The sequence below is a fragment of the Oncorhynchus nerka genome, linkage group LG8 (assembly GCF_034236695.1).
Source record: "Oncorhynchus nerka isolate Pitt River linkage group LG8, Oner_Uvic_2.0, whole genome shotgun sequence".
Taxonomy (NCBI): domain Eukaryota; kingdom Metazoa; phylum Chordata; class Actinopteri; order Salmoniformes; family Salmonidae; genus Oncorhynchus; species Oncorhynchus nerka.
This window is the reverse complement of record NC_088403.1, coordinates 45,974,056-46,034,673: the sequence shown is the minus strand read 5'-3', so window position 1 is coordinate 46,034,673 and position 60,618 is coordinate 45,974,056. Positions and strand designations below refer to the sequence as shown.

The 60,618-nt window shown below is 44.6% G+C and overlaps 1 protein-coding gene and 1 long non-coding RNA gene across 2 annotated transcripts; one reads left to right on the top strand and one right to left on the bottom strand.

The window, feature by feature from the left end:
• The first annotated feature begins 3,777 nt into the window (after positions 1-3,777).
• vax2 (ventral anterior homeobox 2) lies at positions 3,778-25,622 on the top strand. The gene is made up of 3 exons (XM_029666628.2): positions 3,778-4,866; positions 8,554-8,741; positions 24,168-25,622. Exons 1-3 carry the CDS (start codon positions 4,617-4,619, stop codon positions 24,657-24,659), a joined length of 930 nt encoding a protein of 309 aa, XP_029522488.1. The 5' UTR covers positions 3,778-4,616; the 3' UTR covers positions 24,660-25,622.
• LOC115133419 (uncharacterized) lies at positions 22,544-27,242 on the bottom strand. The gene is made up of 2 exons (XR_003864205.2): positions 27,152-27,242; positions 22,544-23,246 (listed from the first exon to the last, which is right to left on the bottom strand). It is a non-coding gene; the product is annotated as an uncharacterized LOC115133419 (long non-coding RNA).
• Between the last annotated feature and the right edge of the window lie 33,376 nt (positions 27,243-60,618).

Genomic DNA, 60,618 nt, shown 5'->3' with positions numbered 1-60,618 from the left:
CGAAATTGCTATATTTTATATATACATCTATCTGACTCAAAAAGCTCGAGGCTAACCCCTGTCATAGCCTATAACGCAACACAACCTATAACGCAGCACAACTTGTTTGCAAAATCTTATTTTAAAGATTTGGTGGTGTAAAGCCTGTTGAATATGAACACTGCTCCGTGTTCAGAGCGAACCGACGGATTGCAGTAATCTGGATTGATTGACAGAATCCATGCCCACTGGGAGTTGAATCAGACGCACAAACACTATATAAACTAACATTTGTCTGCTAGATTAAGTTTATATAGGCTAACGAACGATTCATTATAGAGTCTGTATCGTCGCCTATAACTTTTTTTTGTATGTGCAACCTATAACCTTTTGGTGGCCTAACCATTGTGAACTTTGTAAAACAGTAATTCGTTATGGGAAATAGTTATACTGATGGTGTGTGAAGATTTGAAGATGAACACTTTCTTTGAGCTTTAAGTAGGATTCGGCAGATGTGTGAAATAGGCCTTATAGGGGGAATGGAACAGATTTTCATAATGCTGTTTAGATGACTGGAAAGAGACTGAAGCATTCAACTCAATCCAACTTTATCCCCACAGGGGAAAGTAAGAAAGGAGAGTCAGTTTACGAGATCATATCAACCCAACACCCTCCACTTAAAATACAGTGCACAACAGATATCATTCTGTGATTGAAACAATTATGGTCCCATGGGAAACCATAGACTTTCGCAGTTGTATCAACAAGACTGGTAAAATATTGGATGTTCAATTTAAGACGTTATTTGCAGTGAAAATGGAAAGGGAAAAACTATGATTGGAAATGGGTAAGTGGTGATACTATTTTACATTTTGAAAACTTGTGGTGCATTTTGAATAGTTGTATAGTTCATCACGTGTGATGGCTAGGGAAGAGGGATTGCGCTTGTGGAAGGGTGTATATGATTATAACCAAAACACATTTTGTGCATGTGTGCGTGTGGTTTATACTCCCTCACACAGAGCTGTTGTGGCAATCAGTCGTCTCTTGTCTTGCAGCTGAGTGGAGGATCTGATTGTCAGGTCCACTCAACGCATTGACAGATTACAACATCTGAAACGAATAATGAGCAATTTGAATAATTAGCATCTTCCTACCTGGCAAAACTGTTATTATGTAATCCCAATCATTTACAATGTGGATGTTTTTTGCTTTATAATTGTGTAGGCCTACAACAGACAGACAATCACATGCAGTTGTTCCCAGTTACAATTAGCAACAGCCACAATTAGGCCTACTGCGTAGTCATAACAACGGTTTAGGCATTCAATTAACTCCAATTAACTAAAAGCCTTTTCAATAGGGACATTTCAATGGCTATTCAATGTGAATTTGAGCGAGGTAGTTCACTTTTTTGTATTATATTAGGCCTAATGGGCAGATGGAACAAGGCTAAATCATTTAGCGAAGTTAATGTGTTTGTGAAGAACTGTGTTATAGCCTATAGGCCTGCGGTTTGGAAATCAATAACAATATGAACTTTAAATGAAGCCATCCAGTAAAGTATTTCTACTTTTCAATATTGAAGTCTCTTTTTTTATACACTCTTGCAACTTTCAGTTGGAACTCTTAGTTGACAAAATTATATATTCCCATCAAATGTCTTGGCCAGGAGTTGTGCAAAATGTGTTGTGTAACCAAATAGATGCATTTTTGTTACAGAAATTTGGCTGTGTAGGTAGACTATAGATCTAAGCAAGTGAACCTAATGGCCACGTCCTTTCTAGTGAACAGCTAAATGTAACCTAGGCTACACTCTTCGAAAAAAAATGTGCTATCTGGAACCGAAAAGGGTTCATCGACTGTCCCAATAGAAGAACCCTTTTTGGTTCCAGGTAGAACCCTTTTGGGTTCCATGTAGAACCCTTCCACAGATGGTTCTACATGGAACCCAAAATACTTCTACTTTGGAACCCCATTGTTCTAAGAGTGTATAGGCCACTTCTGTTTTATCATTGACGTTTTAGCTATGCTATTATCCTATTAGTAGGATATGTGCATTATACACCAACTTGGTCTGTAATTGGTCTATCGAAACATTCCCTAAACTCTCAGCATGCTCTATTTTTTTGTTTTCTTGGAATGCCTATACTATGGAAGCCCGTTTCTGACACACACAAAAAAAAGAATCTCATTATGAGATACTTAAGTCATTATTATGAGATGGTAAGTTATTACGAGATATGAAAGTCATAATTATGAGATAGTGTCTCATTATTCAGACTTTCTATCTCATAATTATGACTTTCATATCTCATAATAATGTCTTACCATCTCATAATAACAGCTTACTATCTCATAAGTATGACTCATTAGTCTGACTTACTATCTCATAGCTCGTTGGGGTTTTTTGTTGGCGGGAACAAGCTTCCATACATTCCAGATTTGTAGAAGGGAATTTCATGATTTTCCTCTCAAAATAAGGGCAAAATTGCCTACCGTGGTTTACTGAACTCATTGCATCCATTGACTATTCCAGACTTCGAGTAGTTTCGTGATACGTTTTTTTGTAATGAAGTTTAAACTAGTTTGGAAAAATGTCTATAGTGTTCCATTGTTTATAATATTATTAGAATAAAAAGCACACTGTTAAATTTAATAAATAAATACAAATCTAGTTTGTTTCAACTAATTATTATTCAGTAGCGGGTTTCACATACTTTTTTTTTTTACTCACCTTTTCAGTCCAAGTGTTAGATGAACAAAAAAAATGTTGGCCCAAATTCATCTTCAACTTGAGCGAACGTAGGCAAAAATTCAGTCAAAAAGTGATGCGTTTGCTCAACTTGTCTCCTATGTTCATTGAGCTGTAAATTATTATTTGAGCATCTTACCTAAGTAAATGTATGGAACTAGTTACACACACAGTGCTTTTAACAAACAATGTTTCCAACTTACATATTTGACATGTATGATTATGTGGTACAGTAACTATTATCTAACATGTCCTCTCCTGGGATTTGAACTCTTAATTCATGCCATTCCGATCTTCCTGCGCTGCCACCATGTGCGTGTCAATTCTCAGTTAATCTGACTATTCTCTCATTGATTTGATTTACTTATTTCACCAATCTGGGGGGTTTTCTGTATTGTTGTCCAGTGCTTGTGGGGCATATTACTTTGAAGTGCAAAATGTAACAATATAGATTAAATCAGTAATTAACACAGACATGGTGGAGTGAACCAAGAGGTTGAGTTCAAATCCAGGTAAGAACATGTTTAATATTCATTACTGTATAAATGAACATGCACAATGTAATCATGTAGCCTTTGTTAACTTGTGTCAAATATGTAAATTGAAAACATTGTATGTCAAAGCACTGTGTTTGTGTAATTAGTTTCACAGCCTTTTTTAAGGTAATGCCCAAATAATAATTTCTAGTCGAATGAACATATGATACAATTTGAGAAAACACATTTTAAGTTTATTTAATTTTTGCCTACATTTTCTAAAATTGGGCCAAATATATTTTTAGGTTCAGTTAACAATTGGACCGAAGTGTTGAGTAAACAAAAAAGGCTGTGGAACCAGTTACTCATTAATAATAATATATATATATATATTTTTTTTTACAGTGAAGGGTTCTTCGGCCTTATACACTTCTTGGAACGTACACGGACTGAAATGTCTGTTTACCAATCAAAGACGAGCAAACCGGATATTACGTTGCTGGTGACAACCTCTTTAAAGTGCACCCTGCCACAACATTATTGTCCATATGACTGTCACACCGTCAAGACAAAGCAAAACTATCGCCACCAAGATTATCTGAACAATCATACAAGATTTCTAGGCTACACACAGTTAATGGCTCGGTCAAGCCTCGCTTGGTTCGTTATGCCCTGACCCTTTCCCCTGTTTGAACGCCCCTCCTCAACATTCTCTACACATACATTATTGCGCTCTCCAAAGGAAGAAGACCCCGAGCAGACCACCAACAACCCAACATCCGTGACCACGCCAAGACAGCTCCACCGAAACCAACAACTCAAACGGTGGTAAATTAACTGATTTCAAGCCCATGCTCAGGGGTGCAAGGTTTATAGGACAAAAAGTGTAATTTCCTGAATGCAGAGAGTGAACTGACTGTGCTGTACAGAGGCTGAGACTGTTCCTCTGCTGGTTACGCGCTCGTCTTTCATTTTATTTATATGTGGGTGAGCAAGTGTAGCACCTCCCAGCTTCTTTGGTCATAGATCTGGTCTCCCCTTGTAGACTATACACTTACTGTACGTACAACATGCATGTTAGATTTAGCGCGGTCCTATAGCTGAGGAGGGACCCTAGGCTTGTCCAAAGGGCCCCCTCATTCTCACCACCATTCACGATCTCTCTCCTGTACTTCGGATCGCAAGATAGTGCTGAAACATGCCGAGACACTTGCAGTGCAGCTCGGTTCCATCCCAGGTCGGCGTGGCGGGTTCTGTTTTTTAACTGGATCTACTCTGGGGCATGGTCTGCCTCACCACAGCTAAAGAGAACTATTGCAAATGACTTAAAGGTGCAAAAGAGTAGCAATAACTGCCCAATAGCGAGGTGAAGAATACAGAAGATCTATACACCAATATTCAAATCGATGTTCGATCAAGCCACGAATATGGGCGATGAGATCGCCGAGGATCGCAACAACCACCGCCTTGGATCCAACTCTCAGTGCCGTGACGGGATAGACAAATGCCATACCGAACTTGGGGGCAGGTCGCCGGTGCAGAGCACAACCGATACCCCGGGTACATCGGCTTCCACCCCGACCTCCTCCAGTGAAGACGGACATGATAAACTTTTAGGAGTGGACCCAGACTACTGCCGGAGGATTTTAGTTCGAGGTTAGTAACGAAATATGATTTATTATTGTTGTGGCGAAAATGGTTATCTATATTGCAAAAAGAGGGCACATATTGTCTTGCATACGTTACTGAACAAAACCAGGTGTTTATAATTATTAATATTTGAGAATTTCCATTAAATTAATTTAATATATGTAATGCATTTGCAAATATACCACTATTGCAATCACAACTACTAATAGCCTAATTCTACAACAACTACTACTACTAGGTTACTAGGCCATGTTACTACACTGCTACTTCTACTATAATACTTTTACGCTTACAAATAAACAAATAGTTGCAGTGATTTATTGTAAATACAATCAAATAAGGTATTTCATATGCAGATGAAGATATAATGCTATATATGTCCAATATACAAAAGGAATATATAGCTAGCCTATATTCTGGCTCCTGATACCTTTTTGAAACAAATTTGCTACACTTAGAAGAAAAAAAATTCTAACGAAATTTGAATGAAAATGATGAACATCTGAGATTAAAATGTACAGTAGAGTTTAGAGATAATGATAACATGTAGCTGCTTTGTACTATATGAATCAACAAATTATAAGTAATTATTGGCAAACAAACTACTTAAAAAAACACACACACAAACCATCATGTGTACTTCTGTGTGGGTTTATTCATTTTTATCTTTGTTTGAGGTAAGGTATTATTACTCAAAATGAAGCAATATGTTGTCCATGCTCTCTTTGATTAAAATAAATTGAGCCCCACCTTTCTAGCCCTATTGCCATCTTTGGATGGAATTCTCCAAAATGTGTAGACTAACTTAATAGTTATTTTAACTATTGTATAAATATATATATATTGTGGTTCTTAGGATCTACAACTTCTTAAAAAGAGAAGGAATGAGAATGAAACAAAACACAAGTTACTATGTTCAATTTCCAAATATATAATTGTGTAATTAGTGGCCTACTCTATGCATGAGTCACACAACTGATATCTCCATAGTTTATTTCTCCATGTCCAAAAATCTTGGAAGTGTATGCGCCATGATGACAATAATGGTTCAATAGTTTGTAGTAAATTATGACAATAATCATTGTGGGGGGGGGGGGGGAACAACATTCCTTTCTCATAACAAAACAACACCATGCCATATTTGTTATATTACTAATTACCTTCCTAATGCGTATTAAAATATAGTAAAATAGTTCCAGGAGTATGCATTTTCAGAAAAGAAAAAGAAGAAACAGTTTGTAAAAGAAAAAACAGTTTGTAAAACGTGAAATTGTCAAAGGTGTGTGCAAAATGACATAAAATACTTATTGCATGTCAAATAGGCTATAGTAGTTATAGGCTATGTGACTGACTGACTTAGAATATAAATTAATTTAATGCAACTCAATAGTTTTGTTCAGAGCGTAATGACGTCTCTTTGCACTGCTCTTTAGTCAGGGCTGTAAAATGCATTACAATGTCAATGTAAACAAACCCTAAAGTAATGCATTTTTTGTTTGTTGTTTAATCCTTAGTGAGATAATATCGCAATTATGAATATGGCTTTCTAAGTAAATAGTCATAGTGAGCAGCAAAAAAAACGTTTATTTTTGAAACGTTTGAACTTGTTGGCCTATTCATAATATTCAAGTTGACCACTTATTTCTAAAATAGCATATCCATGCCCCTTACCCGGATAGATTTCACACCAATGTGAGATGAATATTTGTCATGGATACCGTAACACCATATATCAGTTATAATCACCAAACTATTAGCCCACAAAAACACTGATAAATTAATATTATCTTCTTACAAAAAACAGTTACCCCCCTATTTGTGCACATTTGATTTTCACCAAATGTATAAATTAACCTTTCATTTGAACAACGATAATCATACACATCACCTACAGGAAAGGTCTACATAATTGAATTCATTGCGCGTGCCCCGGGGCTGAATCTGAACAGAAAGCCCGGTAATTGTAGAAGTGAACGGCCTCGGCGGTAGACCGAGATTGATTAGATGTGGTGAGGGCGAGTTGAGCGTTTTTGGCAGAGTTGCTCAGGACACCAAGCTCGCAATACCCGGCGTCACTATTTGTTTTTAAAGCTGATGATTGAATGCGCTAGGTACCGCTTGAGAAGCCGAGGTCAGAGAAAGGTCAGGCGGTCTGTCTATGTGCAAAGTCTCGATGTGCGTGCAAACCGTTTGTAAGGCCCTGCTGCAAAGTTGTACATTTTGAGGATTTTAATATTGGGTATTATGAATGAGTAGATGTTTAGTTAGAAATGATAAATATGCACAATGTTGGAACGGGTCTCTATAGCTCGTGCTAACACCATGGATGCTTGCATGGAAGGTAGACAAGCTCTACGCAGAGACCGTGCCGTATAGGCCCTATAGATGCTATTTCCTCATGAAATGTGCAATATATTGGCTGTAGGGCCTATGTGAATGAACCACATAAGCCCTACGTATAGCCTACAACCCTTCAAATATGATACGGTGGTTACGCATGATGCAGTACGCCTATATAATGTTCTATTATTTCAAGAAATTCAGATTTGTTATATCTTCTATAACTTTGATTCAATTTAAGTTTTGCTGAGGAATTGAAATAGATTTAGAGGCCACATGATTCGACAGATCTAGGCTACTGCTCCTTTGACATATTTATTTTATGGTGGGACCCAGCTTGGTTAGTCTATATGTTTTGCACTTAATAGGTTTTTGGTATTGCATAAATAGCATCTTAGGCATATTCCATACTTGTATATAAAAACACACATTTCACGATGCTTTACTGAACAAAACGATTTCACGTTGTCCCATAAATGTCTATATTTAACGTTGTCTACTGATGCGTCAACTAGCCGGTTACACTATATTCTCCAGGGTGGATTCTAGGACTCATGGCAAATGCAGAGGTTTAATTTGAAATATAACTCTGAGAACATGCTCTCCAAAAATGTAGGCCTACTTGCGCTGAGACAGACAATTACGTACCGGTAGGCCTATAATGTAATAATGGGATAGGGAAGTATATTTCAGTTCTCATTGTTCTGGCTATAACTTTTTGAGAATATTCCCCAAACACGGCAAAAAAAAAGCAAGCTACTATGGTGAATGTGTGAAACTCAGAGGGAGCCTATTCTCCAATTTAAAAAATGGTATACCTTACTTATGTCCAGTTCATTACATACTGCAGCACACTATATTCTCCAGGGTGGATTCTAGGGTGGATTCTGGGACCATTACATACTGCAGCACACTATAGGACCATAGCCTACTCTCAGTTGAAAATATGGAAGAACTATTCTAAGGCATTTTACACGTGATATCTATCTATCTATCTAACGAACGGATATGCCTGTTATCTCTGTAAGGTGCATTGAGTTTTATTTTGGGATAGTGTGATTCTTACAATATATTATCCATCTATTACTTCTTCCCCTTTTATTTTTTTTTTACTACAAACTTGACTAGCCTATATTTCCAAGGAAGACAACTATATGTCAATGTCCTCATACTGAAAACAATGATCACGTCAATAGATTATTATTATTATATATATTGCGTAGGAGCACAATGTTTAACAATATCTTCCTGGTCGGTACAAAAAAGAATGACATTGGTAGCCTACTACAGTATGTGCAACTATAATACGACTTTGGGACATTTCACACACGGTGTCTGGCTGTATATCCACAGATGCCAAGGGCACCATCCGGGAGATCGTGTTGCCAAAGGGTCTGGACCTCGACAGGCCAAAACGAACGCGGACATCATTCACCGCCGAGCAGCTCTACCGACTCGAGCTGGAGTTCCAGCGCTGCCAGTACGTAGTCGGCCGCGAGCGCACTGAGCTGGCGAGGCAGCTGAACCTGTCCGAAACACAGGTAAGAAACATACATCATTTGACAGTCTACGCCTATTTCTTCAGAAGTGGTGCGTTATCGATAATATATCGATATCCTATTGTGCCAATAAAGACAACTTGTATAGGTAACCTTGAGTCCCCATTGTAGGCCTATATATTAGATTGAAAGGTATGCTTTTTTTTTAAGGAAGGCTATCATGATAACTCATCGCTGTGCACAGTCACATTCTATAATGTCTCAGATGTTTTTACACCCAACTTTTGTCATGGAGATGCATCTACTAAGGAGAAAGCACGACGTGTACATCTAACATCATAACCAATGTCTTTTTTTGGAAACTCCAATGGTCATCATGATATAGGCTAGGATTTGCACAAGGGCTCCATTCTTGGGTTCTATCCATGAGTCCATATTGTCAGTGCTGACTTTTCTTAGCGGGAATTCCCAGTAGCTCCATCGCCAGACGTCTCATGTAAATAAACCAAACAACATAACCACCTCGATGCTTTCCAGTAAGTATTCAATACTAATAATTGCCTAATAATAATAACAGGTATTTTGTGTTATTTCAACTTTTTGTTGTTGTAGATACCCGTGGGTTGTAGCCTATAAAACAAACATTAGTCTAGACAACAGTAACAAGGGACAGATGGATGTAGGCTAGGCTGCTATAGCCAGTGCCCTCCACATGAATGATTGAGCAAGGATGGAGAATAACACACAACATGGTGTGAAAGAATAGGGCCTCATTTGTTATGTCAACTGATGCATTACTTTGCCTCTGATCCAATTATACGAGTTATGTCTATATAACTAAACTAGTTACATGTCAAGTTAACATCATTTCCACAATACATTTAGTAGGCTAGACCTAAACGCAATGTGTCGTCCATAAATCCATTCCTGAAAATGAAAGATTGAAAGGGTTCGTGTGAATGAAACCACTTGTTAAATACGCTGTAGGCCCTATTGTCGAAAGGACCGTGTCCAATACCAAGTAGCCTTCAGTTAAACTGCATCTCCCTGACCACTGTTAAGAATCACCTTTATTCGCCACGTACATTTATATGTACCAGGACCTGGTGAAATGGTGCTAACCACAAAACTGAATTTATACAGGCAGAATATCTAAACGAAGAATTTACACATAATCCACATATTCTATAGATACAGCAAAAACTGAACAATTACACATAGGCTAGCTGTAGCCAACATAGCTGATAAAAATGGACAATTGTCCAGCGAATTGATAACCGCTACAGATCAATGGCAATGATGGAGAGGAGACGAGACGAGGAAAGCAAGCTAATACTCTTGGGACGCAAGCAGCCACATTCATGCAATGTTCTTCAGGGCATAGTGGTGGCTGTCAGTGGGAGGGGCCTATTTCTACCACTTTTTAGGGGAAAGAGAATGTATGGGGGTATATAGGTTACTGGGTGGCAGCAATACATCGGTTATAGGTCCTACAGCTTACCCAGACATTCTTTCAGATTGTTTAAAACTATAATAATCACATATTTCTATAGGCAATATTGTCAGTCATAATTTAGCACAGTAACCGAAAGGTTGCAAGATCGAATACCCGAGCTGAGAAGGTATAAATCTGTCGTTCTGCCCCCGAACAAGGCAGTTAACCCACTGTTCCTAGGCCGTCATTGAAAATAAGAATTTGTTCTTTACTGACTTGCCGAGTTAAATAAATAAAGGTAAAAACAAAACAAATATTTCATCTGGAGGCTATTAAAAACAATACCCAGAAGGTGTTGGAGCATTTTAGAGCAATTTCTTGAAGCTGTGTCCATTGAAATTGTGAACTTCGTCTGCTAATATATTTTGCTTTGATTGTTTTGGTCATTTACAACATTGAATAGTCCCAGGAGAAAATTAGCATATAGGCCCTAATCAACAAAAACAAAGAACCACATTAGGCGATTAATCATTCTGTCATTTCTAAAAGCTTTCACTTTTTATGTTTCGGTGAGGTTCAATTTCAGAGTTTATATTTTCACTTTGTTCGAGTAGGCCTCGAGGCTCTTAGCTGTATCTTTATGAGTTGCTGGTATTCAAGGCTTTAAAACGAGTCAAACCAGTGATTTGATTTTCAGGTCCACTTACAGTGCGTTTTAAAGCATTGCCATTTGAGAAGTTATTGCTTATCGGTTTTGAGAGAGTGGTCGTGAAATGTACGATTGAGCGTAGTAATAATAGCTTTTATGAATAATTTATAGTACTAACTCGGCTTAACTAAAGGCAATATTATACTTTGATGGTCAGAAACACGATTTTATCTTCAATTTCAGGAGGAGGTGAGAACTGAAATGCACATTTGGGGAAAAAAATATACTCTGATTTCTGAGTGCGTTTTGGCAACCTCATTCGTATTCATCCTCTCCAAATATTTCCAGTCAGAGTCAAGTTCATTTTACAGCACCATGCAATACATTGTATCCACAACATTCTGATTCTGTAGTGTCCAAGCAGCCTCATAGGCCTGTTGGAGGAGAGGATGTTCACCTATTACTATTGTCAACATATCTACTTTGGCATCCAAACAAACAATATATTTCGAAGTAAAGTCACACCAAGTTATCCAACTAAACAAAACGTTTAATGTTATATCTAGTATCTAGCTCAATATTCCAGTAAACTTCAACCCAAGGCTATCACAAATCCTATTTTTGCTGTTAGCTATGTAGATGTGGGCCTCTGCATGGTTTGGTAACGGCAAAGAGTGTTTACATCAAACGGCTCTTCACTTAGCGCCTACTGAGACATTTAAATGGACTCTTTCTCGTCGATTTCTTTCGATTAAAAAAGATCGGATGAAGTAGATATTACAAATTATTGAATTCATCAAATGCTATACTAGGTCCTACTTGATTTGTCAAGAGATAATAGCCTAATATCAAACTGTAATCGAGTAAATGTAATAGGCTCTTAGCCTGAACCTTAGTGCATCCAACAACGTAATAACATGTAGCCTAATTTAGCCAAGCATGTTTTGTGCTGTAACATATAGCTCAAATTGCTCAATTTAGACATTGGTAGGCCTATTTTATATTCCGTGTTACCAGCACGAAATCTCGGTCACGAAAGGCTTCATTGGGCTTAAAACATGTCGTTTTTATAATGTTTATTAAGTTATCAAAGGCACACCTCATTGGGGGTTGACCTGTGATATTGCACTCACTGGGCATGGACGTCAGTTCAACATGTAGTTTGATTTACATTTGGTTGAGTTGCCAACTAACGTGAATTCAACGTGAAATCAATAACTAAATGTCACTTAATTGGATTTACGTTAAAAGTTTAGTGAAAAATATACGAAATTCCCTTATACGAAATGCCTTTGTTGATGACTTTTTCCAAATTGAATCGAACATCATCACATTCAATCATTTTTGTTGTTGCTGTGGTTGTTGTTGAAATGACTTGAAAACACGTTTTATCCAGTGGGGAATGTGATGTCATTCACGTAAATAGTTTATTGTTCCAAAGTTGACGGATTCCTAAGAGCTAGTGTTTCTGGATATATGCGTTGACAAAGATGTAACTCGAATATGTTTGGTCACTATCAAAATTCCACAGGCAACGAGCTACAGGCTGCATTTACATTTAGCCAAAATGTAATGAAAGATATATGATAATGTCCTTATTTTGCTGTTCGTTCACGTGATAAGCTAAACATCAAACGGTTTGTTTAGATATAGGTATGACATGAATAAGCCATCCTTATAATATAGCATCATGTAAGAAAACTTATTCAATGAGGTGTCAATGTGCTTTGGGCAACCTAAACAGTTTCGCAGTAAAAACAAAGTTAATATCCAGACCAGTTGTGCGTAAAAGCTTTTGAGTTCACCAAGAGACACGAGCTTCATGAAAGCAAACTATTTGAGAGGGGATGAATAACATTAACAGTAAAATCCTCCCTCACTCAGGAAACACCTCGCCTCTCCCCAGAGCCCAGCAGGTGGCTCCCCCTTCCCGCGTAACGCGGCGGGGAGCCCGGCACTCTTCTCACGCTATGGAGGTTGTCTTGGGATGTCTGCGCGGCTACTAGGTATCGCCTACGCCAGGTGCACCTTCCTAGCAGGCTAAACGCTGCCGGTTCACAGGCACTGTAGGGGAGGAGACCGGTTACTTTAGCAGTTAGAGGAGTTACTTGAGCTTTGGTGAAAGTTTCTCATAATTTGCAAATCAGTATTCTAATTTTTTTTGAAACACGATGAATGAGACCAGCGAAGCATGAAGCATCCACTGACTTCACCAGTTATGTTTCAAAGACCTCCGCATTATGACAATTCATATTATATCAGGGGATACATTTATAAAGTGGTTTTTCTATAGCTGCTATGACTGTGACTCCTCTTTTTCGGTTTAGCAGCACTGACTTACTTAGCTGGCAAAATACTCAAATTACATTTCTGGGTGGTTCTGATTCTGAATCCCAAAATTATGCTTGCTTGGTTTTCGTCAATTGTTTTCTCAGACCCTTCTTTTACATTTAAGCTTACAAGTATATTTTGGGTTGACCCTCGGTTAATACCTCCATACAATTTGGAGCCCTTTCATCCCGTCCACTTGCTTTCTCCTCCAATATTTAAACGTGATTCAATTACGTCTATCAATCCACCGAGTAGGCTTTTTCAGCTTGCTTGAAAAACACCAGTCTAAGTGTGTGCCCGAAACAGCGCCTTACTCCCTATATAAAGGGGCCCTACCCCATAGGGCTCTGTTTTAAAAAGAATGCACTATATTCGAAATAGGGTGCCATTTCAGACACACAGTAGACAGGGTCTAATGATTATCTTTCACATCGAGAAATGTTAATGGCGTTCATTATGTATGCTATACATTCTACAATGTGAGGAATGAAGATATCTTATTGGTGGGTGGTGGTCCTAGGAGGAATGGAGATGTCTTATTGGTGGGTGTGGGGGCCCTAGGAGGAATGGAGAGGTCTTATTGGTGGGTGGTGGCCCTAGGAGGAATGGATATGTCTTATTGGTGGGTGGTGGCCCTAGGAGGAATGGAGATGTCTTATTGGTGGGTGGTGGCCCTAGGAGGAATGGAGAGGTCTTATTGGTGGGTGGTGGCCCTAGGAGGAATGGAGATGTCTTATTGGTGGGTGGTGGCCCTAGGAGGAATGGAGAGGTCTTATTGGTGGGTGGTGGCCCTAGGAGGAATGGAGATGTCTTATTGGTAAGTGGTGGATCTGGTAGGACAACACTTTTAGCACCATTTACTGAAATGACTTTTCCCTCTGACTGAAATGATGGTCTAGACTGAAACAATTATGTTTGACAAAATACTTAAGCGAATGAGGGTTTATCTTTTTACTCTTGTTTAAATGAGGACAAGATATCGTAATCTGTCACCTGACAGGCTCTCAACCCCTTTGGACATAAAGAAGTTGCGTCAACATAGTTTCCATGTTATTTCAACTTGACTATTACGTTATTTTATTGTTCAAAACTGGTTGGATTTTGGGAAATGAGACAGTTATGCATATAGCTGCCCAGAAACCTCTCTTTACCTACCCAACACTCTTCCCATCCCAACTGAGTTTACCATCACCAGGGACCATTTTACTTACATTGCAATGTATCAATATATTGTTCTCTGCTGCCCATCCGTGGAAAAGCCATGGAGTTAATGGTGGAAGGGGGTGTTTAAAACTGGTTTAATCCCGGGCTGGGACAAGTGGTAGAAGGCTAAGTGACAAAATGTTTTTAGCGAGCAGCTATGGCCAAACATTTGGGTGTATTTTGATCTTTCAAGGCAGCAAAGCTTGCTAACATGCACAATCAGATGGGCCGTTTGAGCTGCTGGAAAACATCCACAACCAAAGTGTGTTTTAGAGACTTGTGTGTGAAGTACAGTAAGTGCTTGTGTGTGTATTGTTGATCATGTCTAGAGTGGTACGCAACCTCCAACCCTGTGTTCTGCAGAACTGAATGCAAGATAAAGACAGAGATATGAAATGCCGGAAACAAACTGTCGAAACAAGGGCTCATTTATTCTATGCTGTACTGACCCTAGATCTTCGCGCTTGAGAGAGAGAGATACCGAGAGAGAGATACAGAGGCAGAGGGACTGACCGACAGAGATAGAGAGAGCAGAGTCCCAGAGAGTGGATCTGATCCTAATCTTACTAAAGCCCTGTGAGGAGATAGGATCGAGGACATATTAAAAAAGATGCATAACACCTCTGTTTTGAAACATCAGCTTGTCTGAATCCTATATACACACAGACATCCCTACTAATACCTTCTCTGCTGACAAACATCCCTCTGTCACTTCTCCTTCTGGGGAGCTCAGCTCTTTAGACCCGACCCACAGTAACCGTCTTAGTGCACCACGGGTACACGAGTGGCCATATGTGTGCAGGGGCCAGGAGTTTTCCCTAGCCACGTTGAATAACCGGACCAGGGATAATTCCAGGGCCTATGTAAAGTTTCCATATATACTGTAGTACAGAGTCTCTTTTTTTTTTAAACAGCAGCAGTTGGGCTTCTAGAGCAGGTTTTGGGGTCAGTTGGAGTTGAAAGCAGTCAAACCAGGAAGCAAATTGAAATTCCAATTCAATAATTTAAAGAAGGGTATATAGTTTTAATGACCTCATTTTGGGATTTTCAAATTTGTAATTGTATTTATTATGGATTCTTCCTGGGGTCCAGCAAAAAAAAAGCAGTAATACATTAACAAAAATAATACAAAAATCAATATCATCATAACAGATTTCACAACACATTAAGTGTGTCCCCTCAGGCCTCTTCTCTACTACCATATATTTATAACACTAAATCTATGTGTACATGTGTGTATAGTGCGTTTGTTATCGCGTGTCTTTGTTTTTTGTTGCTTCACAGCCCCCGCTGTATTTTTATCTGTTTTTGAAATCTAATTTTAATGCTGGCATGAGTTACATGATGTGGAATAGAGTTTCATGTAGTCATGACTCTTTGTAGTACCGTGCACCTCCCATAGTCTGTTCTGGACTTGGGGATTGTGAAGAGACCTTTGGTTGGCATGTCTTGTGGGGTATGCATGGGTGTCAGAGCTGTGTGCCAGTAGTTCAAACAGACAGCTCGGTGTATTCAACATGTCAATAACTCTCACAAATACAAGTAGTGATTGAAGTCAATCTCTCCTCCACTTTGAGCCAGGAGAGATTGACATGCGTATTATTAAGGTTAGCTCTCTGTGTACATCCAAGGGCCAGCCGTGCTGCCCTGTTCTGAGCCAATTGCAATTTTCCTAAGTCTCTTTTTGTGGCACCTGATAACAGGATTGAACAGTAGTCCAGGTGCAACAGAACTAGGGCCTGTAGGACTTGTTTTGTTGAAAAAGCAGAGCAGCACTTTTTTTACGGACAGACTTCTCCCCATCTAAGATACCATTGTATCAATATTTTTAGAACATGACAGTTTACAATCCAGGGTTACACCAAACAGTTTAGTATCCTCAACTTGCTCAATGTCCACATTATTTATTACAAGATTTAATTGAGGTTTAGGGTTTAGTGAATGATTTGTTATAGTTTTTGAAATATTTCGGGGAACGCATGGCTCTTGACTTTCGCCTCTCCCGAGTTCGAACAAGAGTTGCAGCAATGGGACAAGACTGCCAATTAGATATCATGAAATTGGGGAGAAAAAAGGTTAAAATACGAAAAATACAAAAAACCTGAGATTCTTCACATATACTAGTCTGTGCTGTTGTCACTCATTCATTGCTTTGCTGTCGGGACTTTCATTGGTTGCCTTGTGCTATCACCAAGGATGCAAAAAGCAGGGGTCTGAGTGTGTGTCTGTCTCTCTCTCCTTTCTCTCTCGGACTCTGTCTCTCTCTGTGTGTGTATGTACATAGTATGTGGACACCTGCTCGTCGAACATCTCATTCCAAAATCATGGGCATTAATATGGATTTGCCACTCTTTTGGGAAGGCTTTCCACTAGATGTTGGAACATTGCTGCTGCGACTTGCTTCCATTCAGGCACAAGACCAAAAGTGAGGTTGGGCACGGATGTTGGGCGATTAATCCTGGATCGCAGTGTGCATTCCAATTAATCCCAAAGGTGTTCAATGGGGTTGAGGTTAGGGCTCTGTGCAGATCAGTCAAGTTCTTCCACATCAATCTTGACAAACCATTTCTGTATGGACCTCACTTTGTCCACATGGGTATTGTCATGCTGAAACAGGAAAAGGCCTTATCCAAACTGTTGACACTAAATTGGAAGCATAGAATCGTCTAAAATGTTATTGTATGCTGTAGCGTTAAGATTTCCCTTAAGGAACTAAAGGGCCTAGTCCGAACCATGAAAAACAGTCCCTGAAATAGACAAATCCACTAATTTGAAGGGACGTCCACATACTTTTGGCCATGTAGTGTATGTGTGTGTGTGTGTGTATCTGAATGTTTTTCGCTGTGCATTGTTCTCAGTAACTCCCAGACATTGTCTGGCTAGTCGTCTGGAGCACGGAGGGCACAGGGCATTACGTAGTCCTACAGATGTAGGAGAATGAGAGAGGGGACGAGACAGAGGCAGGGATTGTATAAAAGCTGAAAGAGTAGGACACATTTTTAGGAAGGAAGGGAGACAGACAGACGAGGGCCTAAACCAGTTACAAATGTTGTTGCATTGTCTATTCATTGCCGGGCTATTCATTATTTTAAAAGTGTGATCAAGAGTTTAAGGAATTTTATGTACAGTGATTGATGTCCTACTCTGGCCTTGTACAGTCTCATGTTGTAAAACTGACGTTCAACACATTTGACACAGCGTTGTGATACAACTGATATTTTTTTTGTGATACATCAGAGATATTATCTGCACAAAAACGTTTACACAGCCATTGTTTGGTGTCTCCAAAACGCTTTCGTAATGTATATTCTTTTGGTGCAACAAATCTCTTTGAAGGATGTGTGTGTGCATGCGTGCAAGGCCTTCATTTCATTCACCGGGAAATAGCATAACGCAATTATCTCATTGGATTAGGAAGAACAACAAGCCGAATTGGTTTATCTAAACCTCGACATCATAGGACCTTAGGACGAAGGGCTTGGCCCACCCCCGGGCTGGGGCGGTGGGTGGGATGGGGAGGGGGACAGAGCGCGGAGCAGAGGGCCTAATAATAGTCCCAAGTGCTTTTGCGCTAAGGAGGATTAGGGAGCTACATCTACCAGTGAGTGGCTAAGATGGGGTCGACCCTTGGCTGAACCTGCCTGGACATGTGTTTCAGTAATGCAAAGGAGGGATTGAGGGATGAGGGCAAAGGAGCAAGGGCACGAGGGCGAGAGGATGAGCAGGTGAAAAAAGGTGAAAAAGATGACGTGATAGGAGGTAGGAGATATAGGAGGTAGGAGATATAGGGGGTAGGATATATAGGGGGTAGGATATATAGGGGGTAGGAGATATAGGGGGTAGGAGATATAGGGGGTAGGAGATATAGGGGGTAGGAGATATAGAGGGTAGGAGTTAGAAATTGAAACTGGGGCCATGTTTGGATGAGGTCCCAGGTGTTAGAACAGAACGTGGGATTGGAGATAGAGAGAGAAGGGCTGTGAAGGAAAAGGAACATTTGTCATATTCACCCATGTACAATGTTACCGTACCGTATCCATAGAGAACATTTTGTAATTGCTACCATACAGTATTCTTATAGGAAATAAAGTCATTGTTACCATAGTTTCCCTATAGAAAAGGGCCATACAGTCATACAGTTTTGCTATAGAAAACGAAGTCATTGTACTCCTAGACCGAGGCCAGGCGGTCTGATGTTCATCACATGTGTAGGATCAGCGGGGTCGCGGGGGAACATTGAGCCTCTTCCAGGGTCACAGAAAGTGTTCGAAATATTGTCAGCAGGTGTCCGTCCTGCTTAATGGAGCCAGGCTTTTCCACCCCACAGACTCTCTTTTAAGAGATTAGCTAGCTTCTCACTAGTACACCCAATTATTGGGTCACAACTACAGCCTTTAGTAGCTTTATAGGGCATTGATAAAGCCTTCATAAGAACTACATGGAGGCTTAGAAACAAAGTCATCCTAGACAAAGGGTGAGAAAAGTGTTACCACATTTTGGCCAGCCTAATCCTTTATATATGTATTTTTATAGCATTCCATTTTCTAATGAATCATTCTGATGTGTAGGTTTGATGTCTTCATTAGACACGATCAGAACGATTCATGACACCGGTTATCTGTCTGCATGTATAGCCGGTGTTGCGTTGCTGATGTGACTGTAAATAGTGTGACATCCATCTCTTGAGCTGCTTCAGTTCGGTAGACTCACATATGGACTCCCAGTTGACCTTTGCCCTGGGTTAGTTAGCCCTAGCAGGTGGCTCAAACTAACACCACTCCATCCCTGCTTGTTTTTTGCTTGTGTTGTTGTGGTTTGGCAGTGTTTAGTACTAGTGGACTCAGGATTATCCAGCTCTGTCCTGCACACTCTGTCTTGCCCTACCTGCTCTACTCTAACCCTTGTGTTGTGAGATGGAGTGTGTAGTGGTGGACACTGGCCTACTACCCTGTAGCAGTCCAGCTATCCAGAATGTTCTGCTTGGACTCTATCCTCTCCTCTCCTACCTCTGTTCTAACCACCCCTGCCCAGCCTTGCTCTGCCCTGGCTGTGCCCCGGCTGTGCCCTAGCAGAGCAGAGAGCAGAGGGGAGCGGAAGAGCTGCAGGGCAAATCCAGGTCATTGCCAGGCCAGCTCTCCCCCTCTCTCTCTCTGTAATCTCTGCCCTAGCTCTGAACCCTGGATCTCATTAGGATGGATTTATTTCCAATAGTGTATTTGTACGAGAGGGTAGAGATTTGTTTTCTTTCTCTTTTCATAATTCCCCCCCCCCTTTCCCTCCCATAGTAGTCCCCTGTAAACCCCAGGGTTTTTCCTCAAGCGGATGACTGTGATATGAACGGCCCGGCGCCCTCCAGCCTCCCCGCATCTCAGTCCCTGGCTAAGCCCCGCCCCACCGAGGAGGCGGAGAGCGGTGATTGTGGGTTTTCACCCAATGGGGAGGCATTAGGGACACAAGACTCCATCTGAGGTTTTGGTTTGAGAAACCCTGGTGTGGGAAGTGGTGTTTTTAGCTTAGGCAGATGCACTATATACATAAAGAGGGTTAAGACAAGACAGAGACTATGTGGATTGAGGCCCAGGTCTTTACTCTAAGTCTAAGATGTGGCATCAGTGTCCTTCTTAGCGGGGGAAGATTCCTTCCCAATCTCATTATACACATACTAATGGAACCTCTGAGACGACAGTGACCTGAAGTCCTGAGACTTAACTAACCACCAGGACCGCAGGTGTAAACAACAGTTTTATTCAGGGTTGTGGTCAATTCCATTTCAGGTCAATTTAGAAATGTAACTGAATTCCAATTCCACACTTTCCTGATTTGAAAGGCATTGAAGAGAATTGGAATTTCAGTTTACTTCCTGAATTGACTGGAATTTAAATGGAATGAACCCCAACCCCGTAAACAACAGTTCTATCATATAGCTTTCATCTGTCCAGTCAGACTCTTTAACCGAGTTAATCTTTTTCTTGATTCTACCTCCATTGTCCTCCTCCTAGAGTGTCTAAATACTTTCCCCTCTCTCTTCAAGGTTACCAGAGATTATGTGTGTGAGTAAATGTTAAAGAGAGAGTTGTGGTGGGGACTGGGGAGGTTTCTGTCCTGTGGTTGCCATCGGTTGCATGTTTTATATACATATGGCCTCTCTGTGACTGCTGTGTGATGTGAATGCAGCAGCTCAGCTCTTGGTCGTATTGTGTTGTGTGTGTGTCCTGTACTTGCCATGCTGCTGCTAATCATTTCGGTTCGCTAGGTCCTATTCATCATTGATGCTTTCCAAATGGAACCCTATTCTCTAGTGCACTATATAAGGAGTAGGTTGCCATTGGAACGCAACCCACGATAGCCCCTCCTCCGTGTGTAGGCTAGGCTATACGGCGTGTGCACTGACTTGAGAGATGGCATGTTCAAAGCCACATCCTTACATTATTCTGCCTGCCAAAATCAGCAAATTGTTGTGAAACGTTAATAATATTACATGAACACTTTATGGTGTCTAGCTGCAAAATGGAAGCCGCTTGGTGCTCAGTCTGCTGTACCAATGGCCATATCCCTTTTTTAGCTGGATTAGATAGCAGGGTTGTCAAAATAAACAGGCGATGCGTTGATGGTCGCAGAGCATGTGAATACTATGCAGGGGTGTCATGTACCCCAGAAATCTGAGGGGGGCAGAACGTATGAGGATGGCTGTGGGGTTGGAGAATTTAGCATTTTTCAAATACCTGAAACAGCTTTTTTCCCTGCAATCTAGAGCCATAATCATTCAGCTTAATTCTATGTAAAAATAATAATAAAGATATATACACTACCGTTCAAAAGTTTGAGGTCACTTAGAAATGTTCTTGTTTTTGAAAGAAAAGCAATTTCTGTCCATTAAAATAACACCAAATTGATCAGAAATACAGTGTAGACATTGTTAATGTTGTAAATGACTATTGTAGCTGGAAACTGCAGATTTTTTATGGAATATCTACATAGGCGTACAGAGGCCTATTTTCTGCAACCATCACTCCAGTGTTCCAATGGCATGTTGTGTTAGCTAATCCAAGTTTATAATTTTAAAAGGCTAATTGATCATTAGAAAACCATTTTGCAATTATGTTAGCACAGCTGAAAACTGTTCTGATTAAAGAAGCAATAAAACTGGCCTTCTTTAGAGTAGTTGAGTATCTGGAGCATCAGCATTTGTGGGTTCGATTACATGCTCAAAACCTTTCTTCTGAAACTCGTCAGTCTATTCTTGTTCTGAGGAATAAAGGCTATTCCATGCGAGAAATTGTAAAGAAATTGAAGATCTCCTACAACGCTGTGTACTACTCCCTTCACAGAACAGCGCAAACTGGCCCTAACCAGAATAGAAAAAGGAGTGGGAGGCCCCGGTGCACAACTGAGCAAGAATACAAGTACATTAGTGTCTAGTTTGAGAAACAGACGCCTCACAAGTCCTCAACTGGCAGCTTCATTAAATAGTACCCGCAAAACACCAGTCTCAACGTCAACAGTGAAGAGGCGACTCCAGGATCCTGGCCGTCTAGGCAGAGTTGCAAAGAAAAAAGCCATATCTCAGACTGGCCAATAAAAATAAAAGATTAAGATGGGGAAAAAGAACAGAAACTGGACAGAGGAACTCTGTCTGGAGTCGCCTCTTCACTGTTGACGCTAAGACCGGTGAGAGTGGGGGGAGAGAGAGAATTAGAGGGAGCATACTTAAATTTACACAGGACACCAGATAAGACAGGAGAATTACACCAGATATAACAGACTGTCCCCAGCACATAGACTATTATAGTATAGATGGCGGAGGGGGGGGGGGGGGGGGATCAGGAGACACTGTGGGGGATGTCAACAGACCAACTTACTACCCTGAGACAAGGCTGAGTATAGCCCACGAAGATCTCCTCCATTGCACGAGTTGCATGTTCAATAATAATTGTTAACATGATTTTTTAAAATAAAATCCAACATGTAATTATCTGTAAGATCCCTCAATAGAGTTGTGAATTTCAAGCACAGATTCAACCACAAAGACCAGGGAGGTTTTTCAATACTTCGCAAAGATTTGCACCGATTGGTAGATGTGTAAATATAAAAACATAGACACTGAATATCCCTTTGAGCACGGTGAAGTTATTCATTAGGATTTGGATGGTGTATCAATACACCCAGTCACTATAAAGATACAGGCCTCCTTCCTAACTCAGTTGCTGGAGAAGAAGGAAATTATGGTGATTTTAAAGCAGAGTTTAATGGTTTTGATCATGAGAAAACTGAGGATGGATCAGCAACATTGTAATTACTCCACAATATTAACCCAAATGACAGTGAAGGGAATAAAAATATTCCAATACATGCCTCCTGTTTGCGTGATCTTTTTGTCCTGAATACAAAGCGTTAAGTTTGGGGCAAATTCTTATACAACAAATCACAGGTTCATGACAGGTCACCCATTGAATGGTGTCATGAGCAATACAATTCACCAGGCAAAACTTGATCAAAAATATGAATAACAGCTGCCTGGCGGCGCCACAATCGCGGTGATATAATTTGCGGTGATATGGTCTCTGCAAAAGTCAGGGCATTCATACTTCTTGCACTTCGCCGAGCAGAGCTGTTGTGAAGGAAGTTGTCAAGGAGGTGAGTTTGTGTTTATACAGGACCTCCCGCCCTCACCTACCATGCAAATGCGGAGCTAGACGGAGCCCTCCGCATTGTTACAACATTTGAGAGGCGGACGGCGACGTGGCATAGAGCATCAGGCCTGCGTCACACCATCCACAAAGCGCCTCCGACCACATTTTCGGATCAAACATAAATTGGCTCAAAGAGTTGGCTCCGACCAGAGCGCTGCAGCTCAGACCTTCGCTGTTTGGACCGACAGCCTGCGTCTTGTGTTCCTGCTCCAGGTTATAAAGGAGGCAGAGGGCGAAAACTGCAACGAAAGAGAGAGCATAGTTAGGGGATGCTCCAATCACAGGAGGAGGGTGACTCAAAAAAAGTTTGTACAATTAAGCATAGACCACCTCCAAATCACAGCACAATCAGAAATCAATCAGAAATCTATTAAGGCCAATCATTTGTGAGAGCATGCAAAGATCAGATTCACTAACTCTAACTTTCACTGGCTGACAAGGTCCCCATTCCATTCCAATCGCACACGGACTCCTCCCCCCTGTCTCTATTAGGCACCTTAGTGAGAGAGATGAGGGTAAAACCATCCAATCGTGGTCAAACCCAGTCAGGAAAACAACAGTGTTGATCCAATGAGGTGTACTTGGGATTGCCTTTGTATGTATGATGCTTGTGTCTGTGGGTGTAAGGATGGCGAGGCACTTTTGTATTGTGTGTCACCAACGTGTGCATACTGTGGGCATATCATGTGCTTTACCTTAGCCTCCACTGAAAGCCTTTTAGTAATGTCCTTGGTAACTCTCTCAATTTGGAGCTGCCTTCTTGACAAAGACTCCCTTGAAAATGTGATCTTTTTACAACTTCTGGATTAAAGTTTCATTAACAGAATTAACTGAAATCCAGTGATGGCTAAGATGATCGGTGAGAAAGAGTCTGGGGCGGCCTAGCAGTTAAGAGCTTTGAGCCAGTAACCAAAAGGTCGCTGATTCGAATCCCTCAGCCAACTAGGTACAAAATATGTCAATGTTCCCTTGAGCAAGGCCCTTAACCCCAACTGCTCTGGATAAGTGACAAAATATAATGTGTTTGTATGGTTTTAACGGGACAAAAGTAAGAGTTATTATTTACCCTGTTGTCAGCTGTTTTAGTGAACCAAACCATTTCATTAATAAAACCATGTTTTAACCCTTTAGCATTTCTCTCCCTTCTTCTGTCCTTCCAGGTCAAAGTGTGGTTTCAGAACCGTCGTACCAAGCAGAAGAAAGACACAACCAAAGACTCTGACAAGCGCTCCTCCTCCACCTCCGAGTCGCTGGCCACCTGTAACATCCTGCGCCTCCTTGAGCAGGGGCGCCTCCTCTCCGCCCAGCCCCACAACCCCCTACTGGGCACCCACCACCCAGGAAACGGCTCTCTTTTAGGCAGCCCCGGAGGCTCCTCCTCGCCGGGTAGCAGCACACCACCGAGAAATGGCGTTCATGGCATGGGCGGGACTTTCGGACTGTCGTTGCCCTCCCTGGGTGGGACTGCGCCCTCGTCGCGTCTGGGCGTGCCGCCGTCGCACTCACTGTGCTTCTCCATGCCACTGCTAGGGGGTGCTCATCATGAACTGGCATCCGGGTATGGGTGCGGATCCTCTGCGTTCGAACCCTACATGCGGCTGGACAGGATCTCCAAGGATGGCGATCTGACTGGGAAGAAGACAGTTTCCTAAGGGGCGGCTACTTGGGGTTTTGGGATGGGGTTAGGATGACTCCCCCCCTCTCTCCCTCCATCCGGTCTACCACCACCTATCCACACACCAACATTGTTGTCCGTCGTTGGTTGGATCACCAACATCATTGTCCAAGATTGGCTGACAAGGATGGACAGACAGACAGCTGGGTGGAGGTGCACCTCAGAAGGAGCAGGGCTATCCTTGCACAGCTGTGTTGTCATTGGTTGCACCCTGTACCCATCCGTTCTCCAGCTACTTGCTACTGAATATCGTCTATAGATTACATTACAAGGAGTGCAACCAGTTACCCCTTCAATACATTACATACTTCCCAGAAAAATCATCATGTGTGGCAGCTTTCTGCCAGAACGTTCTAAGTCAAATAATCATACACTTTAGCAGTTTCTAATATTAGTTCGTATTGTATAGTGTCCAACACTGATTCCTGTAAATTCTTTATTTGGTTGGTTCTGTGTGTGTTTTAAAATGTGGACAAATGGTGTGTAAACTAAAGCTAGTCTTAGGTCAAGTCCATGCTAAGAAATATAAAAAGAAAAGGTACTGGGGATATGTCCTCGCCAAAGTAATGGGTTAGCGATAGCGCTGTTAGCTTCATCTCTGCTCTGCGCTACACCCTCACGTTGTTTTGTCGTACAATTAACTGGAGTAAATTCGAGGTCAACCTGATGAGCTTGACCCACTGACCTTTTATCCCCTCCCATGAGATGAACTCTTGATATGTAATTCACCAGTGAAGCAGTATCACTTTGCCCGCAGTATGCGTTACCATTGGCTACAGAGACTACTAAAGCAAGCAGGTTACCCTGACGACCCCCGTTCAGATAATCTCAGAATGTTTTGGAACACAAAGGGTTTATCATCATGGGGGGGTGGGGGATTTGTATTTGTTTTTAGTGTACATAAAATGCAACCCATCTATCCGGTACGTATACTACCGCATCACCTGGTATTCATCACTCATTCTCTTGTGGTTGAATGTTGATCACCTAGGTTTGGTGCACAGACAGACAGACAGACAGACAGACAGACAGACAGACAGACAGACAGACAGACAGACAGACAGACAGACAGACAGACAGACAGACAGACAGACAGACAGACAGACAGACAGACAGACAGACAGACAGACAGACAGACAGACAGACAGACAGACAATTCCTACCTAACCGGTCCATATCAATACTTCTCCTTATCTCATGGAACTCTGTGTGTGATGTTCTGATAGGTCAACACACACAGGATGCAGTACGCGTCATCGCTTTTTAACTGTTTTTAATGTAAATGTTTTCTCAGATTGGTACTTTCAAAGCCAGTTGCTTCTTTTTCCCTTCTCTTGTTGTTATTATTTAACAATGGTATTTGGCTATTCCCTCCCAGACACTCTCCCGTGCACAAGACTCATCCATTGTTTGATTTCCATTAATTTAACTTTGATATAAAGCACTTTATGTTCCTAGATGCTTTTCTCCATTTTTCTCCCTTTTTTTCTGGTTGAAAGTTTGTTCTCATGAAAGTTATTTGAGATCTTGAGACATCAGATATTTACAGGTTGTATCACAAATGGCACCCTTTTCCCCATATAGTGCACTACTAATCCTCCCTACGGTCACTCTCCCATAGGTACAGTTTTAAATGCAATGGATTTGGACTACCCACTACCCATTGACGTGGCACGTAGCCTATTGCTTGGAGTGTTGGGCCAGTAACTCAAAGGTTGGTAGATCAAATCCCCAAGCTAAAAATCTGTCGTTCTGCCCCTGAACAAGGCAGTTAACCCACTGTTCCTAGGCCGTCATTGTAAATAAGAATTTGTTCTTAACTGACTTGTCTGGTCAAATTAAAAAGACCGCTTAAGAGTTAGTTACAGGTTCTGGATTCAGTTGTTGAACATACACAAGCAGGAGGACACATGTTTTGATTTGGCCCAAAGAGACCTGAAGCTCTGAGCCGTAATGACTGTGACCAGACAACTTTCTTCCCTATGCTCTGGCCATTCATATTTCATATATTCATATATTTATATGCTTGCTTTTAAGGTCAGTTGACTCTCTTCATGGAGTCACAATAGGCCACATAGATAGGGGGCTCAAGATGGCTCTATCTCTTCTTCTCGTGAGGTCCCTGGTTGCTACATGATGACATCAATAAAAAATGGCCAACCTCATCTTCACAAATAAACGCTGAGGTAGGCTACAGTGTTTGGTTGTAATTTTCCCATGTTAAGCCTAACGTTTATTAGGGATACACTGATATTACGTTTTTGGCCGATACCAATGTCAAATATTTTCTTTGCCAAAAAACCCGATAAGATAACCGATATTTAATATTTTAGCAGCCTTAGAAGCATTCTAGTACAGTTAAATAGTTTAAACACACACACATACACTAACCAAAAAGTTATTTTGTTGGCATTTACGTATGTCCCCATTAACAGTAAAACATAATCAAAACCTATTTCTTTCACTTACCTGCTGTGCTGTTTCGTTGTTCATTTGTTCAGTCGTTTCATGCTCAACCAGGATTATCATACATGTCAAGCATTGAAGTTTCAGCTCAGTCTGTCCGTCTGTGGCCTCTCTTCCTCGGTGGGCACTGTCACTGTGTCCATTTCCATCTTGTCCAGCTGTGTCTGTAACATTTCACGTAAACCCTGTTTCTTGTCTGCATCGAAGTAGCGGTCCTTGTATCTAGCATGGTGGCAACACAGTAAAGAGCCTCAGAGAGAATGACACCTAATCGCTTGTTCACAGCCTCTAGTAGAGTACTTTTTCAAGTTTTAACCCCACGGTCCGTGTCAGCAGTTATGTTGAGCAGGAGTTTCAATGCCACGACATCACATCTGCTGCAGTTTGATGAGCTTATTTCTCGAGTCGGTTGGTCGAATGGAGCTAGGAGTGTGTTCATGATTCCAAGTTTCAAACATGTTCTCAAATGCCATTGAAATATCAACAGAGGTAGAGAACCAGGACATTCTTGAGCATGCAATATGGCTCTCCTCAGTACGAAATCCTCGTTGACCCACTGTGCTGTCAGACTGAGCATGCTCATGGGTCTGACATGTCTGGTCCAAATGTCAGTTATGATGCTAATAGCAGTGACGCCCATAGCAAGTAGCTCATCGATGTGCATTTCAACGATACAGTGTAACTCCGGTAGGGCTACGTCTGAAAAATACCACCTACTTGGTAGTGTGTACCGGGGCTCGAGGTGCTCGACCAGTTGGGGAAAGCCAACATCATCCACGACATAGAACTGTTGATCGTCAAGGGCAATGAATTCCATTATCTTGGCGTCAATGGATTTCGTCTTTGAGCTGCCTCGCTGAAATGTTCCTACTCTTTCAAATGACTGCTCGAATTGAATCTGTTTAGTTGTTGAAAGTGTGCGCTTATTTTTTTTCTCTGCTTTTTTCTCTCCGCTGAACGTCTGGGGGTTGATGCACTTTCAAATGAGTAATTAGGTTTGTGGTATTGAACGATTTCACTCTCTCCCCTCCTCGGGAAATAATAGCGGTGTAAATATCTTCCTTTGAAACACCAAAATAGATCCACACGGCAGACATTGTGGGCTCGGTTAGGAACGCCGTGTTGCACGTTGTAGCGCTGTATTTTTCGTGGCGTCATTACGTCATCTACCTACGTTATATAGGTATGCACGTCATCTACCTACGTTATATAGGTATGCACGTCATCTACCTACGTTATATAGGTATGTACGTCATCTACCTACGTTATATAGGTATACACGTCAGCTTTGACATCGGTTTTGCGTTAAACTAGACATCGGTCAGATGCCGATGTTGGCATCTTTAGCTAATATCAGCTGATTCCGATATGCTTACCGATATATCGTGCATCCCTAATGTTTATGTTTCACGAAGCTAGAGGCCTGTAGTGTCGCAGTGCTGCTATATAGAATGCTGGCTGGCGGCAATAATGTATTTACTTGTTCAGTAATTAAAGTGGGAACTTCAAATGAACAGCATACTAACCAGTAACCAATACATTATTGTTTGAATATACAACTGTCCTGTTAGGTCTATAGCCTACCTTGTGCTCTCTCCCAGCTTGGGTAAAAAGTTTGTGCTGCTTAAAACCAGTGTATTATTGAGCATTAATAGAATCAGTCCACCGTCAAAACAATAGCTTACTAGGGATTGTTTCATTATGCAGACTAGCCTTCTAATAGCTCAAGGTGGTCTCAGAGCATTTCATGTTGTTTTGTATGTAAAACCAAGACATTCAATTTTTTTTAACTAGGCAAGTCAGTTAAGAACAAATTCTTATTTACAATGACTGCCTACCCCGGACAATGCTGGGTCAATTGTGCTCCGTCCTATGGGACTCCCAAACACAGCCAGATGTGATATAGCCTGGATTCAAACCAGGGACTGTAGGGATGCCTCTTGCACTAAGACGCAGTGCCTTAGGCCGCTGCGCCACTCAGGAGTCCATTTAGCATGATATGTTATGTTTGGTATGTATTAATTCGTGGATGTCCATCATCCATTTAATATGTTACAAATTACACATTGTTACAAATACCAATTTGTTGTAACCAATGTTAGCTAGTACTAGGGGTTATTTAATTTAAAAAAAAAAAAAAAATTAACTAGGCAAGTCATTTAAGAACAAATTCTTATTTACAGTTACACCCTACCAGGGAACAGTGGGTTAACTGCCTTTATTCAGGGGCAGAACAACATATTTTTACCTTGTCAGCTCAGGGATTCAATCCAGCAACTTTTACAGTTACTGGCCCAATGCACTAACCACTAGGCTACCTGCCACCCCAGTTAGGGTTAGGGGAAGGGTTAGCTAAAAGGGTTAGGAGAAGGGTTAGCTAAAAGGGTTAAGGTTAGCTAAAAGGGTTAGGAGAAGGGTTAGCTAAAATGGTTAAGGTTAGGAGAAGGGTTAGCTAACATGCTAAGTAGCTGCGAAGTAGAAAAAAAGTAGTAAATAGTTGCAAATATTCTGAAATTGTCCGAGATGAGATATGAACACACAACCTTTGTGTTGCTGACGTTCACATTATGCACTAACCTAACCACACCCGCTTCGTTTGTGCCTTAAGTAACCTATCTTATGCAACAGTCCATACCAAATGTAACATACCATACTAATTTGAGTGTTCTGGATTTACATTTACTATGTTACTTCCAGTCTATGAGACCAGTATGTATAGCTAAATACAGTATTTAGCTGGTAACCTATTTATATTACACATTGTAACTCGGACTACACGCTAACGGGGCAATCTGTCTCATCACTCGTAGGCTTACCAGTTATTCACAGAAGGTGGGTTGCTCTCATAAATTTTGATTTGAGCATCGCTGGGTCTCTGGCAGTCGTCAGCTTGGTTTTTGGGAGGAGAGAAGGAGGAGAAACAAGGCCGGCACGCTCACTAGAGGAACTGGCACTATTCTCGAGGGGAGGAAGATGTAGAGGAGGAGCAAGGCTACTGTCATTGCTGGGCCCAGGCAGTGAGGTCTCTGTCGGGACTGGGAGGCTGATAGTGCTAGCTAGCTCCTGCATAAGTAGGTCTACTAGCTTCCACCTGCGATGGTGTTTCATCAGTCGAGGGCGAGGTGGTAGCTTTGCTAATGTGCTGTGCTTGACTTGGTCAGGAGCTCACGGGAGATGAGCACCAGCACCTCAAATCTTCTACCGCTAGAGCTCCTGTTCCTCTTATAGAATATTAGCTCAAAGGTATTGTGGAGCTACTGCACCTAGATATAAACAGTACTGGCATACAAATTGAGTATCGGCACCTATTTCAGTCCAATTCAAGCACTGGTTATCTTCTGTAATTTGTCATGAGCTTGATCAGATCAAGCTTTTTTTGCACTCTTTTTGTGCACCACTCGTTCTTGCTTTTTGTTTATCCATCTTGAACAATGCACTCACTCTATGACCTGGAGAGTGAGCGCTGCGGGGGGTTCCACTAAGCCAATGTCCCTTTTTCGTTGCCGTAGTGTAGCACCGATTTGGGTCTTGTAGTTGTGGAAACGTCTTTATTTGTGTCTTGTTGCCGTGGTTCTACTGGGGATGCTGTTGAACACTGTTTATTTTTCAATAGGCAACATCCATAATTTAAACCGTCCTCCATCAAATATTGAAGGGAGAGATGGACCTGAGAGGCAGGCAGGCAGAGAGCAAGCAACTTAGCTAGCTTCAAACTTCTAACTTCTACTACTCGGCTAGCTTCACACCACTACTACTCGGCTCAACTGGCTCTGTCTCACGTTACAATTAGACATTCATCCATGTTTCACATTTTGAAGTCGTTGCAAACTTCACATTTCTAAGTGTTTAAAGTTAAGTTTATGCATTAACTTTGGATTTTTAAGGTTAGGGTTACGTTTAGGTGTTAACTCTGAATGGTTAAGTTAAGTTTGGGATAGGTTTAAAATAAACTTTTTTTGCTAGATTTGAACTTGCAACCTTTGAAATCAGAAGCCAATGCCTATTTGAAGATAACAGCGCTCACTGTTGCCCTAGTGGCCGACTTCCACGTCATCTCCCAACGTCCTTGGACATGCATGGATGTCGAATACTGACTTGTATCACGGGGTGACCTGGCTGACTTGGCTAGCTTCACACTTCTACTACCTGGCTAGCTTCACACTTCTACTACCTGGCTAGCTTCACACTTCTACTACCTGGCTAGCTTCACACTTCTGCTACCTGGCTAGCTTCACACTTCTGCTACCTGGCTAGCTTCACACTTCTGCTACCTGGCTAGCTTCACACTTCTGCTACCTGGCTAGCTTCACACTTCTGCTACCTGGCTAGCTTCACACTTCTACTACCTGGCTAGCTTCACACTTCTACTACCTGGCTAGCTTCACACTTCTGCTACCTGGCTAGCTTCACACTTCTGCTACCTGGCTAGCTTCACACTTCTGCTACCTGGCTAGCTTCACACTTCTGCTACCTGGCTAGCTTCACACTTCTGCTACCTGGCTAGCTTCACACTTCTGCTTTACTTCCTTTTATGTTTCTTTCTATCTTTTCCCCCAAAACTATTTCAGTTTGCTCCCCTGCAGCTTTGCCCAAGGCATTCTCTCTTCATACAGAGAGAGTGAGACACAGTAGCCTATGTTTCGTTTTGGGGGTATTCCTTGAAATAATTACTGCATTTCCTCTTGTAATGTCAAATGTTTTTTTCTTTTCTTCAGGTCTTAGTACCTGGATCCAACTCTGATATTCACCCAGCACATCCACTCAAAACATCCTCAGATAATAACTAACCTTGAAGGGAAGTAACGGTCATGTGGCCCTCATCTCTTTCAATAACAACTCCCGTTCCTGCAGCTGTACAGTCAGTCGTGTGTTTTTGTATTGCATGGTTCAACAGACGCTATACTTGTTCAAATGCAGTGTTGTAACCACATGGAAAAGCAGCACAAAACTAAAAAGCTATATAGTGAATGATGCACTGAATAAGAGGCCATTCTCATGTTCAAAACCACACAACGCTTCATATGAAGAAAAAAAAAACAACATTCAAAGGCACCACATCAGAAAATCTAGCCCTTGGCCTTACTGGGTCGAAGATGATAATGCTTTCATAGTAAATAGCTCAGCATCAAACAGTTTCTCTCTTTCTATGTCTCTGGGCTCACTGACTGAATGGAATTGTTTATTTTGTGATGTGCAATCTCCTGACACCGTGTCGCACTGAAAATACAGCATCATATACAAAGAAACCCATGCCAGAGAGAATTGACTGGGGGTAAAGAATACCAGAGTTTAATTCCATTTAAAATCCCATCAATTCAGGAAGTACACTATAATTCCAATGCTTTTCAATTTGGATTTGGAATTTGCTTTAGGTTCTGAATTGAATAGCATTGAAATGAAACTGACCCCAACCCTGGAGAATACAGTAGTTCCCTCCCTTCCTTCAAGCTCTCTCCAGGGCCCATATTCTCAAAGTATCTCAGAGTAGGAATGCTGATCCTAGATCAGCACTCCTATTTTGACACACTTTGTAAATATGGGCCCCGTTCTCTCTCACTGTCTCTCTCTCCATCTACACGGTGCTGTTGTATCATGAGTTTGATGGTTTAAGTCCTATGAGATTGTGTGGCAATGTTTCTTTATTTGAAAAAAAAAAAGATTATTATACAGAGGCAGTGTTTTGTTTTTACGCACAACTAAGGTTATATAGGCCATACAGTACAGTAATTCCTTTGGGCATGAAAGTTGTAACCTGATTCCAGATCTGTATGTGCTTAGGCCAACTATTATTTGTCATGCTGTTGGATAAAAGCACAAAATGATCTGGGATCAGGCAAAGTATAAGTTGTAATTGACCATGTCGAGTTAACCGGCAACATTACTCACAGTGAAGAACAAACTCAATGTAAATATATAGGTCTTTGCACAACCATCTCCATGTCAGTACCATGTGATCTTTACTCAAAACAAAAAAGGATGATGGAAAAAATAACTTTATATATGTTTTACAATTCTTTGTCTCTAACAAATTGCACTTATTTAAAGATCATTTTTTTGTGTTCTGGTTTGAAAGAGCTGTTTTCATGCTCTATGGCTTGAAAGGCCAAGATATTGTATAATATGTATATGTATTTGTATTCATATGCGTATAAATATTTGTCAATGTAATTGTCTTTCTGTCTGTCTCTTCTTTTCATCGCAACACTTGACTTCTGAGTGGCGCAGCAGTCGAAGGCACTGCATTTCAGTGCTAGAAGTGTCACTACAGACACTCTGTTTCGAATCCAGACTATCACATCCAGCCGTGATTGGGTTGTCCCATAGGGCCGCACACAATTGGCCCAGATTTGGTCGGTGTATGCCATCACTGTAAATTAGAATTTGTTCTTAACTGACTTTCCTCGTTAAATGAAAAAAAAAAGTAAAGAAAATACTTAATTTGCATGGAGAACCCACTGTTAAATATCAAGGCCTGTATGTAAGCTATAGCATTTGCTCAATGGGGAAACATATTTAATATTATACTGGTTGATAAGTTAGACACTAGCTATACCCTCTCTGAATTACAAACTTCATTCATATATCATTGATGTCCTCTCCTCTCCTCGCTTCCTCCTTTCCAGTGACACAGGGACAATTGACTCCAGGGTGCCAATTAAAATGATTGGCGCCTTTATTTGAGAGGGGAAAAGGCGAGGGCCAGGAGAAAGGAGAACAGATGGGTGGCCCGTTTCGCAAGGAAGGAAGGAGGGAGGGTGGTGGGGAGCCCTCCCTGTAGCAGTGGACGGAAGCAGAGAAGATAAACACTAATGGGTTGTCGGGCCAGTGCAACAGGCTTGCATGCGGCTAAAGTTATCATCGCAACTGCGCTTCACAGTGATGCTAAATCCGGAAAAAGGATATTATTGTAAGGTGTCGTAATCGGAATGATTAGAAAAATATGAGTATCAGCAAATGTAATCTTTGCTTGTATGTACTTTTCTTCGTTCTATGGTGTAGTGCTGTTGAATCAACGTTGTTTCAATGTAATTTGTCAATCTATTGGGACGTGGAATCAATGTGGAAAATACATTGGATTTGAAAAAGGTAATCAACAAGTACTGTTTACATCTGATTACATTGAATTAGGGTAAAACTTAAATTCATTGACTTAACCCGAATAACAGGTTTTTACATCAATCTGATTTCAACTATGTATACGTTGAAATTGTGTTGAAAATTACACAAAGAAATGTTAGAAATAATTTTATTCCTGTTATATATATTATATATATATATATATCAGGTGGTTGAAATTATATAGAATTTCATATTTGATTGGACATATTTGATTTTATCTTGGTTCAATGTTGATAGTAAAATGGTATGTTTGAAAACGTCATTGTTTCAACATCATGACATCAACCTAAAATAAAGAGGAATATTGAAATTAAGACCGAAGCCACAGTCCAACAATTCCCAATTGAACATTTGACTCCTACTGGTATATGAGGGGTAGTGCACACAGTGAGAACAAGTCCACCATCCAGATGGCTACCTCTGTGTCCTACTCAGATCCCGGAAACAAGATATGTTTGTTTCAGCTCAGACATAGTGTCAACCCATTTAGACATGGATCGGCCTAGAAACTCATTTTGCGTAGACTACATAACGCACATTGAATAGTTGAAAGTAACTCCTATAACTCTTCTTTAACACACTGTATGTGAAAGTTCATTTGGAGTGAGGTTGGGTTTATGTACTGTAGGCGGGGCTGGATTAATGCAGGGGCACACCGGGGCTGAAGCTCCAGGGCCCAGGCCCATTTTACAAAATCAATAAAGGAAATACTGTATATATTTTATATACAGTATATATTAGATATGTAGTGTATATATATTGTATTTTTATTTATTTATTGCATCTGCCAACCCCAGGAGGACTCAGGAGCCCACTCTCAATGAGTGTAGACAGCCTGCTGCTGCCACTCTGCTAAACATCAGATGGGAAAGGAGGGGAGGTAGGAGGCCCACGTGATTAAATGGGGGGCCCTGCCATGATTGGGGAACTGAAGAGGCGTCCTCCACCCAAAATGATATATATCCATATTATTTTTTATCCAACCACAGGAGCCCGCTCTCAATGTTCAAAATACAGCAGAGAGCAACATTTTGCTACAGAGGATCAATAGTTTATAAAAGGAAAATCAATTTAAGTTTTTATCACAAGCACAAATCTGCCAAAATAAAGGAAACGTCAACATTAAAGTTTCTAAAAAAGGTATTTGGCCAATACGAGCTCCCAGAACAGCTTCAATGCGCTTTGGCATAGATTCTACAAGTAAGACCTAAACCATGCCAGGAAAATGCACCCCACACCATAACATATACTTTGCATAACTGTTTACTCAAGTGTTCCCTTTATATGTGCATTTACCTGTATGCTTACAGTCGGGAAGGCCACAGTTTGGGCAGCATGCCCGCCAAATATACAGCTTGTTGTGTGTTGACCATAGACATATAATCCATAGAAGGGTTCTGTAACCTTTGACTGTTAAACTCATGGGTACACTATCAATGGCTGCCAGTCCTGACTTGAATGGGAACTGCCATCTATGGATGATATTTCCGTGGTTGGTGACGGCTGTCGGTTTTCCTTTTGCATAATAAAAGCGGACCGTTTTTGAAAGCCAATGCCTACTGCTGAAAAGAAAAGGATAATCGGTCTGTAGAACAAATAGAAACAAAGCCCAGGGGACTATGGTTTCTTGATCCGGCCCGGTTCAGTATGAAGGCTATGGTCCATGGTTGATTAGATCTTTGGAAGTTTAGAAGTGGTTACCATTAGCCCTATAAATAGGATGACAAAAGAATGATATTAATAATACACTTTCAACTTCGGATATTGTCTATTATATACTGTATTGGTACATATACTATCCAAGCAGAAGATACATCTCCTTCAAATGTTGATATTTGGTTGCATTCACAATTCAATATCCAGTTTGTCTACAAGTTAATGATTGATATGCTTGATTCACGTCTCAATCTCAACCAAAAATCAAAGTTAAAGAATAGCACTAAAGCAAACTAAATTCGACTTAGATTTTTGGTTGAGATGGATACTTGAATCCAACATGTAAATAACTGATACATTGCATTTTTAAACCAACCAACCATCCTTCATATACAAGGAAATATCCAAAGGTAATAATCTATTATTAATATCGCGAAAGTGGTTTCCTATTTATAGGGCTAACCATCCAATCAACCATGGATGAATGATTAGTACACCTATTTACATATGGAAATGATGGTGTCCTTTGGGCAAATCAGATGTCAATGTAGCCTACATAAACCCAACCTCACTCTGAAGTTACTTTCAACTAGTCAATGTTATTTAGGTAGTCTACGCAACTTAGTATGGAATCTGATCAATGTCTAATTGTGTTACCATGATAGCTAAGCCGAAATGAACACAGCTTCCAAACTAAGAAGCGTATGTAGAGGTGGACATCTGGATGGTAGACTCAATTGAACTGAAGTGCATTACCAGTCACTGTTCAGGTAGAAATTGTTGCTGTTCCTTCAAATTTTATTGAAAAAAAAACAACTATTTATTTAAGTTGCTAGCATGACGTTGAAACAAATGATTCAAAAATACCATTTACTATCAACAAAATAAAATATAATCTAATCAAATCTAAAATTCAACATAATTTCAACCACACAATATACTCTATATTATACTATATACCGTATTGTGGAATTGTCAACACATTTTTAACGTATACATAGTTCTGATGATTATTTAGAAATTAGATTGATGTAACAACCTGTTGTTTACAGTGTTCAACGTTGGTTGAAATGAGATGAAAACAGTACTGGTTGATTACTTTTTTCAAATGTAATGGATTTTCCATGTTGATTCCACGTCATAATACATTGCCAAATTACATTGAAACAACATTGATTCAACCAGTATGTAGTCAGTTTAGGCCTGTGTGCATGGGTGCGTGCGTGTCAATTAGCCTAGTGGTTAGAGAGACGAGCAAGAAAATGGAAGGTTTGCCAGTTCGAACCCCAGGTCTGGCGTGAAGTGAGCTCTTAACCATAGTTTTGCTGATATCAAATCCTAGATGCCATTGCCTGCCATTGTGCCCTTGAGCAAGGCACTTAACCCCCCCCCCCCATGACAACAATTGCTCCAATGGTGCTCAGTATGGCAGCCCTTCATTTTAATCTCTCCAAACCGTATGTGTGTATTTTGGAGGGGTTGGTTTAAAGCGTCAATAATTGTGCACAACTGACAAATAAAGTGATCTTAATCTTAGTGTTATGCATGTGTGTGTAGAACCCAGACCTTTAGCCACGCATCACTGTCCTGTCCACCCCCCTCCTCCCGAAAAGCAGCTCTGAGACCCATCAGGACCCTGCACTAATTACGGTCACTAATTGGGGGTCATCCAAGGCCAGGGACCTCTCCACACCTGCACGGTCATGTGACATTCAAAGAGGTGCATGGGGTCAGGGGTCAGAGGTGCGGGAAGGGAGGGGAGGGGGAGATCAGCTGTGAAGGTCATCTGGATTATAGAGAGAGACTTGAGGAAGTACATGTGTGTGTAAGGAGAGAGAGACAGGGGGTGAGGGAACACCTCTTGGGGTTAATTGCCGGGTGACCTTAGTGGGCAGGACAGCCCTCACCCCTCCTCATCCCTCCCACACTCCTCCCTTAGGCTGCCTGCTTTTCTCAGCCCAGGGTGAAATTATGGCTGCTTGTTTTGACATGCTTCACACAAGAGGCTGACTGACCCTACGAAAGAAAGAGTCCGGCTGCATTCCTGAGACCAGCCCGACCGACCAGGGCTCTCAACAGACAGGCAGGGCGGGAGGGGAGGGGGGGACCATTAGGGAATCTCTCACGCACGCACGCACGCACAAAAACACACACACACACACACACACACACCTTCATGTATTCTATTCTTCTCTTTCAAACAAGCTTGCACTGCTACAGAAGGATTGGGAGGAACAGTGTGAAAGGTTTTCTTTGGTTTCGAAGAGAAAGACGCAGAGCTGAAGAGGGCATCCTTTTAGTCGCCATTGGTGTGCAGTGCACGGTCTTCGCCCCGTGTCTTTCTTTGGCACCTTTTGATGATGCGTAAACAAGGAAGTGCACAGTGAAGTAAGAGGGGGACACATGTCAATGGGCGAGAAAAGACCACAACATCATGTTTGTTTGGGGAAGTGGTCAATGGGTTTTATTATGTCAATTCTGAAAAGTTGCATTCACTTGTTGTTGTGGTTAGGCGAAAACACTTCTAAAGAGTAAAACACTTTTTTTTAGATAAACAAAAACAACCATATTCCATGGTTGCTTAGCATTTATCCATGTCAATGTGTTTCATATTAGACATCAGATCATTACAATTGTCCCCCTTGACAGAGGTTGTGATAATTGTTGGAAAAGATTGATGGTCGTCTACCTTCCATACGTTCATAATTTGACCAAATATTTAGGAAGAGGTCATCATTTTATGGAAACATGGAAAAAGTGTTAAGCAAAGTTCGGTCCAAAAAACACATTTTTCACCAAATCAAATACATGTATTGTGTTAGAGGTGATGCTTGTATCCAAATGAAAGTAGATCATTTTAAGATTGTTCTATACATCAGTTGGGGTCTCTATAAGCTTCTATATGAGGTCCTAAACCTAGCATGAAAGTGCATCCTTGTAGCTGTGTGGGCTGATATAGTCAAACTGTTTACCTTGGGGTAAGTTGAGCCAATGATTGAGCCAATGGCAAGTTGAGAAAATGTAAGTGTTTTCTTCACAGGTGTAATGCAAAGTGCTAAAAAGTGTTAAGTCTGTTTAAAAAGATGCTCCAAATTATTAAAAAGACCAAAAAAGGATTGTGATTGTGTTGAAATGTAGTTCAATCTGTAAGGCTGGTCTGAATGGCTCGCCACATGTACATTTACGCAGTAAGCACAATATAATTCACAACGCTTCCTATGTCACAGGCATAGCAGGTATTTTTGTGGTAGTGTCTAACATTACCTCATTAGAATAGCAGTTATTCCCCTGGTAGTGTTATTAAATTGACCTCGTCAGCGTAGCGTCACGTCTCTCCTCCTCCTTCACTATTAGCAAGCGTGCTGAAGGACATTCACCTATTAAATTCAGCCTATGAGCATGGCACACTAAGGCAATTCCACTGCGCTTTCTGGATAACCTAAGGGCCCACTCATGCAATAATCACTTTCCGTTCTTTCAACCAATGGGCATGAATCTAGGGGATTATTTATATGTCAACTCACCCCTTGCGTCTCTCACTTGCTGTTTTGCAACAGTCTTCAATGACCTTTCACCTCCCCACCACCACCACCAACTAAAAGCCTGTCATCGGATCACCACTCTTCCCGCCTGTCCTCAGCATCTGGCTCAGAGGAGCCTTCCTCTGAGACGAGGCCTACCCCAAAAATGTTGAAAACATTTTATACCTCCTTTTCGTGATATCCAATTGCGATCTTGTCTCATCGCTGCAACTCCCCAACGGGCTCAGGAGAGGCGAAGGTTGAGTCATGCGTCCTCCGAAACATGACCAGACCAAACCGCTCTTCTTAACATCCGCCCTCTTAACCTGGAAGCCAGCTGCACCAATGTGTCGGAGGAAACACCATCCAACTGACGACTGAAGTCAGACTGCAGGCGCTCGGCTCGCCACAAGGAGTCGCTAAAGCACAATGAGCCAAGTAAAGCCCCCCCCCTGGCCAAACCCTCCCCTAACCCGGACGATGCTGGGCCAATTGTGTGCCGCCCTATGGGTCTCCCGGTCACGGCCGGTTGTGACACAGCCTGGGATCAAACCCGGGTCTGTAGTGACGCCTCAAGCAATGTGATGCAGACTGCTGCGCTACTCGGGAGGCCTGTACCCCAAACTATTTAATAAAATTCCATGTTGTCTCTGTTGTCATTCACTTAAACATGTACTCAATCGAATTGTATTTGGAAAATAAAGATAGACATGGTTTTAAAAAGGTAGTGGTAATATTTAATTCAGCACTGAAATTTAGAGAATTTGGCAGTACATCCAACCGGCCTTAACTTACCCTGTCCTGCGGCTCAACTTATCCCATACCCGGAGTGTGATGTACCAAGAGATCACTTTTTCTGGTCAAGCTATGTTTTCAAAACTGTTATGGTCACATGAAGTCTAATTATTTCCAGGGATACACAACATCCTGAAATACACTACACAGTATATACAATAGTATGTGGACACCCCAAATGAGTGGATTCTTGTTTTTTTTGCCACCCCTGTTGCTGACAGGTGTATAAAATCAAGCACACAGCCAGGCAATCTTCATAGACAAACATTGGCAGGTGAATGGACTTACTGTAGAGCTCAGTGAGTTTCAACGTTGCATCGTCATAGGATGCCACCTTTCCAACAAGTCAGTTTGTCAAATTTCTGCCCTGCTAGAACTGTCCTGGTCAATTGTAAGTGCTGTTATTGTGAAGTGGAAACGTCTAGGATCAACAATGATTCAGCCATGAAATGGTAGGCCACACAAGCTCACAGAACGGGACTTCCGAGTGCTGTCCATCGCCTGACCTCATTACGAGTTTCAAACTGTCTTTGGAAGCAACTTCAGCACAATAACTATATGTCGGGAGCTTCATGAAATGTGTTTCCATGGCCAAGCAGCCGCACACACAAGCCTAAGATCACCATATGCAATGCCAAGAGTCGGTTGGAGTGGTGTAAAGCTCGCCGCCATTGGACTCTGGAGCAGTGGAAACACGTTTTCTGGAGTGGTGAATCACTCTTCACCATCTGGCAGTATGACGGACTAATCTGGGTTTGGCGGATGCCAGAAGAATACTACCTGCCTGAATTCACAGTGCCAACTGTAAAGTTTGGTGGAGGAGGAATAATGGTCTGGGGCTGTTTTTTTGTCACCCATTGAGAATGCATGCCATGGAAGAACTAGGACATTTTCATCTTCCAGGAATTGTGTATAGATCCTTGCGACATGGGGCTGTGCATTATCGTGCTGAGGTGATGGTGGTGGGTAAATGGAACAACAGGGGTCCTCAGGATCTCGTCACGGTATCTCTGGGCATTCAAATTGACTATGATAAATGCAATACACCCTTTTCCAGTACACCACACACTGATGTCACGTAACTCTTAGCGGCAGTAAGAAAGTCATCGCCATCTGCGCCCATTTTGGGCTTCTCATACCATTACAATTATGTTTTGATTCTTGCTTGAACAGTCGCTAAGATTATATTTGGTTGTGATCTTTGCAAAATAACTATTTTGGCTTCAGCAGTTGTTAGCTAGAATGCTAAAGCTCATTGATATCGGCTGTGGCAGAAGCTAGCCAAATTGCCATTTTACTGATTGAAGTTGGGAATGTTTTTTTAAGTATAGGGCAGTTGATTTGCGACGATGACACAAACATTATATTTTTAAGGAGGACATTCATACAAGCCTTAAAATCTCCTTATAATCCAAAAGTCGTGTGAAATGTACTCGTAAGTAACATGCAAATAGAGACATTTTTTGTTGGTGTTCTATCAGAACTCTCCTTTGTTCTGCCACCAACTCGCCCTCATGCGGCAATGTTCGCGAACACAGAAAGGGCTCTATTGTGTTCGTTGTCCGTAGCTTATGCCTGCCTATACCATAACTCCACCACCACCATGGGGCACTCTGTTCACAATGCTGACATCAGCAAACCACTCGTCCACCTGACGCCATACGCTCTTTGTCTGCCCGGTACAGTTGGAACCTGGGCTTCATCCTTGAAGAGCACACTTCTCCAGCATACCAGTGGCCATCGGAGGTGAGCGTTTGCCCACTGAAGTCGGTGACGACGCCGAACTTCAGTCGGGGTCAAGACCCTGGTGAGGACGGCGAACACGCAGATGAGCTACCGCGAGACATTTACATTTAAGTCATTTAGCAGACGCTCTTATCCAGAGCGACTTACAAATTGGTGCATTCACCTTATGACATCCAGTGGAACAGTAGTGCATCTAAATCTTTTAAGGGGGGTGAGAGGGATTACTTTATCCTATCCTAGGTATTCCTTAAAGAGGTGGGGTTTCAGGTGTCTCCGGAAGGTGGTGATTGACTCCGCTGTCCTGGCGTCGTGAGGGAGTTTGTTCCACCATTGGGGGGCCAGAGCAGCGAACAGTTTTGACTGGGCTGAGCGGGAACTGTACTTCCTCAGTGGTAGGGAGGCGAGCAGGCCAGAGGTGGATGAACGCAGTGCCCTTGTTTGGGTGTAGGGCCTGATCAGAGCCTGGAGGTACTGAGGTGCCGTTCCCCTCACAGCTCCGTAGGCAAGCACCATGGTCTTGTAGCGGATGCGAGCTTCAACTGGAAGCCAGTGGAGAGAGCGGAGGAGCGGGGTGACGTGAGAGAACTTGGGAAGGTTGAACACCAGACGGGCTGCGGCGTTCTGGATGAGTTGTAGGGGTTTAATGGCACAGGCAGGGAGCCCAGCCAACAGCGAGTTGCAGTAATCCAGATGGGAGATGACAAGTGCCTGGATTAGGACCTGCGCCGCTTCCTGTGTGAGGCAGGGTCGTACTCTGCGGATGTTGTAGAGCATGAACCTACAGGAACGGGCCACCGCCTTGATGTTAGTTGAGAACGACAGGGTGTTGTCCAGGATCACGCCAAGGTTCTTAGCGCTCTGGGAGGAGGACACAATGGAGTTGTCAACCGTGATGGCGAGATCATGGAACGGGCAGTCCTTCCCGGGAGGAAGAGCAGCTCCGTCTTGCCGAGGTTCAGCTTGAGGTGGTGATCCGTCATCCACACTGATATGTCTGCCAGACATGCAGAGATGCGATTCGCCACCTGGTCATCAGAAGGGGGGAAGGAGAAGATTAATTGTGTGTCGTCTGCATAGCAATGATAGGAGAGACCATGTGAGGTTATGACAGAGCCAAGTGACTTGGTGTATAGCGAGAATAGGAGAGGGCCTAGAACAGAGCCCTGGGGGACACCAGTGGTGAGAGCACGTGGTGTGGAGACGGATTCTCGCCACGCCACCTGGTAGGAGCGACCTGTCAGGTAGGACGCAATCCAAGCGTGGGCCGCACCGGAGATGCCCAACTCGGAGACGATTTCTGACCGTTTGTGCAAACCCGCGGTTTCATCAGCTGTCCTCGTGGCTGGACTTAGATGATCCTGCAGGTGAAGAAACCGGATGTGGAGGTCCTGGGCTGGTGTGGTTACACGTGGTCTGTGCTTGTGAGGCCTGTTGGACGTACTGCCCAATTCTCTAAAACGACATTGCTTATGGTAGAGAAATGAACATTACATTCTCTGGCAACAGCTCTGGTGGACATTCCTGCAGTCAGCATGCCAATTGCCTGCTCCCTCAAAATGCAGACATCTGTGGCATTGAGCACGTTTTAGAATGGCTTTTTATTGTCCCCAGAACAAGGTGCAACTGTGTAATGATCATGCTGTTTAATCAGCTTCTTGATATGCCACACCTGTCAGGTGGATGGATTATCGTGGCAAAGATGAAATGCTCACTAACATGGATGTAAACAAATTTGCGCACACCATTTTAGAGAAACACGCTTTTTGTGCGTATGGAACATTTCAGGGATCATTTTAATTCAACTCATGAAACACGATACCAACACTTTTCATGTCGTGTTTATATTTTTGTTCTGTGTGTATTTTGTAGCTAATTGTGTCCTCTCGATTGTTGCATTTAGCCTCAGTTGTGGATTTGTACACTTTTTTGGACAGTGTGCAGGTCTGCATCTCTCATATAAACTTTACAAAATGTTCACGATATCGGGTCAAACTACACATTGTGATGTTTTTATGCTTGTGTAACTTGTGTGTCACTCCAACACTTTTGTGACTCCTTCACAACAACAACAAAAAGTCGACAGAGAAATCATCAAAGCTCACACATCACATACATTTGTCCACAGTGACCCCCCCCCTCCTCCCCCCTATTTTCAATCTCATAATCCTTTCAGAAGGTAAATGAGTCTGGGTCCGTATAAAAGGGATTGTGAGGCAAGGAATACAAGTTTAAAATGACATATTGAGCTTCTTCATGTGCTAGCATCAATGCAATACATTGTAATACATTGAAAGCTCATCTTTTTAATGGGAAAAATGTCATGGCCATACAAAACAAATAAAAAGTCTCCTTGGACCTAGTGATCCCTGTTTTCACCAGACTAATTCCTCCAAACCAAGGACGATTCATTGGTAATTCTCCTCACGTTTGCATGTTGTGTAAAGGCCTGTATATTTGTTAGACATTAAGTCAAATTTTTTACATTATTTTTTTTTTCTTCATTGCTTGCCAATTAATATGTTATTTTTCTTTGGGGCAGACTGCAATTTCAGACACTACTGGATGATTGATTGGCAGGCAACATAACAAGAGAACCGAAAACACAGCGAAACAAACCTTTAACTCTCTCTTCCACCTCTCTCTTTTCTAGGGCTTTAAAATAATCTCTCTCTCTCTCTTGCTCTTGCTGTCTCTCTCTCTCACTTCCTCTCTCTCTCTTCCTCTCTCGCTCTTCCTCTCTCGCTCTCTTTAAAAATGTGTTTTTATAGAGAGTGGGTGTGGGTTCGAGTTGGCCTTGACTCCATGGTCTCCACCCTGGCGGTTACAGAGAGGAGCGGTGGGCTCCATGTCTCCACCTACTACCTCTGTGAGGTTTAGTGTGTCTGTCTCTCTCTCTCTCTCTCTCTCTCTCTCTCTCTCTCTCTCTCTCTCTCTCTCTCTCTCTCTCTCTCTCTCTCTCTCTCTCTCTCTCTCTCTCTCTCACAATTCACCTTGTGGTTTCTAAACCTCTCGCTCACTCTCTTTTTCTCACACCATTTGCATGTTTCAATGTCCACCTCAGTGCGTAGTGGAAATTAATTTCCATAAACTCTCACAAGACTTCTCCACTACCCAATAAACAATGCCGAGCACATGAATTGAAAGGATTTAAGGATAGCTAAATTAAACCCAAGTTTACTTTACCAAGCTGAGCTAAACATCTGACAAATGCTGGTCCAAACTCCCCCCTCTCCCCGCTTTCCTCCCTAACCTGTGGAGCCCAGCGCTCCTCTCTGTAACTGCCAGGTCCCGCTCGCCTCCCTATTGTGGCGACGACAAAGGAGGCCGGTGCCCTCTCTCAGGCTATGTTACAGACGGCCGTATGAGGCGGACACTCTGGGCCGGCCCGGCGTTATCTGCTGTGACACTTCAGATTACCTCCACGGCTTCCCTATCTGATCGGCACATCCAATTCAATTAGTGCCAATTAGTTTGTCCCTGCTCTCCCCTCACCCTCACCCCTCTCCCCTCACCCCCTCTCCCCTCTCCCTCTCCCCTCACCCCTCTCCCCTCACCCCTCTCCCCTTGTCCTCCACCCACCCAGCTTCTGATCCTGTACCATCGCCAGTAGCGAGTCGCTACCCCACCACTGGACCAAAGAACAGTCCACACCAGTGCTCTCAGCAACGCTCGTGGAACCCCCTTTGTGGAACCCCCTTTGTGGAACCCCCTTTGTGGGGACCACCACCCGCTCACCACCTCACCCCCTCACCAACCCCCTTGCTGACTAACTCTGGGTCCAGGCACACCTGGCCTTTGCAAATTGGGAACCCTCAAAAAGCAGCGAGAGAAAGGCGGGATGGGGGATGAGGAATAGGGGGACGAAGGAGGGGTTTTGGTTGATGGGTCTTTCAGCATTCCGATGGAGCAAAAAGTGAATGACGGATCCTTTGTTAGAGTCCCCCAAAGAGAGGAAAGCTGTCCGGAGAAAATGGTACAGAAAATCACTGCTTATGCCAGTGAGCAGAGACAATAGGGAAGGGCACTCAGGCCCACCTGCCAGCGTTAGGGAACATCCACAGGTTTAATTCAAGCTTATTTCCTGCAATTCTACACATTGTGTCATGGGGTGCAGAGAAAATTTAGCAGCTTTAAAGCAAATTTCCTTGCAATTCCACACATTTGTCATGTCTATTGTGTACTCTTCTGACATTTGAGTGAGTCAAGTATTACAACACAATCTATGGGCTGAAAAATCTAGCTAAAAAAACGTCAGCAGACATGGGCTAGTTGATCTGGACATTTCTTACAAGTTATAAATGGCTCTCTAAGGTCTGCAATGGCTGACGTGATGAGAGGTACATTGATACATGTTAAATGTCTACTACAGTAGCTACAACGTAGACGATGCTTACCTGTCAGAATGAATTTTTGCGTCAATCCAGTAGCCGAGCCATTTCTTTTGCAAACTCCAACTCATATGCTACAGAGACACTGCTAAACCAACAACAGTGCTAGGTGTCACGCTCTGGCCTTAGTTATCTTTGTTTTCTTTATTATTTTGGTTAGGTCAGGGTGTGACATGGGGGATTTATATGTTTTCCCTGGTCTAGGGATTTTGTATGTTTATGGGGCTGTTTCCTTTCTAGGTAGTTTTGTATGTCTATGGTTGCCTAGATTGGTTCTCAATTAGAGGCAGCTGTCTGTCGTTGTCTCTGATTGGAACCATATTTAGGCAGCCATGTTCTTTGGCTATTTGGTGGGTGGTTGTCTTCTGTCTTTGTGTCTTTGCACCAGATAGGACTGTTTTGGTTTTCACATTTGTTATTTTGTAGTGTTCTCGCGTATGATCTTTATTAAACATGTTGAACTCTAACCACGCTGCATTTTGGTCCTCCTCTCCTTCCTTCGACGGAAGAAAACCGTTACACTGGGTGCCTGCACACTTGAATTAATTTGTAACTACACTCACAAATAAAAAATGTCTTTGATTTTTCCCAGACCTCAAAAGTGGTTTCATAATGTGGTTTAAGCGTTGTTATGGAATTAGAACATAACATTTTGGTTGTTTATCTGATAAAAAGTGTGAAAAATCGTAAACCTGTGACTTCTTGACATGTATCTGTTTCAATGGTAAACCTGCTAATCGCCTACTGCACAGTTCAGCTTCGGTTGGCCTGACTGAAAGTGTAAGTCACTGTTTCTCCATACAACCTTTCGGTTACTAGTCCAACGCTCTAACCACTAGGCTACCCTGCCGCCATGCCACCCTGTTTCCTAACCGAAAGGTTGCAAGTTCGAATCCCCGAGCTGACAAGGTACAAATCTGTCGTTCTGCCCCTGAACAGGCAGTTAACCCACTGTTCCTAGGCTGTCATTGAAAATAAGAATTTGTTCTTAACTGACTTGCCTAGTAAAATAAAGGTAAAAAAACAAAAACAAACACAGGGCACCTTTCCTTCCCCCGGGCGGGGCCTTTGGATATTTTTTGTTAATCATTTGAGTATACACACTTCTCCAGGCACCGCTACACCACCGTGGATCACTTAAGCCTAAACATATCCAGGCCTAAATCCAGATAAAGTGTAAGAACAACGATAGTCCACCATAGACCTCTCTCTCTTTCTCTTTCTCTCTCTCTCTCTCCCTTTCTCTCTCTTCCTCTCTCTCTTTCTCTCTGTCTCGCTCTCTCTTTCTCTCTCGCTCTCTTTCTCTCTCTCTCGCTCTTTCTCTCGCTCTCTCTTTCTCTCTCTCTCTTTCTCTCTCACTCTTTCTCTCGCTCTCTCTCTCTTTCTCTTTCGCTCTCTCTCTCTTTCTCTATCTCTTTCTCTCTCGCTCTCTCTTTCTCTCTCTTGATCTTTCTCTCCCTCTCCCTTTCTCTCTCTTTCTCTATCTCCCTCTCTCTTTCTCTCTCTCTCTTTCTCTCTCTCTCTCGCTCTCTCTTTCTCTCTCGCTCTCTCTCTCTTTCTCTCTTTCTCTCTCGCTCTTTCTCGCAATCTCTCCCTTTCTCTCTCTCCCTTTCTCTCTTTCTCTCTCTCCCTCTCTCTTTCTCTCTCTTTCTCTCTCTCTTTCTCTCTCTCGCTCTCTCTCTTTCTCTCTCTCGCTCTCTCTCTCCTCTCTCTCACTCTCTTTCTCCCTCTTTCTCTCTCGCTCGCTCTCTCTCTCCCCATCTCTCTCCTTGTTCTCTCACCCTCTCTCTCTCCATACTCTCAACCCATCCATCTTCTCTCTCTCTCTCGTGTGCACGCATGCATCACACACACACACACACACACACACACACACACACACACACACACACACACACACACACACACACACACACACAGAGCCTCTCTCTATCCCTCTCTCCCATCTCTCTCGATCCCCATCCCTCTCTTTCTCTCCCACCCCATCACATCTCTCTCCCCCATCACTTTCTATCCCTTCTCCTGGTATCTCTCTAATAAAATACCCCCTCATACGCCCTCCTTCCTCATCAGGCTCTAATCTGGGCTGACAGCTTCCCCCATAATTGGTCATAACACCCAGATGGACCGGTCCTTCATTTGCTGTTCCCAATACAGCGATGGAGGAGGCCATGGAAGGGCACGGGGGTGAGGGGAAGCGGCGGAGGGGGCCAAAGTCTTGATTTGTTGGTTATAGATACAAGAGCAGTAAACACCCAAGGCTCTACCCCCGACAGTTTGAACAGGCTTTTGTTCACACGTCTATTCAAAAGGGAATGAGGGCCCTCCCTCCATCTAACCCCCTTTCCCTCTCCCAATCTCTCTGTTTCTTCCACCAGGAAAAGAGAACTGGTGGGACAAAGAGGTGTGTGTGTTGATGTGTTGAAGGTGGACCTGGAAATGAATATGGATGAATGATATTTAATGATGTAGAATCAGAGTAGACTTATAAGGTGGGTGTTTATGTGAGATTAGTTTAGTTTATTATTTTCCTCATTATTACACGCAGCAGCTACTATTCTTGGGGTCCTTGGTGGTGCTGGATAAGTAGACACTGCTCCTGTGTGGTCGTGGCTCTCTACAGGAGACTATAGGTCCAGGAGGTACAGGGGATACATGGTGACAGCCAGTCAGGCAGAGGTGAGTACCCCCCGGCACTAATGAGGGCAACCCGCATGCCACTGTGACCTCAGGGGTGTAGGGGTCAACAGGGCCTGATGGAGTGGTCTGGTGGCAGAGCCAAATGCCAACAATTGTTGTGTTGCACCACTACAACATAGTATAGAGGGAGAGAAGACAGAGCCAGAGAGGGAGAGAAGACAGAGCCAGAGAGGGAGAGAAGACAGAGCCAGAGAGGGAGAGAAGACAGAGCCAGAGAGGGAGAGAAGACAGAGCCAGAGAGGGAGAGAAGACAGAGCCAGAGAGGGAGAGAAGACAGAGCCAGAGAGGGAGAGAAGACAGAGCCAGAGAGGGAGAGAAGACAGAGCCAGAGAGGGAGAGAAGACAGAGCCAGAGAGGGAGAGAAGACAGAGCCAGAGAGGGAGAGAAGACAGAGCCAGAGAGGGAGAGAAGACAGAGCCAGAGAGGGAGAGAAGACAGAGCCAGAGAGGGAGAAAGAGAGAGAGAGAAATAGGAAGAACAGAGAGAGAGAGAAAGAATGGGGAGCAGGTCTTTTCCCAAGCCTTGCAGCAGTAGTCCAATTAAAGGCGCTTTCTCTCACTGCACATCTGAGGCCCTTGAAGCCGCGCGGTCAGTTGGTGCAGTTTGGGAAGAAGAGGAGGGAAAGAAGAGGTGGAGGAGGAGGAGGGAGGGGATGTTGTCAGCATGTTGAATGCAGGGCCAGTGGAGGGGTTGGTGGGGAGGGTGTGTGTGTGTGTGCGTGCGTGCGTGCGTGCGTGCGTGCGTGCGTGCGTGCGTGCGTGCGTGCGTGCGTGCGCGTGCGTGCGTGCGTGTGTGCGTGCGTATGCTCATAATGTGTAAATTTGTTTGCATGTGTAATCCTGTATGTGTGTGTGTGCATATGTGCGTGTACACCTGTGTATGTGTATACATTTCCCTGTATACCCGTATGTGTGTGTGTGTGTGTGTGTGTGAAGGGGATGTGTGTATACACAGTGGGACAATCGCAGCTCTGTGGAACAGGACTGGGGCACGCAGATGTGTGAGTCTCTCTGGACTAAGCCTTGCCAAGGCCTACTTTGAGGGGTCACAACCTTTACAGAATCAGTGCTCCTGCATGTCAGAACTAATAAGGGTCAAGGTTCCACCAACACCAGCTGCATGGAGGGAGAGAGGGAGGGAGGGAGGGAGGGCGAGAGGGAGAGGTAGAGAGGGAGGGAGAAAGAGAGAGGGGGAATAGAGAGGGAAGGGGAGAGAGGGAAGGGGAGAGGAAGGAAGAGAGAGAGATAGGGAGAGATTCGGCGAGGGTGAGAGAGTGAGAGAGAGAGTGTGATAGTAGGAGAAAGACAGAGAGGGGGAGAGAGGGGAGAATAAAGAGGGGGGAGAGATGGAGAGAGGGAAGGAAAGAGGGTAGGCAGAGAGGGAGAAGGGGGGTTCACACACTGAAGCCCCCACAGCTGTCTAGCCCAGGACAGGGGAAGTAAAGAGGAGAGAGGGGCTTGGAGATCTCCTCCCGGCAGCTCAGTGGACACTACAGAGAGTGTTAAGTGGGGGAGCTTCGAGCCACAGGGCTTAACACAGGTGCTGGTGCAGCAGAGCACACAGGGGGTGAGTAGAGTATAGTCTTTAGAGCTCTGTCATTATTACCGCCACCTCTCTGGTTGATTCTCATGTCTTTGTCGACGTGTGATGGTGTGTGATTAACGAGCGAGGGGATGGGAGCGGGAGGGAAGGGAAAGAACTGTTTGGCTAGTGAGAGAATTGATTTGTGAGGAATCAGTAGAACTGACTGGTAGATTTAGGTGAAACTTTTGTGATATCAATGGATGGGAATTGATCTGGTGATGTGATAGACAGTGAAGCAAGTGGAAAATGGGGTCATCACTAGCTAACGTTTGGTTCACTTGTGGTTTGTTAATTAGCAAATAACAGATGGAGGCGAGAGAGAGGGCAAGGGAAGGTGAAAGAAGAGGTAGGGTGAAAGGAGAGAGAGAGGGCAGGAGAAGGTAAAAGAAGAGAGAGGGGCAGGAGAAGGTGAAAGAAGAGGTAGGGTAAAAGGAGAGAGAGGGCAGGAGAAGGTGAAAGAAGAGGTAGGATAAAAGGAGAGAGAGGGCAGGAGAAGGTGAAAGAAGAGGTAGGATAAAAGGAGAGAGAGGACAGGAGAAGGTGAAAGAAGAGGTAGGGTAAAATGACAGACAGGGCAGAGAGGGTGAAAGGATAAGGGCAGGTAGGGTAAAAGGAGAGAAAGAGCAGGAGAAGGTGAAAGGAGAGAGGCAGGAGAAGGTGAAAGGAGACAGGGCATGAGAAGGGAAAGGAGAGAGGGCAGGAGAAGGTGAAAGGAGAGAAAGGGCAGGAGAAGATGAAAGAGAAAGGGCAGGAGAAGGTGTAAGGAGACAGGGCAGGAGAAGGTGAAAGGGGAGAGAAAGGGCAGGAGAAGGTGTAAGGAGACAGGGCAGGAGAAGGTGTAAGGAGAGGGGGGCAGGTGAAGGTGAAAGGAGAGAGAAAGGGCAGGAGAAGGTGTAAGGAGACAGGGCAGGAGAAGGTGAAAGGAGAGAGAGAGGGCAGGAGAAGGTGAAAGGAGAGAGAGGGCAGGAGAAGGTGTAAGGAGACAGGGCAGGTGAAGGTGAAAGGAGAGAGAGGGCAGGAGAAGGTGTAAGGAGACAGGGCAGGAGAAGGTGAAAGGAGAGAGAGAGGGCAGGAGAAGGTGAAAGGAGAGCGAGAGGGCAAGATAAGGTGAAAGGAGAGACAGAGGGCAGGAGAAGGTGAAAGGAGAGAGAGGGCAGGAGAAGGTGAAAGGAGAGAGAGGGCAGGAGAAGGTGAAAGGAGAGAGAAGGCAGGAGTAAGGTGTAAGGGAGAGAGGGCAAGAGAAGGTGAAAGGAGAGAGAGGGCAGGAGAAGGTGAAAGGAGAGAGAGGGCAGGAGAAGGTGTAAGGAGACAGGGCAGGAGAAGGTGAAAGGAGAGAGAGAGGGCAGGAGAAGGTGAAAGGAGAGAGAGGGCAGGAGAAGGTGAAAGGAGAGAGAGAGGGCAGGAGAAGGTGTAAGGAGAGAGAGAGGGCAGGAGAAGGTGAAAGGAGAGAGAAAGGGCAGGAGAAGGTGTAAGGAGAGAGAGAGGGCAGGAGAAGGTGAAAGGAGAGAGAGGGCAGGAGAAGGTGAAAGGAGAGAGAAAGGGCAGGAGAAGGTGAAAGGAGAGAGAGAGGGCAGGAGAAGGTGAAAGAGAGAGAGAGGGCAGGAGAAGGTGAAAGGAGAGAGAAAGGGCAGGAGAAGGTGAAAGGAGAGAGAGGGCAGGAGAAGGTGAAAGGAGAGAGAGAGGGCAGGAGAAGGTGAAAGGAGAGAGAAAGGGCAGGAGAAGGTGAAAGGAGGAGAGAGAGGGCAGGAGAAGGTGAAAGGAGAGAGAAAGGGCAGGAGAAGGTGAAAGGAGAGAGAGGAGAAGGTGAAAGAGAGGAGAGGGCAGGAGAAGGTGAAAGGAGAGAGAGAGGGCAGGAGAAGGTGAAAGGAGAGAGAGAGGGCAGGAGAAGGTGAAAGGAGAGGAGAGAGGGCAGGAGAAGGTGAAAGGAGAGAGAGAGGGCAGGAGAAGGTGAAAGTGAGAGAGAGAGGGCAGGAGAAGGTGAAAGGAGAGAGAGGCAGGAGAAGGTGAAAGGAGAGAGAGAGGGCAGGAGAAGGTGAAAGGAGAGAGAGGGCAGGAGAAGGTGAAAGGAGAGAGAGCAGGGCAGGAGAAGGTGAAAGGAGAGAGAGAGAGGGCAGGAGAAGGTGAAAGGAGAGAGGGAGGAGAAGGGTGAAAGAGAGGGAAGGGCAGAGAGAAAGGAGAGGGCAGGAGAAGGTGAAAGGAGAGAGAGAGGGCAGGAGAAGGTGAAAGGAGAGAGAGGGCAGGAGAAGGTGAAAGGAGAGAGAGAGGGCAGGAGAAGGTGAAAGGAGAGAGAGGGCAGGAGAAGGTGAAAGGAGAGAGGGCAGGAGAAGGTGAAAGGAGAGAGAGAGGGCAGGAGAAGGTGAAAGGAGAGAGAGGGCAGGAGAAGGTGAAAGGAGAGAGAGAGGGCAGGAGAAGGTGAAAGGAGAGAGAGAGGGCAGGAGAAGGTGAAAGGAGAGAGAGAGGGCAAGAGAAGGTGAAAGGAGAGTGAGAGGGCAGGAGAAGGTGAAAGGAGAGAGGGCAGGGCAGGAGAAGGTGAAAGGAAAGAGAGAAAGGGCAGGAGAAGGTGAAAGGAGAGAGAGAGGGCAGAGAAGGTGAAAGGAGAGAGAGGGCAGGAGAAGGTGAAAGAGAGGGAGAGAGGGCAGGAGAAGGTGAAAGGAGAGAGGGCAGGAGAAGGTGAAAGGAGAGAAAGAGGGCAGGAGAAGGTGAAAGGAGAGAGAGAGGGCAGGAGAAGGTGAAAGGGAGAGAGGGCAGGAGAAGGTGAAAGGAGAGAGAGAGGGCAGGAGGAGAGAGAGGGCAGGAGAAGGTGAAAGGAGAGGGAGAGGGCAAGAGAAGGTGAAAGGAGAGAGAGGGCAGGAGAAGGTGAAAGGAGGCAGAGAGCAAGAGAAGCTGAAAGGAGAGAGAGAGGGCAGGAGAAGGTGAAATGAGAGAGAGAGGGCAGGAGGAGAAGGTGAAAGAGAGAGAGAGAAGGGAGAGAAGGTGAGGGCAGGGCAGAAGGTGAAAGGAGAGAGAGGGCAGGAGAAGGTGAAAGGAGAGAGAGAGGGCAGGAGAAGGTGAAAGAGAGAGAGAGGGCAGGAGAAGGTGAAAGGAGGAGAGAGGGCAGGAGAAGGTGAAAGGGAGAGACAGGGCAGGAGAAGGTGAAAGGGAGAGATAGGGCAGGAGAAGGTGAAAGGAGAGAGAGGGCAGGAGAAGGTGTAAGGAGACAGGGCAGGAGAAGGTGAAAGGAGAAGGTGAAAGGAGAGAGAGGGCAGGAGAAGGTGAAAGGAGAGAGAGAGGGCAGGAGAAGGTGAAAGAGAGAGAGAGGGCAGGAGAAGGTGAAAGGAGAGAGAAAGGGCAGGAGAAGGTGAAAGGAGAGAGAGAGGGCAGGAGAAGGTGAAAGGGAGAGAGAGGGCAGGAGAAGGTGAAAGGAGAGAGAGAAAGGGCAGGAGAAGGTGAAAGGAGAGAGAGGGCAGGAGAAGGTGAAAGGGAGGAGAGAGAGGGCAGGAGAAGGTGAAAGGAGGAGAAAGGGCAGGAGAAGGTGAAAGGAGAGAGGTGAAAGGAGAGACAGGAGAAGGTGAAAGGAGAAGGTGAGAGAGAAAGGGCAGGAGAAGGTGAAAAGGAGAGAAGGCAGGAGAAGGTGAAAGGAGAGAGAGAGGGCAGGAGAAGGTGAAAGGAGAGAGAGGGCAGGAGAAGGTGAAAGGAGAGAGAGGGCAGGAGAAGGTGAAAGGAGAGAGAGGGCAGGAGAAGGTGAAAGGAGAGAGAAAGGGCAGGAGAAGGTGAAAGGAGAGAAAGGGCAGGAGAAGGTGAAAGGAGAGAGGGCAGAAGGGAGAAGGTGAAAGGAGAGAGAGGGCAGGAGAAGGTGAAAGGAGAGAGAGAGGGCAGGAGAAGGTGAAAGGAGAGAGAGGGCAGGAGAAGGTGAAAGGAGAGAGAGAGGGCAGGAGAAGGTGAAAGGAGAGAGAAAGGGCAGGAGAAGGTGAAGGAGGAGAGAGAGGGCAGGAGAAGGGAGGAGAGAGGCAAGAGAAGGAAAGGAGAGACAGGGCAGGAGAAGGTGAAAGGAGAGAGAAAGGGCAGGAGAAGGTGAAAGGAGAGAGAGAAGGGCAGGAGAAGGTGAAAGGAGAGAGAGAGGGCAGGAGAAGGTGAAAGGAGAGAGAGGGCAGGAGAAGGTGAAAGGAGAGAGAAAGGGCAGGAGAAGGTGAAAGGAGAGAGAAAGGGCAGAGAGAAGGTGAAAGGGAGAGAGGGCAGGAGAAGGTGAAAGGAGAGAGAGAAGGGCAGGAGAAGGTGAAAGAGAGAGAGGGCAGGAGAAGGTGAAAGGAGAGAGAGGGCAGGAGAAGGTGAAAGGAGAGAGAGAGGGCAGGAGAAGGTGAAAGGAGAGAGAGGGCAAGGAGAAGGTGAAAAGAGAGAGAGGGCAGGAGAAGGTGAAAGGAGGAGAGAGGGCAGGAGAAGGTGAGAAGGAGAAGAGAAAGGCAGGAGAAGGTGAAAGGAGAGAAAGGAGAAGGTGAAAGGAGAGAGAGGGCAAGAGAGGGCAGGAGAAGGTGAAAGGGAGAGGGCAGGAGAGAGGAGAAAGGAGAAGGTGAGAATGAAAGAGAGAGAGGGCAGGAGAAGGTGAAAGGAGAGAGAGAGGGCAGGAGAAGGTGAAAGGAGAGGGAGAGGGCAAGAGAAGGTGAAAGGAGAGAGAGGGCAGGAGAAGGTGAAAGGAGAGAGAGAGGGCAGGAGAAGGTGAAAGGAGAGAGAAAGGGCAGGAGAAGGTGAAAGGAGAGAGAGAGGGCAGGAGAAGGTGAAAGGAGAGAGAGGGCAGGAGAAGGTGAAAGGAGAGAGAAAGGGCAGGAGAAGGTGAAAGGAGAGAGAGGGCAGAGAGCAAGAAGGTGAAAGAGAGAGAGGGCAGGAGAAGTGAAAGGAGAGAGAAGAGGGCAGGAGAAGGTGAAAGGAGAGGGAGAGGGCAGAGAAGGTGAAAGGAAAGGAGAGAGGGCAGGAGAAGGTGAAAGGAGAGGGAGAGGGCAAGAGAAGGTGAAAGGAGAGAGAGGGCAGGAGAAGGTGAAAGGAGAGAGGAGAGGGCAGGAGAAGGTGAAAGGAGAGAGAGAGAAGGGCAGGAGAAGGTGAGAAGGAGGAGAGAGAGGGCAGGAGAAGGTGAAAGGAAGAGAGAGAGAGGGCAGGGAGAAGGTGAAAGAGAGAGAGAGGGCAGGAGAAGGTGAAAGGAGAGAGAGGGCAGGAGAAGGTGAAAGGAGAAGGTGAAAAGAGAGAGAGAGAGGGCAGGAGAAGGTGAAAGGAGAGGAGAGGGCAGTGAGAAGGTGAAAGAGAGAGAGGGCAGGAGAAGGTGAAAGGAGAGAGAAAGGGCAGGAGAAGGTGAAAGGAGAGAGAGAGGGCAGGGAGAAGGTGAAAGAGAGAGGGCAGGAGAAGGTGAAAGGAGAGAGAGGGCAGGAGAAGGTGAAAGGAGAGAGAGAGGGCAGGAGAAGGTGAAAGGAGAGAGAGGGCAGGAGAAGGGCAGGAGAAGGTGAAAGGAGAGAGAGAGGGCAGGAGAAGGTGAAAGGAGAGAGGGAGAGGGCAGGAGAAGGTGAAAGGAGAGAGAGGGCAGGAGAAGGTGAAAGGAGAGAGGGCAGGAGAAGGTGAAAGGAGAGAGAGGGCAGGAGAAGGTGAAAGGAGAGAGAGGGCAGGAGAAGGTGAAAGGAGAGAGAGAGGGCAGGAGAAGGTGAAAGGAGAGAGAGGGCAGGAGAAGGTGAAAGGAGAGAGAGAGGGCAGGAGAAGGTGAAAGGAGAGAGAGAGGGCAGGAGAAGGTGAAAGGAGAGGGAGAGGGCAAGAGAAGGTGAAAGGAGAGAGAGGGCAGGAGAAGGTGAAAGGAGAGGGAGAGGGCAAGAGAAGGTGAAAGGAGAGAGAGGGCAGGAGAAGGTGAAAGGAGAGAGAGGGCAGGAGAAGGTGTAAGGAGACAGGGCAGGAGAAGGTGAAAAGGAGAGAGAGGGCAGGAGAAGGTGAAAGGAGAGAGAGGGCAGGAGAAGGTGGAGAGAGAGAGGGCAGGAGAAGGTGAAAGGAGAGAGAGGGCAGGAGAAGGTGAAAGGAGAGAGAGGGCAGGAGAAGGTGAAAGGAGAGAGAGAGGGCAGGGAGAAGGTGAAAGGAGAGGGAGAGGGCAGGAGAAGGTGAAAGAGAGAGAGGGCAGGAGAAGGTGAAAAGGAGACAGGGCAGGTGAAGGTGAAAGGAGAGAGAGGGCAGAGGGGAGAAGGTGAAATGAAAGGAGAGAGAGGGCAGGAGAAGGTGAAAGGAGAGAGAGATCAGGAGAAGGTGAAAGAGAGAGAGAGGGCAGGAGAAGGTGAAAGGAGAGAGAGAGGGCAGGAGAAGGTGAAAGGAGAGAGAGAGGGCAGGAGAAGGTGAAAGGGAGAGAAAGGGCAGGAGAAGGTGAAAGGAGAGAGAGGGCAGGAGAAGGTGTAAGGAGACAGGGCAGAGAAGGTGAAAGGGAGAGATAGGGCAGGAGAAGGTGAAAGGAGAGAGAGGCAGGAGAAGGTGTAAGGAGAGGGAGGGCAGGAGAAGGTGAAAGGAGAGAGAGGGCAGGAGAAGGGTGAAAGAGACAGGGCAGGAGAAGGTGAAAGAGAGAGAGAGGGCAGGAGAAGGTGAAAGGAGAGAGAGGGCAGGAGAAGGTGAAAGGAGAGAGAGGGCAGGAGAAGGTGAAAGGAGAGGGAGAGGGCAAGAGAAGGTGAAAGGAGAGAGAGGGCAGGAGAAGGTGAAAGGAGAGGGAGAGGGCAAGAGAAGGTGAAAGGAGAGAGAGGGCAAGAGAAGGTGAAAGGAGAGACAGAGGGCAGGAGTGAGAAGGTGAAAGGAGAGAGAGGGCAGGAGAAGGTGAAAGGAAGAGAAAGGGCAGAGAAGGTGAAAGGAGAGAGGGCAGGAGGAGGTGTAAGGAGACAGGGCATGATTAGGTGAAAGGGGAGAGATAGGGCAGGAGAAGGTGTAAGGAGAGAGAGGGCAGGAGAAGGTGTAAGGAGACAGGGCAGGTGAAGGTGAAAGGAGAGAGAGGGCAGGAGAAGGTGTAAGGAGACAGGGCAGGAGAAGGTGAAAGGAGAGAGAGAGAGGGCAGGAGAAGGTGAAAGGAGAGAGAGGGCAGGAGAAGGTGAAAGGGAGACAGAGGGCAGGAGAAGGTGAAAGGAGAGAGAGGGCAGGAGAAGGTGAAAGGGAGAGAAAGGGCAGGAGAAGGTGAAAGGAGAGAGAGAGGGCAGGAGAAGGTGAAAGGAGAGAGAGGCTGAGAGAAAGGGCAATGAGAAGGTGAAAGGAGAGAAAGAGGGCAGGAGAAGGTGAAAGGGAGAGAGGGCAGGAGAAGGTGAAAGGAGAGAGAAAGGGCAGGAGAAGGTGAAAGGAGAGAGAGAGGGCAGGAGAAGGTGTAAGGAGACAGGGCAGGAGAAGGTGAAAGGGAGAGATAGGGCAGGAGAAGGTGAAAGGAGAGGAGAGGGCAGGAGAAGGTGAAAGGAGAGACAGGGCAGGAGAAGGTGAAAGGAGAGAGAGAGGGCAGGAGAAGGTGAAAGGAGAGGAGACAGGGCAGGAGAAGGTGAAAGGAGAGAGAGAGGGCAGGAGAAGGTGAAAGGAGAGAGAGGGCAGGAGAAGGTGAAAGAGAGAGAGAGGGCAGGAGAAGGTGTAAGGAGAGAGAGAGGGCAGGAGAAGGTGAAAGGAGAGAGAAAGGGCAGGGAGAAGGTGAAAGGAGAGAAAGGAGAGAGGCAGGAGAAGGTGAAAGGAGAGAGAGAGGGCAGGAGAAGGTGAAAGGAGAGAGAGAGAGAGGGCAGGAGAAGGTGAAAGGAGAGAGAGGGCAGGAGAAGGTGAAAGGAGAGAGAAAGGGCAGGAGAAGGTGAAAGGAGAGAGAGAGGGCAGGAGAAGGTGTAAGGAGAGACAGGGCAGGAGAAGGTGAAAGGAGAGAGAGGGCAGGAGAAGGTGAAAGGAGAGAGAGAGGGCAGGAGAAGGTGAAAGGAAGGAGACAGGGCAGGAGAAGGTGAAAGGAGAGAGAGGGCAGAGAGAAGGTGAAAGGAGAGGGAGAGGGCAGGAGAAGGTGAAAGGAGAGAGAGAGGGCAGGAGAAGGTGAAAGAGAGAAAGGAGAGAGGGCAGGAGAAGGTGAAAGGAGAGAGGGCAGGGAGAAGGTGAAAGGAGAGAGAGAGGAGCAGGAGAAGGTGAAATGAAAGAGACAGGGCAGGAGAAGGTGAAAGGAGAGAGAGGGGCAGGAGAAGGTGAAAGGAGAGCGAGAGGGCAAGAGAAGGTGAAAGGAGAGACAGAGGGCAGGAGAAGGTGAAAGGAGAGAGAGAGGGCAGGAGAAGGTGAAAGGAAAGAGAAAGGGCAGGAGAAGGTGAAAGGAGAGAGAGGGCAGGAGGAGGTGTAAGGAGACAGGGCATGATTAGGTGAAAGGGGAGAGATAGGGCAGGAGAAGGTGTAAGGAGAGAGAGGGCAGGAGAAGGTGTAAGGAGACAGGGCAGGTGAAGGTGAAAGGAGAGAGAGGGCAGGAGAAGGTGTAAGGAGACAGGGCAGGAGAAGGTGAAAGGAGAGAGAGAGGGCAGGAGAAGGTGAAAGGAGAGAGAGGGCAGGAGAAGGTGTAAGGAGACAGGGCAGGTGAAGGTGAAAGGAGAGAGAGGGCAGGAGAAGGTGAAAGGAGAGAGAGGGCAGGAGAAGGTGAAAGGAGAGAGAAAGGGCAGGAGAAGGTGAAAGGAGAGAGAGAGGGCAGGAGAAGGTGAAAGGAGAGAGAGGGCAGGAGAAGGTGAAAGGAGAGAGAGGGCAGGAGAAGGTGAGAAGGGAAGAGAGAGGGCAGGAGAAGGTGAAAGGAGAGAGAGAAGGAGAAAGGAGAGAGAGGGCAGGAGAAGGTGTAAAGACAGGAGAAAGGAGAGAGGAGGGCAGGAGAAGGTGAAAGGAGGAGAGAGAGAAGGGCAGGAGAAGGTGAAAGGAGAGAGAGAGGGCAGGAGAAGGTGAAAGGAGGAGAAAGGGCAGGAGAAGGTGAAAAGGAGCAGGAGAGAGGAGACAGGAGAAGGTGAAAGAGAGAGAGAGGGCAGGAGAAGGTGAAAGGAGAGAGAGGGCAGGAGAAGGTGAAAGGAGAGAGCAGGAGCAGGGAGAAGGTGAAAGGAGAGAGAGAGGGCAGGAGAAGGTGAAAGGAGAGAGAGGGCAGGAGAAGGTGAAAGGAGAGGAGAGGGCAGGAGAAGGTGAAAAGGAGAGAGAGGGCAGGAGAAGGTGAAAGGAGAGAGAAAGGGCAGGAGAAGGTGAAAGGAGAGAGAGGGCAGGAGAAGGTGAAAGGAGAGACATGATTAGGGCAGAGAGAAGGTGAAAGAGAGAGAGAGGGCAGGAGAAGGTGAAAGGAGAGAGAGGGCAGGAGAAGGTGAAAGGAGAGAAGGTGAAAGGGGAGAGAGGGCAGGAGAAGGTGAAAGGAGAGAGAGGGCAGGAGAAGGTGAAAGGGAGAGAGAGGGCAGGAGAAGGTGAAAGGAGAGAGAGAGGGCAGGAGAAGGTGAAAGGAGAGAAAGGAGAAGAAAGGGCAGGAGAAGGTGAAAGGAGAGAGAGGGCAGGAGAAGGTGAAAGGAGAGAGAGGGCAGGAGAAGGGAAATGAGAGGGAGAGGGCAGGAGAAGGTGAAAGGAGAGAGAGGGCAGGAGAAGGTGAAAGGAGAGAGGGCAGAGGAAGAAAGAGAGAGAAGAGGGCAGGAGAAGGTGAAAGGAGAGAGAGGGCAGGAGAAGGTGAAAGGAGAGAGAGGGCAGGAGAAGGTGAAAGGAGAGAGAAAGGGCAGGAGAAGGTGAAAGGAGAGAGAGGGCAGGAGAAGGTGAAAGGAGAGAGAGAGGGCAGGAGAAGGTGAAAGGAGAGAGAGGGCAGGAGAAGGTGAAAGGAGAGGGAGAGGGCAGGAGAAGGTGAAAGGAGAGAGAGAGGGCAGGAGAAGGTGAAAGGGAGAGAGAGAGAGGCAGGAGAAGGTGAAATGAGGAGAGAGGGCAGGAGAAGGTGAAAGAGAGGGAGAGGGCAGGAGAAGGTGAAAGGAGAGAGAGAGGGCAGGAGAAGGTGAAAGGA

Excerpts from the sequence above, each read along its gene's own strand:
- vax2 (XM_029666628.2), top strand. The coding sequence starts at position 4,617 with ATGTTCGATCAAGCCACGAATATGGGCGATGAGATCGCCGAGGATCGC. Across the intron at positions 4,867-8,553 it reads CCGGAGGATTTTAGTTCGAG|ATGCCAAGGGCACCATCCGG; the intron begins GTTAGTAACGAA and ends GTATATCCACAG. Across the intron at positions 8,742-24,167 it reads TGAACCTGTCCGAAACACAG|GTCAAAGTGTGGTTTCAGAA; the intron begins GTAAGAAACATA and ends CTGTCCTTCCAG.